The sequence below is a fragment of the Neolamprologus brichardi genome, chromosome 7 (assembly GCF_056152115.1).
Source record: "Neolamprologus brichardi isolate AB-2024 chromosome 7, ASM5615211v1, whole genome shotgun sequence".
NCBI lineage: Eukaryota > Metazoa > Chordata > Actinopteri > Cichliformes > Cichlidae > Neolamprologus > Neolamprologus brichardi.
Window position 1 is genome coordinate 49,977,731 of NC_142110.1, and position 52,896 is coordinate 50,030,626.

A 52,896-nucleotide genomic window follows, 5' to 3' on the forward strand; every position below is an offset into this window, starting at 1 on the left:
TTTGGTTTTTGGTGGCATTCGCGTGCATGCGTAACACTCTGCCTGTAAACAGCTCCAAAGGTTTTGGATGAATTGTGATAAAACGTAAACCTGTAGGGGTTTAAAGATATTAAAATTCGACTTGCATCCACAAACGTTCAACGTCAGTTAATTTACTTATTGATTAAAAATTGACCCAAAAAAGCCTTATAACTTAAAGTTTGGTGGGTATTGTCAACATATAGAAAGTACTGTTTAAAGATTTAAAATATCATCTCACATTTGACCTCTGACCTTTTCTTCAACGTCAATAAATTCATCTGAAGCTCAAAGTGATAATATTCCCATATAGAACTTTTTACAGGGAATATATGGGGATTCTAAATACCACGTTACTCTGGACCTCTGATTTTCTCTTAAGGATCAAACTTTCAGAAAATGTCTTTTTATCTTTAAAACTATTTTTAAAATTCTATCACAAATGGTATATGTCAATTCTACACATCACATTATATTTTGCATCTACATTTAACCTTTGTACTGATCTCCAAACTTTTTAAAGTGCATTTAAAGTCAACAAAGATAAACAAACATAAGAGACACTAAACCAAACCAGTGGTAACCAGTGTAAACCAGTTTGTTTTCACTTAATTAATACATCATATGTGCATTTCAAAATCTGAATCTGTACATTTGATCTTTTGTTTTTTATTCCTACATTACTTCAACTTGAAAATGTTATTTAGACAACATATTCCTTATTTAAACACTCTTTATTTTACAGTTTTACTGATTACAGTAAGTTTCAGAGGTCAATAAATTATTACACATTTTCGAACAACAGGCACCTTAACTCCTTAACTGTGGCTTATTCACGTAGATTTTTAAAAAAATCTTACTGTTTTCCCTGTAGTAGTTTTGATTCAGAATAAGCACTGCAATAATTACAACATCTGTCACAGCTGGAAGAGAAACTCAAATCTACGCATATTTTTAAATTAACCAACATATAAACATCACAACCGTATAAGTCTGGTGAATAAAAATCTGTGTTCAGTGCATAATGTGCATGGCATCGGAGAAAAACATTCACCACCCCGTTGGAGTCTGGAGTTTTCTGCTTCAGTCCTCGGCGTCAGAGCTGTCTGCTGGGTCGGTGTTGTGAGTCAGCATGTAGTTGTCCATGTCAATGGAGGGGCAGTTGTGAAGGGAGTAACGCAGGCGCTCAGCGAGGATGGCCTGGCTCGTGTAAGGGGGCAGGCGAAGAAGGAAGAAACAGGTCTGAGCGGTTGGAAGTCCGTTGATGGGCTAAATATGAGCAGCAGAGAGAAAAAGAAAAAGAAAACTTTAATAATCTTACTCTTGGTATTTGTTCATGTAACCAGCTTCGTCACCTGGTTGTGATCTCCTTACCCTGTCCACCTTGATGATCTGGAACTTCTGCGTGATATCAGCCAGGTTGGAGGGCAGCCTGGACCTGCCAGAGACGAAGCGTAGGAAAAGCACCCGCTCCTCATTCGTGAACTCCTCCAAGCTCTGCCAGAACCAGCAAATGAGCTGGTGGCTCTCGGTGATATCGCGGTAACGCACCAGCTTCTTTAGCATCTCGACGGAGACTTCTGGCAGGCCGCAGACCAGCTGCTCGAGCTGCTGTGCCGTCAGCAGGGAGAGGAGGGGCACGGGGATGATGGTGGACATGCCCTCTCTCACTGCTGCCACCTGGACATAACAGAACAAGCTCAGCTTTGATACTTCTGAGGGACGAGAACAACAACAACAACAAACAGGGTGAGCAGCGAGCACTAATGGAAGCTGGCAGGCAGACCGGGGCACAAAAAATGAAGCAGAATTAAACTAAAATGAAACAAGCAAACACAAATAAACTGAACTGAAACAAAATGTACCAAATAAATGAAATACAAAACTCTACTCAAAAGTTTTTGTAACATGAAACATTTACTCTTAACTATAGGCATAAAATAAGCGACCTGATCAGTATGATTGCAGGCTGCATGCTCAGATACATTTTTTTCATGTTAACACTTGACTACATTTTTGCCAGTCACAGCCAAATCATCCCACAACACTTCAAACCTGGGAATCCATCTCATGCAGTCTGTATTCCAGAGCTCTCTCCACATATTCAGTCCGGTTTCCAAAGGTCAGAGAGATGTTTTGACCTCCGGGAACCACAGGTACCAGCCTTCCATCTGCACTGTGGGCCATGAATGAATCCAGTGGGATCATCTTCAGAGGGAGATAACACAGAGGAATAATAATGGGAATAAGGTGAAGGGTTGAGAAATAAAGGACTTGGAAAAAAAAAAGCTCAGGAGGAAGGCGTAAAGGAAACATTAATATTAATTCATTCTGCAATAACCCAGTTCACACAATATCTTACCACATGGAAATTGTCCTCAGTGATTTCACTGTTTTCGAGGTGAAGGATGCCTTGGAGGTTGCGGTAGGTGAGCAGGTCCACCTCCTCCAAGTCAGCTCCCCCGAGTGGCATCGAGCAAAGTTGCTTCCACACCCACGGAGCCAGATGAAGGTCCAGAGGTTTCTTAGTGCGGATGGCCACTGCCATCAAGATACCCAAGAAGCGAAACTGGACCATGTGATCATCCGAGTGCGCCGCTGGATTAAGCAGGAACCTGTGGAGATACTCAGTTAGTACAAGAGGCTGTGTGTTCTGTTACACTTCTAAAACACTCATAAATGTTTTTATTTTTTTATTTTAAATGTGCACCTGTCAGTGTTACTGCCCACATCTGCAAAGCTATTGGGAGTATGAATCAGAAGATCCACCACACCAGACTGCAGCTCCTGGTGTAAACACATTACCATTTATCAGTTAAAGTAAAGAACGTTCCAGCCTGCATTATTAGCAATCTCTGACGTTAATGTGCGGCTTTCATCCCCACCTGGCACATCTCGGTGATGGTATCATCAAACACTCCGCCAGCATCGTCAGCTCCCTCTCCTACCAGCTTGACCTTCCAGGCTCGTGACGGCAGCCGCAGTTCCAGAGGATTCAGGCTCACCACTTGCTTTGCGATCTGCACGAAGATGGGTTTGCTCGAACGCCCTCTGCAGAGGAGTAAGAGTGAGGGAATATGAAGGTTTTAATGGGCACACAGAACAAGTAACAGGTCAAAACAACAAAGGTGCCAAACAAAAGCCCTGAAATTCCATTATTAATCCTGGCCGGCCAATTGGAAACACAGCAAGCTGTTCTGGCCAAGTCCTGTTTTTCCACCAGCTGGCTCCTGAAGACATTCACATGCTGCCAACACGCTGAATGTCATGGTCATTCTTACCTTGTGGAAAGCCGTTTTACAGTGATCTGAGGCCCATATGTTTTGCCCTGGGTCATTGTTCTGCCAATCGAGCGCACAAGAGGCAGAGTGTTGACCTTGGGTGATAGAAGGCCTCTGAGCTCCCCTCGTATAATGGCTGTTGTTCCTGAATTATAGCGTGAAGTGGACACCTGCATATAAGGATGGACGGGACAATAAAAAGGAACAGATGCACAATTATAGCCAGGAAGTATTTATTACTCTTTTAACACATTAAAAAGAGCAAAAAAGGGGATTACAGGTACCGGATTTTTGGTGTCCAGGTTGAGCAGCCTCCAGGATTTGTACATGAGATCAGAAAAGTGGTAGAGTACCCTGAGGCGCATGCTGAGAACATCAGGGCTACAGTCTTTCAGAGTGGTGTACTGGGGAGGGACTGACTGTGGAAGGCCTAACTGGAAATTCCCAGAGCCACCTGGAGATAAAAGTAAAACATGCAGTACCAGGTGTGTTCCCATTCATCCATCATAGTGTGTGCAATGTAACGCCGTATGTGTCTGTACCTGAGTTCTTCATCGAGGTAGAGGGGGTGGTCCACGCCGAACTGTGGCAGCGGCCAGCAGAGATCTGCCTGATGGTTTTACCCTGGAGGGCTGCGACAAGCGTGGGCTCTTTCATTGAGTTGGTGTGCCCAAGGCCAAGCTGGAACACACGCATTAAAACACAACATGGCAAGATGTTAAAATCTGCAATGTAAGCATAGCCTGTCATTTTCAGAGCACGCCGATTACCTGTCCTTCGTTGTTGCTGCCCCAGGCATAGACGTCTCCAGTGGAGGACATGGCGAGCACATGCTCACAGCCCACAGCAATGTCTTCTATAAACAGTCCTTCCAGGGACGGCACCACCTGGGGGCAGGATTTGTTCTTCAGCATGGAGTCCGGCAGGCCAATCATACGCTCTGAAAAAAGTAATGCAATTTTTTTTTGTAAGTTTTAGTTTCCTTGGTAGCAGGAAGTTTAAATTTGATGTACGTTCAATCATTCAGGTAAGGAAGCATTTTCAGTCTCCCACTGAAAACATCCAGATACACAGAATCAACTTTTGGGGATTTAGGGAAGCTTGCAAACAATATTTCAACCAATAATGCAAACACTGTTGGGTTTACATAATATGTTTGAATTTGACAGTATAATGTACCTTGACCAAATGTGTAGACATGTCCATCACAGGCCAAGGCCACAGAGAACTGAGTTCCACAACAGACCTTCTTAATTCTCTTATTGCAAAGTTGCTCAACTTTCTACAAACAGGAAAAAAATAACACAAACATAAACTTTTTGTCCTTCCAGGATTCCTAAAAGTGAATCTTTGGTAGCGCTAACCTACCTGAGGGTAGTATTTTGCTGTGGAAGAACCAGTTCCCAATTTACCATAATCTCCATCTCCAAATGCCCACACAACCATGCCATCAAGAGACACCACCAAAGTGTGATTGAGACCACATGACACCTGAGAAACGTAACCAAAGTTTGATTTTTTTAGTGTAAAAATTGACATTTAAAGTCTTTTACATTCAAAGCCAATGCTGTCCATGATTTACCTGTCCAACATGATATCCCTCTAGTGCAGCCACCCTTTCAGGCAGCATTTTGTTAGATGTCGACCTTTGACCCAGACGGCCAGATTCACCACTACCGAAGGTGAACAACTTCCCATCTGCTGTAACCACAGCAGAATGCCTGAAGCCACAAGCGAGCTAACAAAGCAAAGCTGTGTTAAATTCATCTATGTCAACAAATATTTGTGTTTAAATTCACTCAGTCAGTGAACTTTGAAAATATTCATTTTTTTAAAGCTACAAATTAAGAAGCACTGCAATCAAACAGTGGCTGCATTTAATAAAATACAATAAACTCATGATTAACTTTATTGAAAAAAACATTAAAATATCACATGACAAGTTTGGTGCAAAGACTTCCTCGATACCTGAATGACCTCTTCTCCTTGCAGCGCCTCTATCTGTTTGGGTCTCCTCTGTCTTTCACTGTTGCCATGACCCAGTTTTCCAAAATCTCCGTCTCCCCAGCTGAATACCTCCCCAGTCTCAGTCAGGGCCATCGAGTGTCCGTCTGAACCACAAGATGTCGCCAGCTGTGTCACCACGTACCCTGCCCACAGACAAGTGTAAATTAGACTGATACAAATTTACAAATTAGAGGAAATTAACAGTTAGGCCTAATTACAAGCAAATACATCCAACTGCAGTACTACAAGGAAACTAGTTTTCCTTCCAATCTCTTGAGGACAAAAAAACCCCAACAAAAAACCAAAACACTGAGAGATTCAAAAGCAGACCAGCGCCGACTGGTTCTTACCCCGTTTGGGAATACTTTACCTTGAAAAGCAGAGATAATAGTTGGAACATAGAGATCATCAGAATTCCCTTGGCCCAGTCTGCCATATTGTCCTTCTCCTACAGCCAGTACAGTCCCATTGGACTGGAGCAGAAAGGTACAGTTCTGACCACACACAACCTGAAAGACAGTTGAATCGCCCAAAAAAAGTGAAGTAGCATTATAAAAGAGCAGCAATCAGGAACAAAGACTGCACCCTGCGTGAAACAGTACCTGCTGTGTCTGTAACAGAGAGGGTGCCAGTGTAGGCATCCTAAGATTGGTTCCCATTCCAGCCAGCTGCCCGAAACGTCCATTGCCCCACAGATACACCTCAGTCTTTCCCCCTTGTTGCCAATCCTTAGAGACACAGGAGGGCACACAGCACTTTCAGTCAATCGAACAGCCTAATGTTTGTCTTTTTTGTTTCCTTCACACCTGAATTGTTTTTAAGAATGGCACAACTATTACCTCCGGTCTACTGGTGGCCCACGACATCAGCTGCTCATCCATCCTGAAACTCCACTTGCTATTGTCCTAAAGGACAAAGGAGAGCATAAAGTTGCAAGAAGTCAATACAAGAGAGACTATAATATAATAGAGACAAAGCAACAGCATCAAACAGAATGTCCCTGCTCACCAGTGCCTTGGCAATTTTATTGTCCTGCACATCGTGAAATTCTGAAACAATGAAGGCTTCAGGGAAGGCAGTGCCACTGGCTATAGCCTCAGCGCTGCGCACTGTGGTGGCATAAGTGACTAGCCAGGTCCACTCTGGAGGGCAGGAGTGAGCATCGGGGTAAGTGTGGTGTGGTGGGTGTGGGTAACAGCACAGGTGTTTCTCCAAGGACAGCCCAACTGTCAAGGAGGCCAGGCTCTGCAGGAAGGCACTGTGGACGAGCTGGTCGCCAGCTCCCACATGGGTCTGCAGAGAAGACATTCGAAGTCATGTCTCAGTTGTAGAACATGAAACAGCTCCAATATAGCTTCAACATGCAGTTTAAATAAATTACCCGCTCATAGTTGTACTGCTCCTGCAGCAGCAGGGGCAGCCTCTCCAGGAAGACAGCCAAACAAGGTGCCCGATTTAGACCCGAAACGTTTTGGCTTCTGAGGACCGTACGACAGGAAGCTAGCACGTGATTTTGGTTGATCCAGTCAGGGGTGCAGCAGATCAACAAAACATCCTGGGAAATGACAGAACAGATATTTTTACCCAAGCAGCACTGAGGGAATTAAAATGATCATAGATGTTAACGTTATTATAAATATAGAAATAAATGAGATATACTGGCCACACATTAAGGCTTTGAGTGATTCATATTACCTTTGACCTTCCAAAACAGGCAGCAACCCCCATGTTTGGTATCCACGTAGTGCTGACAGCTGAACCCAAACCGGTAACAGTTTGTAACACCGAACCATCCTGTAACAAGCAGAAAGAAACATATGGATTACAATTTTGCAGTGAATCACGGCAAGCAGTTCCTTCGTTACCACACAAAGCAGATGGACTTAATAATTAGGGATGTTGGCACTAATTTAAGGGGCAAACAGAAATAATCTTTTTTTTTTCTGACCTGTAAGGACCAGATGTTGAGCAGACCCCCTATCCCGCCAGACACTAGAGCTAATCCACTGGAACAAAATGAAAGGGACTTCACGGCCATAATGTGGCCATGAAGTACAAATGCACACTTTGCACTATCCTGCTGTAAAGAGAAGAAGAAAGACGATTTCATAAGATAAAATTGGTTACACAAACAGGTGATTTTATGAAAGTAACAAAATAAAATTAACAGCACCAAAGAGCTTTAGCAGCAGATCCAAACTCACCTTGGTCTCAGTGTCTCTCTCCTGGCTGTTCAACATGCTGGGCAACGATACAACAGTGCCCCCCTGTGGTAGTGTCCAGACATACACGGAGCCATTCTGACAACCTCTGTCGAACCACACAGAAGAAAGACAGAAATCAATGACCAGCATGAAACCTACATGAATCTTTCTTATTATTATTCTTCTCCTTCTCTAAAATGCTACAAAACTGTATTAAACATACGCGGCCAGCATTAGTCTGGGATCAGGTGCTCTTCCAGGGAGTGGACACCATTCGGCAATGTTAACAGTACTGGTGTGGAAGAGATTATGGAGGGTCACCCAAGAGCTCCCAGAGCGTCCCAGTACCTTTACTACCTCTGACCTCCCCAAACAGAGCAGCAAGTGTCCTGTGGGGTCCCACTTTAAGGAGCACACGCTGTCCTATATCGTAAAGAGCAGGGTAGAGTTAGGCAGTTAAAAAAGAGAAACCCCCCCCCATAAAACTGCCACAATATCGAGACCAAATTTTCTGCAGTGCTCACTAATACATCGCAGTTAGAGTGAGTGTGGATGGCAAACCTGGAAGAGAGACAGCACTACGGGCTGCTCGTTCTCATAAGTTTCTGTTGTGGACAACAGAATCTTCCCACTGGGATAGCCCGCTGCAAACGCTTTGTCCTCACTGTGCCAGGCTACACACTGGGCAGCTAGAAGACATATGAGGTTATTGCACGTCTCTGCATGATGAGAGTTTACTAAGAATATTTGATAGATATCACTCTTAAGTCTGTAAGTCTTCATAATTTATATTTGTGAATTTAGAGCAAGCAGGCAGTTAGCATAGCATTAAAGCAGGAACAGGTTAGCTGTGTCTCAGATTCAACACCTGTTAATATATTGATTCAATTTTGGTCACCAGCTTTGTTTTTAAGCAGCAACAGTTGTGTGTCAGACTCTCCTTACCCTCGTTCCTGTGGCAGGCAGTGAGTTCAGTGCTCCTCACAAGCAGGTCTGTTTCCTGCATTGTGACCTGCAACCAGCACAGTGAGCCATCCAGCCGTCCCACCAACAGGCTCTCAGCGGGTCTATTCTTACAGGCTGCAGACTGGTCAAGCACCCACAAACTGAAGGCCTGAGCCCAGCAAAGAGCAGTGACCCGAGAACCCTGGTTCTCCACGTGACAGAGCGATCCTAAAAAGCAGCAGAAACACAGTCACATGGGCTAAAGTCTGTGTTTTTGTTTGACAGGTCACAGAATAATGTGCCTTGATATTGTCAGTCGTGTCATATTCACCTGCGGAAAGTGAGAATTTTCTCTACATTTTCTCTATTAATTTAATTCTTAATTTATTATTATTATTATTATTTCATTATTATTTTTTGAAGGAATGTAACTATCAGGCATTCAAGCTTGATATGAAATATTTAGTTATTTTATCCTTTTAATTTTAATATAAAATGCAGAGTACTGAAAGAAAGAGTTCTTCATTAATCTGACATTATTACAGAACATAAATATAAAATTTACGTTTTTATTATTAGCTGCAAGTAACTGTAAAATCTGAAAAACAAAAGACTTGTAGGAACTACCTCTAATGTTCATAATGTTGATGTGTTTGTTCTCGGGGGCAGCCAAAAAGTTCCCCCCTGTACTCCAGTACACAGGAGACATGAGATGACATCTGCCAGCCCTCTCGCTGCTCGATCGGTCTGTCTTACTGCAAGTATCAACGGGAAAAAGGATACGTTACAGCAACACCAGTCCATTCAGTATAATTAAAACTTTATGAGCAAGTATATTAGACTTTGAAATGTAAATTAAGGCTTTGGTAGTTAAAATGAGAAATCTGTGTATAAAATGCAAAACTACAAAAAAAGTATAACCTGGTAATACAGGAGAAGGTGGTCTGTAGCTCCACGGTGTTGTGGCTAATGCTCCATAGCTGTACCACTTTGTCCTGAGAACATGTAGCCAACAAACTCTGCTCACTGCTCCAGGAACAGCTGGCCACCTAAACAGAAGAGAAACAGTGTAAACGTACTTTTAATTTACATCCACTCATCCATCCATCTTCTTAACTGCTTATCTAATTCAGGGCCACAAGAGGATCGACTCTATCCCTGCTATCACAGGGCGAGAGGCAGGTTCATCACAGGGTTAACACACAGAGACAGGATTACTAATCAACCACTGAGCATGTCTTTGATGTGGGTACCTGGAAGTGAACCCACACAGGCAGAGGGAGAACATGCAAACTAATTTTACTATATACTTCACATTTACCTGGGAAATGCAAGATCCCAAGCAGTATAAAGTATTATAAAGTCATAGTTACAGCTGTGAGTGTAATCATTTATATTCTAAGTGGTGGGTTGTTGTTTTTTTTTTAGCAACAAGCTTATGGTAATAGAGAAGATTAAAACGCAATCTTTCCAGCAAAACAAAACACATCTTACACAACACACAAAACAAACAACAACAAAAAAAGGACGCACATATGACTCACCTTGTTATAATGTCCTTCCAGTCTCTTAAGGGGGCATTTCCGCAGGTCACCAACCAAGTCGCTGTATGTTTGAGGTCGATGAGAACTGTCCCTTCCTGTGGCAGCCAAAGCCTGCACCAGCTGTTGTGCTGCCCACTGGCGGTGTTTACTGGTTAGCCGAGCAGAGAGGACACATGCTGCCAATGCATTTGCCAGCTCCAGAGGGCCAACTTTGGCACTGAGGTGTGGCAAAGAGGAGGGAGTCAAAGAGGAAGAGCCCCCCTGGTTTCCTGCATCTGAGCCAGAGGAGAGCTATTTTAGTAACAGTGCATTAAATCATTACACGCAGTGCATCCAGTATAACAAACAGGCTCTCTCTCACCATTAGTCTCGTGTTCAGCTTTGTCTGGGGTGTAACAGTGATGGCTCTTTTCAGTGAGCAGGGACACCAGACTTTGTGTGACCAGGAACGTTGGCGGCGTCTGGTCATGATAGTCCCTCCGCTGCTGGGCTCCCGGGTTTGCAGCTGTTAAGCTGGCATTCAGGCATGCTCTTTGCTGTGGGTCACTGATGGCTCCAATATTAACCCCTGTAGCTGCTGCCATCAGGTCCTAACAGAAATAACGTTAAACATACGTTCACGTTTTTAGAATTTCTTGAAGTTCAGGCAAACCATATTAATAAACAAATATTGTTTTGATGTTTGTGTTCAGTCAAACAACAGAGTAAAGTGTTGTAGTTATGAAATAAAAAATTAGGATTAAGTTTATTAGCATTTGTATTTGTTTGGCGTTTTCTGGTGACTCATGCAAAATACTAGGAAACTAATTTTTTACTTTTCTCGTATAACTTGAGTTATCTTTATCTATAGACCACACTCAGCTAGATCATCAATAAAGATTTAAAGAGGACATCCTTTACTGGATGTCCATGGAGGCTATAATTACTTAAACCTTCTACACACCAAAATTGCACACAAGACTGAACTGAACCTGATTTTAAACAAGATGACATGACTTTATCAAGCTTTTAGAACTCAAAACCTAAATTATCTATAATCAGCAGACTGACAGGAGAAAACTAACCTGAGTGCATATCTCCACCAGCTCTCTGTAAGCAGTAGGACTGTGGGACACCACGCTGCCAATGGCTGAGGTAAGAAAGGTGAGGCAGGTGGAGTTGCTGCCATCTGTCGCCAGCCCTCTCATACTGGACCGACCGTCCACGCAGGTGTGAGCCCTGCCACCTGCCGCTAAAGTCATCAAACGCACCAGAATACGGATGTCTGCCAGACCCAAGGACTCAAGTCCATTAGACTGGCTACTCACTGATGCACTGAAGATGGCAATAGGAAAGGACTCATGAAACCACTCAGCAAAAGAATACATTTTAAAAAAGAATACAGAAAATGTTGTTGATTTTACAATCATACTAACCCTGAGGCAGTCTGGGACAGCGCTCTCATCACGATGCTGTAAGCAAGCAGAATCTGGGCTGTGGATGTGACTCTCCTTAATGCTTTCAGTCTATCATGAGAGTCCCTCAGTGATACTGCCTGCTGTCCAAGGCTCAAAGAGGTCTTCTGCTCGACAAGGGCATTCCCTATTGGGAAGAAATACGTAAAAACATTTTAATTAAAAGGAAAAACATGATTTTGAATGGAACGGTAAAACCGAAAAACACTTATGTAGTGTGGGTGTGCAAGATATTCACAATCCTAGATCCAAATAGACAGCTGGAAGTACTGTTTGTGTTTCAGATGTCGCGCTATGATAAGTGAGCGATGAATCACCACCCAGCAGTGAATAAAACTAGGTTTTGATCCTGGGGTCTTGCTGCCAACATGCACAGAGGGAATGTGGGTGTGTGTTACAAGTCTAAAAACTTAGCAAACCATTCACCAAAATATAAAAAACAGTGGACAGTAAGCTTCTGAGTATTTATGGCTTGTTTCTTTGTGAATGCCTGGCAGTTTATGTACAAGTCTGCAGACACATTTTTGTTTTTTATCATTTTGTTTTTCAGTTCTGTACCTGTTAAAAGACATCATTTTATGCATCAAGGTTCTGTAATTCTGTTTTAACTTAAAAAACTACAGCACTTGGTTCTTTGTATAACAAAACAAAATGAAATAATACCTTTGGGAACAGGTGCTCTTGAAGGACAAGCTGAACTGTAAACTAGCGCTCCAAGTGGATCTGGCTCTGTAAAGGCAATGGGGTCTGGTACCAGCTTCTTCTCAGTCAAACCGAGTGGTCTGAGCAGGAGCCCAAAATCTTCCAGTCCTGTCAGTTTCTCTGTGTCATACTCATCTTGGTGGCTCATCTCCCAGTCATCTACACAAGCAGAAGGACCATTCATATTGTATATTCATTATAAAGTCAAAGATAATTGTTCTGTTGTACCTCACGTTAGATAAAAAATACCTTCCATACCATCAGATGTGCTGTCCATCTGGCCAATTAAATCTGATGTCAGGCCTTTAATCCTAAAGCAAAAAGTAGGACACAACAATGATGAAAAGTGAGAAAAAGAGTAAATCCAAAAGGTTTTCTTCCTTACATTACATGTGGAGCATATTGCATGAGTCTACCATTTCCCATCTGTACATTATCTCCTGTACCTTTCATATTTGGAGTTTGGATTGCTTGCATTTGCAGCCAGGTACTTTTCCCTGCAGGTGCTGCAGAGGAGGTAGAAGGGGAAGTTGGAGCCACATTCCCCTTTGAACCAAACATCCACGTAGGCCCCAGTGCTGTCATAGCCCTTACGTGCAGCACTCTGCCCACAGCCTGGGTGTCGTCGCTTTATGTGATTGTTAAACTGCAAGGTGAGGGTGTTGCACAGCTCACATTTAACCATCTGACTGTGTTCCTCTCCAGCCTAAAAGGGGCATAGTAAAATGCATGTAAGGACAGTAAGGACAGTAAGAGAAGAGCCTAAAAAGTTATGCATGTGGACTTGGACTGTCAAAAAGCATAAAAGTCTAATCTTTGTTTAACTGGACTAACTTTGCATATCAATTCAGTCACTTACATTTATTAAAGTCTTTAAAGAGATTGAGATAGATTAAAATGATATTTTTTCATGCACATTAAGTGCTTATGTGTCACCTCCACTATCTGCAGTGTGTCTCTCTCCAAGCTGAAGAATGAAGGGGTGAGGAGGTCCTCGTAACTTTCTTCATGGTATGGATCATCCATGTAGCCAAGCTCTGACTCTTCCTCAGCAGAGTAAGGGTGAAACTCTACCTGCTCCGGCCAATCACTGACAGCTGTGTGCTGTTGATACAACTGGGGGAGAGGGCTGGGTGATGGCAAGTCTGAAAATAAAAAGTTTTGTTAGAATTGAAAATACAATATATTAAAAGGAACTGTTGTCCGCATCTTATCTTTGAACATAGTTTAAATGTTTTGCATTTCATTTTGATTTTTCTCTGTGTCTGACCTGCCCTTCGGAACGAGGTCCTCTGAGTGGGGCCTGAGCGTCGCCGCCGGGCCGGAGGAGGTCTATTCCTAGTGAGGTGGACATCCAAGAAGTTCTCCCTTTCTATCCAGTCGAGCCCGGGTAACAGGCTGTAAATGAAATAACTGAGGCTGTCAGTGTACTCCTTGAATGTACTGAATGTACTGAGTGTATGTTCATTGGACCCCTCACCTTTCAGTGGTGTGACTGGTGGGGCGCTCGGGACACTGAACTGTCTCTGGCCCATCTGGGGACGGAGTCTCAGGAGCCCCCTCTGGTCTTGGTGACTCAGCTACTTGCTGCTCCTCAGTCAGGGGGTGCTCTAGCATCCAGCTGGCCAACACCTCAATGGTTTGTGAGTCCAAGTCACCTGCTACATCTGGGGGAACCACAGGGAAGTTGAACTGTCAGTTCAAAAGGAAAAGATGCATCACAGAGTGCTGCATTGCTAATTCATGTCAGACATCACCATGCGACCGCTACTGTTTATAGTCTGAGATCACCAGGCACATCTGACAAACGCAGGTGTGACAAGAGAGTGAAATCTGTGATATAAAGGATGAAGGTCTAAAATTTAGATGAAAAAAAGGTGATGCCAAAAATGTGACAATATTCACATACTTTAAGTTGCTTACATGCTCATAATGTATGTGTATGTGTACCATATGAGAACAAAATATTGTGAATTGGTTCATTTTTAACAATGCAAATCTTCTGTGAAGATGAGATTTTTATGAAACACTGCAAATTAAAGAAAGTGAACTGTGCAAAAACTTTTCCACAAGTGGTGAAGAGAATCTGAAACCGATCAGTAAATCGTAATGCCAAGGTGGGGAGCCACTGAGGTGTGGATTGTTCACAAAAACCCAGTTGAAAAACTAGAAAGTCTCAGTTGATGTCCACCAATGAACAGCAACACGAAAATCCCAAAACTAGAAAACTGAACTTCTTATCAAAGAAAATAAATTTTCTCAATCAAAACGACACTTATCCTATTTTAGATACTACAGGAAGGTTGAAACACGCAGTAAAAGGACAGATATTAAGAAGATAAAGCACATGAAGCAAAAATGTTGTGGCATCAGACACACTACACAAAGCAGTACCTGCTGCCTCCATGGCCCAGTAGATATGTCTCATAGAGAATCCCATTTCTAGCAACCGACTGGTGACAAACATTTGTGTCCGTTCTGGTGATTGAGGAGATAAGAAAAAGTGCACAAAAGAACAGAAAACAAAAACAAGCCCACAGCTCCATTTCGGGAAGTATATGTGTAATTTAGCAATTGTTTTTATTTGTTTATGCTGCCTCTTACAAGTTTAGATTATGAAAGGCCTCCTCATCTTATGTAAAGAACTCCACTTTCTTGCAGGCTTGTAGATAATAAATGATTAAAGTTGCAAGTCAACTAGCCCTTTAATCCAACTCTATCCCATGATATGAAACACAGAGGAGACCTTTAGTCTAAAGGACCTAGCTCAGAATGCCACCAACATAAATGACAATGAAAAACAAAGGTGCCATTCAAGCATGTGAGTGCATGCATTTGATAGTATTAATATCTGACTAACAGCAGAGCAAAACACATGCTGTTTTGAGCAGCAAGTCTGCTGTGACCAAAGGCTAAACATTTATAACCATGCATAAGACAGACGATTTCCAACTCAGTTACTACTGATCTACTGTGTTCCTTTGAATAAACTTCTGAGACACTAAGACATTTTCTTTTACACACTCCATCATTGATCAGAATCCTTAAAATGTGATATTTTTCTTAAATTAGATGACTTTTTTTCTCGTGGGTTTTTTCTCCCCACCATTGTCTCTGTGCTCATTCTTACCCAGGCTGCTTCTGGCCTGTGTGCTGCAGGGACCGGGTTCCATGAAGCTAGTCTGCTGTTCTGTGAAGGCATCACAAGAAGCAGAGCTGGCAAGGCTGAAGCAAGGGTGCAACACAGGGGGAGTGCTAACCAGTCCCGTAAGCGTAGGGAACCGAGTTAGCACCATGTGCCTAGAGGAAGTGAGGATACAGCATGTAGAGTAATGACAAAGCAGAAGCAGCGCTGCACCAGTAGGGTTACATTTTCAATAGACATTTAACATATTAAGTAAATGAAAGGATCAGTTGAGCTTTATTCATTCTGATTCACTGCTACATATATGAAAGTCACAGTAAAACTAATTATGTATTCATCTATATTAACCTATATCATTCTGAAGTCTTTGGTCAAAATCTTCTCCTTCTTCTTGTTAAAACAAGCAGAAGTGAGGGCTTTAAATGTTATCTGCAGTTTTAACACATGTGACTAGAGCTGTGTTTCTGTTTGCCTCTTGAAAGCAGACGTAACACTGACACTACGGTCAGCTGGTTGAGTTAGAAGAAGAACAAGCAGGCAGAGCTGCAGCCTTGGTTAAAGAGAGTGCAGGCAGAATCTCTCACTCATTTTTCCATATACATCCTAACTCACCCATTCCCTGGACTTCAGAATAGCTGTTGCTGCCAAAAGACACAGGTCTGCAGCAATCAGCAACAACATGAGGACTGACAATAAGACTAATTATTGTGATATTTGTCAGAGAAGTTACCAGACTTGGTGTTTCATGTGGATTACACAATCACTTTAAATCAAGTTAAAATAACATATTTGTCACAATTTATACTCACTGGAGGAGGCTGATGGGAAGGAAAGGGTTAAAATTATCAAGGCTGTCAGCCTGAAGATTTATTGGGAGAGAGGATGCCAAATCTGTGTTAGAGGATGAGGCAGAGGCTCTGTTTGACTGGCCAAAGACAGCAGTGCCTTCGGAGCCCACGCTGTACAAGGACACAGAGCTCGAGGACTTGGAGATGGGCTGAGAAGACAAGTGGTGGCCTGATTCTGCAGGAAAAGAAACCGTGAAGGTTTTATGACTCCAAGTTTCTTACTATATAAATGTTTCTATTTATTTATTTTTTTTAAATTAGTGGCGACAAGCACAGGTAAACTTCAAGTCTAACAGTAGAACCGGGTCAAGTTCATCATAAGAAAAATTTAAAGTTAAGATACAGTACAGTGATCATTAACATACTACAATAGTTTTTTACCTTGTAGCTATAGTCTGTTTAACATAGTAACTATGGTCTTTTATTAAGGCTTAATGATTAAATATTTATAGCATGTAGGTTTTGCATTATATATTTTCTATGAAGTGTTTTCTGTCTGGTGAATATAAACATTGACATACCCTTGTTCTCTTTGTCCTCCTGCAGTCCTTTAACAGCTCCCTTGTATATCATGACTTGAACTCTCTCCAAATCAGCAAGAGACACAGTCTGTTTGATGGGGCAGTGTCTGACTGCCCACTTCACCATGCTCTGCACCACATACTGCTGCACCGATCTCAGCTCAGCACTTTCATCCCACTGTTTACTGCCGGCTTTAGCTTGGTCACAGTTTGGACTGGACAGGGAACTCCCCGAGGAGTTGGGGGGCTCATGTTTTGGCACTAGAAGCAGATCTGACAGTTTCTCACAGCTAAAAATGACAGTCAGGGATTTCAAACCTCCAGTGAGAAGGTATGACACTCTGAGTGCCCTAAGTTCAAGTGCAAATGCATCCATTCTGGAAGTCTGGAATGTCTGCAGAGGCTGAGCTTGAGAGGTCAACTCCTGCAGGTCTGTGATCTTTGCTGCATCTTTGGTTGAGGATGACGAGACACTCTCATCTTTCTGCTCCTTTTTCCTTTCATTTTCTGTCAGCCACGTGACATCATCTTGTATGTCTTTATCCAGGTATTCTTTGATGTTCTCCCCAGAGTACTTCCTTCTCGGGGGCACGTGAGCACCTAGCCAACCCTGTTCCTCCAGCAGCCCCATCAAATAAATCAGATCTAACAACACTGTTGGTTTGAGGCCTCCCAGGCGGGTGACATCACAGCAGAATATGTCACAGGGATCCAGTGAGATGATCGGCGTGTCGCTGGGTGACCAAGAATTCATGGAGCTTAGTTATTGGGAAGGATGGGAAGAACCCACAGATACAGCATGGAGTGATACCAGGACGGATTCAACAGGGATTAATGGATTTAAGAATGAAGAGGAAGAAGCAAGAAAAAAAGTAAGATCAGAGGGCTAAATGATGAAAATAAAATAAAAATGTTAGACAGACTGTAGAGAGAGTGAAAAACAAACTAACAGAAAGGGAAAGAGTAGAATCATACACATGCTGAAAGGACCAAGACAAGAAAATATAAGAATCATTTCATGGAGGTTAATGAGAATCGTCATTTACGAAAAAGAGAAATAAATTCATCAGAAGTAAGTGGGAATATGATCTCATTTTGTAATACCTGACAGAGAGGTCTGCTTCTTCCCACTGTAGCTTGGCGAGAGAGCTTCCTTCCTTTAGAATGCCGAGAAGAATAGCTCGACGCCCGCTGGGTTTGTGCAGGCAGAGGCCTCCAGCACGGAGACCGCCATCGACTCCTCCAATCAGAGCAAATACCGGCCACACTTCAGTGCAAAGAGCAGCCAGCTTGGCCTCAGACAGAAACCGACAGTGTGACAGCACGTCCTTTGTGTGATCACCAGTCAGGTCCTTGTCGTTCTCTTCCTTCTCATTGTGTGACGCACTGAGGCCTGCAGGGGAACATAAGACACTGACAGTAAAACAAAGCGTAACATCCATTTGGCAAACAAGTGCCACGCACTCCTAGTATCCCACTGCAAGTTGATCATGAAACCTTAAACCTAATTAAAATCCTAAACAAGTGAAAATGGACTTCAAGTGAATTTTGATAATAAGGACAAAAAAGTTACAAATAAAGCATAAACATAAGGGGTTAGTATTATTTTGAAATAAATAAATAGACCAGTGTGGGGAAAGCAGCTTGTTTAAAGATTAATTAATACTGCAGTTGGTGTACATCCCTACATTTGTATACAGATTCAGTGGTCCCTTGCTATAACGCGGTTCACCTTATGCGGCCTCGCTGTTTCTCAGATTTATTTGTATGGACTTTTCCATGGTTTTTATTTTTTGTTTTTTTTCCAGCGCACTGTGTTCTGCGTCCTGATTGATTGACAATGGTCTACAGCCAATCTCGTGCTGTGTCTCTTGTACAGTACAGAATGCATTCAGCTTGTCAAATTTACAATTTACAATCTTCGATCGCTAGCAGTGTGACTCTGAAGTGCTGTACTGTATGTTTTCTACCCAACAAACACAACAATGTCCACGAAACGTTTTGCACCTGCGGGTTCCTTTGGTTTCATTCTATAATACTGGACTTATTTTTCTACGGTTTGAACTTTGAGAGAGTTTAAACAAGAGAGAAAAGTGTGAACATATTCATGCCTGTCTGAGAAAAGTGTATAAAGTGTGTAGTGAGGGGTTTTACAGCCTTAAAACATCTATAATAATTGTAAAAAATAAAGTTGGCTACTTCATGGATTTCACCTATCGCGCGTTATTTTTGGAACGTTACTCCCGCGATAAGGGACCACTGTAATATCTGAATTAATGCCCATCAGTCTTTCTCATTACAGATAAATACAGACAGATGAATAGAGAGTTTTCTATACTAGCAAAGTGTTACTTAACTTTTTAAATAATAAAAGATTAAAAACCTAAAAGAAAACAGAGGCAGAATCACTATTTAAGGGGGTAAATGACCTGTACTGAAGTTTCCTGAGTTATCTTCTCTCAGCAGGGGACCAATGAGCTCCAGGTGGGTATGAATATACTGGTTTATGTGCGGGGACCACTGGTCACACTGGTGGAGCCGACGCAGCAGATGCACTGTTGACTCGAGTAGAACAGTAGCCCGGGGGCTGCAGAGTGGGTCTCCAGGAAGCAGACTGCTGGGCATGCCTCTCATCTGGAGATCACTCAGAGCCACCTGTGACGAGTACAGAATTTCATGTGTTTGGGGGGTTTTGCAGTACAAAATATTTTTGAAACATAAGTTTTTTCCATGTATAGCGCAGTGCAGCAATTATCCAGTAATATGATGTTTGGTCAAAGCCTGTATGCGTAGCTGCTTGTGTTTCCAGATATTTAACGTTACCCATGCTTATTATAAATCTGATTCAATTAAATAATAAATCTAATAAATCTGTGCAGTACACCGAGTACCTTCTCTCCAGGGTTACTGCTGTAGAATAACACACAAGGATATAGTTCATTAGCGACCACACTTTCAAATGCCAACTTTGGCTCCTAAAAGAAAAAGAAAACAGGCGGACAAAGATTAAACAAGCACAGGACTCAATCTGAGGAATACTGACGGTATATATTTGACCAAACCTTGTCATTCTTAGCAAATGATACAGTATGAGCCTCCATGTCCAGGATGCAGGTGATGGTGTCACCCTGTGTAAAGGAGGGAAGTGTGCGCACCAGTTCCCCTCCATGGTAAAGGTTGCCACTATAAGCACGATACAGCCACATATCTGTAGTTGTATGGTGGTTGTGATCTCTAACTGGCCAGCGAGAAACACCAACACACGTTCCCTCGTTGCCTCTATTCTCTTTGGTAATGTAGAACTGTGGAGAGAAGCGGCATAGTGTGGTGAATTCTAATTTATAAACTACAATTAATATTTAATATAACAACTGAACTGTGTAATTGTGGTCCATGTACAGAGTAAACTAGTACTCACCTTCCATATAAAACAGCCAGAGGTAATGGCAGTGGTTGCCAAACCGTAGCCTTTCCCTCCAGAACCATGTGAGAGGATGTTCCCGCTCTCCAGAGAACAGCACATAAGTTTGTGTGGGTCAAAGGAAAAATCTCCAATGGGAATACATTCATCGTAGCTGCCAGGATTCTACGAAACAATGGATTTGATACATAATTAAACATTTGATAAAATATTAAACATGTATTTTATGTATTAAACACTTAATTTATATATTAATGTTGTTTTCTTTGTTCTTTTTAATTGCACTTACAGAAGTTTGTTGTGGAGTAAAAAAAAAAAAATCATTTTGGGATCAACTTGAAATACAGGCAGATGTGAAATGGAAAAGTAAGATCAGAGGTCAAATCTTTTTGTTGTGGTCCAAACTACAATGTGGTATTTGGAAACCACATACTCCAGTATCATTTCCTAAACATTGCCAGTACAAAGAGAGGCAGTAAAATCTGAAGATCTAAAGATCCACAGACTTTAAAGACAGACCTTGAAGAAGAGGTCAGAGGTCCAAATTAATGTTTATATATAACATTATATAGCATTATTATAACTTTGACCTTCGGATTAAGCAATTGACCTCAACAAGGAGAGGTCAGAAGTCAAATGTGACATGATATTTTAAATCTTTAAACAGTACTTTCTGTATGTTGACAATACACATCACACTTGGAAGAATGGAAGTTTTAAGGCTTGTTAAAAAACGTTTTTACCAATAAATCGTTAAGTTGACCTTGACGACCTTGGTGGATAGAGGTGAAGTTTCAATGGACTGTTAACATGACCCCTCTACACCCCTGCAGCTTTATCAGAATGAATTCCAAACTTTTCGAGCTATTGTGTTCATAGAGTGACACGCACAGGCGCAAACACTACTAAAAAAATAACCTCCTCTGCAAAAGTAATCTTAAGCAAATATTGCAATATAATGTGTGTCAATGAAAAGATGTTAATGATGAAGTGTTTCTACATACAGAGGGTGGTAACTCCTGTGGACAACACACTAAGACAAATCAGAAATCACACATTAATTCTAAAACATAAAATAAAATAAAACTAGAAGTACATGACTGAAAGTTAAACTGAAAATAAACAAAGACAGGAAAATCCCATTTTCATGAAATAATAAATATATAATAAAACATTATAGAGTTTAGTTTTATTTGAATTATTAAAATTCATTTCACAATCCTGATGTAATAATATTGATAATTAATCCTACTTGTATATTTCTATCCTCTGACACTTTTCATCTCAGCCTACCACAGAGAACAGGCCCATCTGTTCCATCGAGTGGCCCCACTGTTTTCAGTTTCATTGCTGCCAGGAAAGCATTTCATTTTGCCGTAAACAGCATTTCCTCTTGGATTACTGCTATACTTGGCTATTTTCAACAGAGAAAAAGTGAAGGCACTTTTTGACATTTTTATGTGGCTTTTGTTTGGCTGGATGAAAAATTTAATAGACTGCAAAAATACTCAAATGTAATCTAATGTTTTAAATACAAAGATGAGGATTGTTTATGCAACAGACATGATTTCTTTTCTGCAAATCAAGACAGTATAAAACACGAGCAAATAAAAACACACAAGTTTAAGGGTGTGTAGTATTATTTTGTGTAACCGTTTCCCTCAAAAGGTTATCAGTCTACAGTGCAGGGAAAGGACAGTTAAAAAAAACAAAAAATGACTCCTATCACTTCAGATCACAGTAAAAACAAATAATAAAACATAAGTGAGACATACAGAGAAGTGCACATGCTTAAGATGAGCCGATAAGAAGCTGCAGCTTTATTAATATGTAACGCAGTACATGGTGTTCATAATGTCTTACCCCTTTGTCTTTTTCAGGCATTTCTTCATGGTTGCTCTGACTTAGAGGCTCCTCCCACATATAAACAGACAAGAGCTGAAAGAGTTGTTTAACAATCTACAAGAAAACAGGGAAAAATACAAGTGGGTAATCCTGCATTCATCACCTTTAACATGTCATGCCAACTTGGTACTGTTCAGAACACTCAAGTATTCTTGACCTATTTTGTTCAATTGTTGCATTTACTATATTTACATGTTTACATCAAACCTGTTCAATGTGAACGGGCTCAGAACAAGCAGGTAACAGTCGTTCTAAAACGTGGAAGGTCAGAAGTTTAGTGCGGAGGTTCTGGAAGCGTGGAGATCCTGAAGAGCAGAGTTTTGTGATATTAATTTTAAAAGCAATGTGCATTCTTAACAGTATTAACACATATTTTTTTGTTTGTTTGTTTTTTTTATTTGCCTTACCTAAAGAGCACTTGTGTGAAATAATGGCCATGAGTGGATCGATCCATCTTATAAATGTAGAAAGTCTTTTCATTACTCTTAATGACAGTACACGCCTCAGAAACACCAAGAAATCCGCAAGCTGGGATTCAACTACTTTGCTGTTTTCTGCTCCTAAAACAACATAAAGAGAAGGAAGAACATGCTCAGAGGGGTGACTTGATTTAATGGTTTTACAAATGCCATATCCGCCATTTATTATTTCTAAATTTGCCCCACCGACTAGATTTGTGTAGGAGTCCACATCGGTTTTCTCGGCTGTTCCCATCTCTGCTATCTGTTGCTGGTGGAAATTGTACAAGATGTTCTGAAGCTGCTCACACATCACCTCCATAAGGGCCTGGGATACATCGATAGGCAGCAAATCCTCACACGAGCTATAAGCACAGGTTAAATTTTTATGAACATTTTTAGACAAGGGTAAAGAAAATAAAAGAACTAGTAATTTATATATACTTTGTTTATTTATTTATTTATGTTTTGATAACCTCTTCATTCTCACCTTGCAGCTACAGTCAATATCTGAAGCAGGCGGGCACAAGCGAGCCTCACGGCTCCACCTAATAGCATAGATCCAGACGCTGTAGCTGCAAACCAGCTCTGGTTGATCAGCACACAGCTGTTGTTGGTCAGCGTGGAAAGAATTTCCAGGATGCCACATTTGATGACTAGCACCAGATCCACAGGCTGGTAATGGAAATTCAGTGCAAACATTGTGGCAAGAAGAAGGTGCTGGCAAGAACCTGAGTGTGACAGAGACAATATGTTAAATATAAATATCAAATATATATTAAAACCTAAACACCGCAACACTGTGTAAGAAAAAACCTACCTGGATGTTTTCTTTCAAACAGGACTCTGTGTTTAAGAACACGCACCACTTGCTGGTAGAAGGTGTGGGCTGCAGACTGTAACTCTCTCTGTGTATCCAAAGAAGCTGAATGTGTGCCACACTGCATTGAGAAAAGAGGGGGGAAAGCAAAATGAAGCATGGCTACAATTTTCAGTGTCTTTCTCTTCTCCATCCAGATTAGAAAGCATATTCATTACTTCTAAACGTCTTTCCATATAACTATAAGATGTACCATGTAGTGCTGAGTCTCATAATTAGCAGAGTGGGAGCCAATGATTTGTGTTCCTAAAGCAAAGCATCCAGACAGGAACTGCAGCTGCACAGACTGCAACAAAGCAGGAAACTGGTTGGATGCTGTGGATTCACAGCTCTTTTCTTCCATCTTAGACAGAAAGGCTGACATCTGACACAAGGCCTCCAGCCGCATCTGATCAAAACAGACAGAGTTTGTAGATCATAAGAGACTTTCAAGTTCCTTACAGAACACCATTTTGGGCCCACAACAAACAGCATCAATTAATAATTTGTCATATAAAAGAAAAATTTGAATTACCTCAGCCCGCTGTTGCTGCTGCATAATGGCAAAAGTAATAGACTTTGGATCTGCCTGACTACAACTCTGACCAGGGGAAAACACCGTTGAGGAGGGCGATAAATGGGCCAGGCTTCCACAGACAAAATGAAACACCTGGTTAAGAATAGGCAAAGTGTTGTTGCTGTAGTGGGACATGGTGCTGGACGGGCTGATGCACTGTCGCAGGCGATCCCAAGCATCTTTCATTATCCCCAAAGAACACAGAGGTAAACCTAGAGCAAAGAGAGGCTCTTGTATGAAGGACTATAAAACATCTCATTCATTCTCTTAACATCTTTTTCTGGATATTATCTTGACTTGACAGGCAACAAGCTATTAAATTATTCAATATTATTAGATTATGCAGAACAGTTAAAACAGTCAGGCTGTCATATTGATCAAAAGGTTTTGCCTAATGTGATCAGTCTTTATTTATTCGGCCTGCTACAAATTCTCATGTTATTTTTAAAGAAAATGTTGAAATACAAATCCCCAAGTCCCATTTTGTGCAAAAGAGCACTTGGGTCTTGTTTCCCAAGGGTTACCTGACAATAATTTACCTGACAAACCCAGACTTGAGCTGTCTGGGTTTGTGTTTTTAGTAGAACAATCAGTGTCTATACCATCTCTTAACGACAGCGTACAAAAGAACTGCCTGAAAATGTCGATTATAACATAATCAGACTATACAGTAGATGATCTGAACTTTCCACCTACCCATTTTATTCCTTGCAGATCCAGAGGTGTTTTTGGACTGATCAGACTAAATAAGACATAAGAGCAGTATATTAATGCTGATGAAGAGCTGTAAAGCCAAATTCTGATAGAAGATTTTGATAGTACAATATTGACCTGTTTTCTTCCACTGACAGTGACTGTAAGGGATTCTGCTGACAATTTCCTGAAAGTTAGATGTTGTGGACAGTTAGTGCAAAAACTGCTAACACAGAACACAAATACACTAAAACAAACACACACTGCATACCACAGTCTTTACCTCCCTCCAGTGTTCACAGCCTGAACGTTCTCCCTTTCGCTGGGTTCCACCCAAGCAGGCCTGACCCCCAGCAGAAGGAAGAGGCATCGGGACACCACCAGATGGCAGGCAGCAGGGAAAGACAAGCTTTCCTCAGATTCCCCATTCTTCTCCCACTGCTGCTTGGAATCAGGCTCTCCCTCAGGACTGACGGGGCTCTCCACGCTGCTCTGAAGGGTGGAAGTGCCGAATGACTCGTAGACTGTCACATTCTGCTGCACTTGCATGGCTTCCCGAGTGGCCATGAATGATTCTAGGACTTCTGCAGGGACATCGAAAGATGTGTGAAAATAAGATGTGTCATATTTCTTTCTGTGTGTGTGGCTGTGCTGTTTATTAGAATAAGAACAAATACAGTTTGCATTTCTAACCTGACAGGTAAACACGACTGCTAAATCTGTCATCGTCTGCAACCTCTTCCTGGTTGTGGTTTGCTGCGGGTGACGGGGGCACCTGCACCTCCCGGCTACAGTGTCCTACTGATTGCTGCTCATTATCCTTCCCCACCTGCTCCACTGAGGTACATGGCTCTTGCCTTTCCACATCAGGACTTTGAGGAGACTGAGAGATCTGCAGTTTAAGTAAATGCTTTAAATACATATCTGTAATTTTACCTGATAAAAATGATCAGATTACTGTAAGTTAAAAATCAATTAATGGACAGAAATGAAGCTAATCACAATCATGCAGCAGTATTTACAAAAACATACATTTTCGATAAACTGTTTACAAATTTGTTAAATGAAATCAGGATTACATATATTTAATTATACTGTAATGGTACCTGTTTGGTAGATGCTTCTACTTGTGTCATCCTTGAACTGCTTTTGAGGGTCATCAGAGCACTTCTGATTTTATAAACGGTTTCATAGACATCAAACAGCATCTCACAGGGCTCATGGCTGTCTCAGCAGAGTAGATAAACACAGTGGAACAGGTTATACAATAATATACACTGAGGCAGAAAGAAAAAGTTTGACATACTAGAAACCCCTTCAGTGTTGTCCAATAGATCTTTGACTGCTTCAGTAAACTGACCTGTCCTGCCAACAGGCCTCACTCTGCAGGCCCGTGTGTTTCAGGAGAGCAGCCAGACAGCAGCGGCACACAATTTGCAGCAAACAATCACCTGAAGAGCCTCCATTCTCCCATTCTGCTATCGAAGCAATCAATACAGATCAATTTTAAAAAGACACAAAGAAAAACTTTCCACATTTTAACCAAAATTTAAAAACATCCATACAAGATTCTCAAAATAGGAAGTTAGTTCAATATAAGCTGTATTATTAACAATATACACTTTCAAAATTATACACATAAACAAGCACAAGTACCTTTGCCGTGGGCATAATCCTCCATCTTCTGCCATATGCCACCTGCAAGTCCTCTGGATGAGCCCAGTGCCAGTTCCAGTAAAGTCCGGGTTTCTTCAGTCAAGCTCAGCTCAGTGAGTCTGGCATCAGTACTGCCCAGCAGCACTACCTCGGTCAGCCATGTCATGCTTGAGTCTACAGATTAAAGCAACATGTAGAATGTTAATGAAAACTGCTCAGGATTAACTCAGACTATTTTCTTTGTTCTTTAAGAATAACAATAATGATACCTTTAATTAAAAAAGGTCAGGCTTCTGTGTGGCACAGTATCTTAAATGTATATATTTTTATCGTGACTAAGGCTACGTTCACACTGCAGGCGAAAGCGCATCAAATCCGATTTTTTTGACCCTATGCGACCCATAGCCAATCATGGTATGACAGTGTGAACGGCACAAATCCGATTATTTTCAAATCCGATCTGGGTCACTTTCGTATGTGGTACTGAATCCGATACATATCCAATGTTTTAGAAAGCGACTGCTGTTTGAACGGTCATGTCACATTAAATCCGTCTTTTACGTCGCTGACACAAGACAGATGCCAATTATTAGCTCCGGAGAAGTGCCCGAGAAGACATCGCGAACACTTCCTGGCCATCCAGTGTAGATGTCAGTTAAACTGTTGGGAAGACAACGTGAACATTTTATTTGTACTGTATAGTCTGCAGATTCTGACAGAAATCTGCAACTATCCTTTGAAGCACCGCTCCTCTCTAAAACAGCAATAAGGATAATTATTAGGTTATCTACATTATTATGTAAATAACAAAATAACTTAAAGCAAAAATTGGGAAACGTAAAGTCCGAAGTCTTTATATTAAGGGCCATCAGTCAAACAATATTGTTTGCTCTGGGTCTAAACAGAGCGCGTTGTGTGTGACGTCTTCTTTTGCGCATGCGGGCCGCTTTGAGCGTTCACACTAGAGCGCGTTTGCTGTCGCATTTTATTTATAGTGTGAACAAGCAGACAAAAAAAATCGAATTTGATCAAAAAAATCGGAATTGAGCCTAAATCTAAAAAAATTGTCGTGACTGTAATATCCATTTGGCCTGGAGCTATTAATAATAACTAATGCCATTTGGCACAGCTAAATGAAGGCTTTTATTATTACCAAACCGATCATGGTAATATGGTGCAAAATAAATCTTGCATTAAGGATTTACGAAGCATTTGCACATGTGAAAACCTGAAGAGCCAACAGCATGTTTTCCTACCCAGCTGTTCAAAGTCCATCTCCAGGCCATTCCTGAAGAGGACATTTGATAGCCAGACCTCTGACGCTTTCTCCTGGAGGGACAGTGGTGAGCCTTGCAGCATACCACCGAGGCAGCGGCCAACTGCCAGCGCTACAGACCTTTCCAGGTCCAACAGCCAGGCCCATCTGCACTCCTCCTCCTCCTGCGGCCCAATGCTTGTGTTTTCTTCACTTTTATCTATAAAAAATATCACTTGAGATTAGATTGGTCTAGTGTAATAATGCAGCAAACAATGCTAAAGAAATAAATGTCCAGCATAAATCTAAGGGGCATTGAGCTTACCTGAGCAGGTTTTCTGATCTTTCACTCCTAGTTCTTGTTCCTCCAGCAAGACAGTCTCTGGCAGCAACCTGTTGAAGTCATTGAGCTGCTCCAGCAAGCCTAGTAGATGGCTCAGCAAAGGTTGAACTGTGCCCAGGGGCAGCAGGAGCAAGGAGTACATTACTTGGCACAGAAGGCTGCCAGACACTGAATTGTATAACACCACTGGGACAAGAGGTGAGAGAAGTAAAGGGATTAAACTAACTGAAGTGATGATAAACATAAACAATAAATATAGCAGCCAAGTAGAGATTAAAAATTACTTTTCAGATGTATAAATGATTAGAAGAAAAGTGATTTTGTGTTTTTTGTAAATAAATCCCTTTTTAAGTGGTGTAGCTAGGTGGAAATAGCGCACACTTGCCAAACACCAAAACCATTTTTCTTACCTTGCAGCTTTTTGATGATTTGTTTGTCTGGGGCAATCTCCTTTAACAATTTGGTTGATCTCCTGAGGGTCTCAGTAGCGCAGGGAAGCAGCAGGTAAAGATGCTCACGAAGCAGTGCTACACTGCTGTCATCCTACAGAGCCAAAAATGCAAACTTAAATGCAACTACAATACTAAGAACACTGCGTAAAATACTAGGTTTGGTATGCCAGCACATTGTACCCTGAAACATTTAGAAATGTGTCATTTGCTTTCTACTGAAGTGCTCATTTCTGATGAGGTACCACTCATTTTCCTTCACATTTGGCAGAGTTCCTTGTTTACCTCGGGGCTGGAACTGATGTAGCAATGAGCAAGCAGGTGTTTGTGAAGTCCAGAAAGCAGCTGGTGAAAGTGAGAGGGAGGATCCATTTGTCCCTGACTATCGCCAACAAGCTGCTTGTCGCTGTTTTTTTCCAGTTCCCCAAATTGCTGCTCCTGTATGAAGATAAAGACCAACAGAAAGCATTAGGAAGAACAGGAACAAAGGATCAGTGTGTGAGATAGCTAAATACAAAAATAGATGATTTGAAATTAAATGTAAACATAGAAAAATATATATGTGAGTCGGGCGGCGGCCAGGAGCGGAGGTCCTGGCGGACCGATTCCCAGCTACCAAGACTGGCAATTGGGACATGGAATGTCACCTCTCTGGTGGGGGAGGAGCCTGAGCTAGTGCGTGAGGTTGAGAGGTACCGGCTAGATATAGTCGGGCTCACCTCAACGCATGTCCTGGGCTCTGGAACCAGTCTCCTGGAGAGGGGCTGGACTCTGTCTCAGTCTGGTGTTGCCCCTGGTGAGAGGCGTCGGGCTGGGGTGTGTATCTGCCGAGTGGCAGTTCAGAGTACCTAGCCTTCTTGGAGTCCCTGGGTGGGGCACTGGAGGGTGCTCCCCCTGAGGACTCTGTTGTCCTACTACCATGTTCAGCACCTCCATTGCTGAAGCCGCTGCACTGAGCTGCGGCCGCAAGGTAGTTGGTGCCTGTCGTGGTGGTAATCCCCAAACCAAATGGTGGACACCAGAGGTGAGGGGAGCCACCAAGCTGAAGAAAGAGTCCTACCGGGCTTGGTTAGCCTGTGGGACTCCGGAGGCAGCTGATAGGTACCGACAGGAATGCGGCGCGGGCGGTGACGGAAGCAAAAACTCGGGTGTGGGAGGATTTCGGAGAGACCATGGAAAAAGACTTTTGGACTGCCTCGAAGAGATTCTGACAAACCGTCAGGCGACTCAGGGGGGGAAAGCGGTGTTCTACCTGCACTGTGTATAGTGCGGGTGGAGTGCTGCTGACTTCGACTGAAAAAATTGTCAGGCGGTGTAAGGATCTCCTCAATCCCACTGGAGTCTGAGGACGAAGGGGATGACCCGCCAATCTCTGGGGGCGAGGTCACTGAGGCAGTTAAACAACTCCTTGGTGGCAGAGCCCCTGGGGTGGACGAGGTCCGCCCCAAGTTCCTGAAGGCTCTGGATATTGTAGGGCTGTCTGGGTTGACATGTCTCTGCAATATTGCGTGGAGATCAGAGTATGGGAGTATGGGGTGACTGGCCCATTGCTACGGGCCATTCAGTCCTTATACGACCGTTGCAAGAGCTTGGTTCGCATAGCCGGCAATAAGTTGGACTTGTTCCTGGTGGGTGATGGGGTCCGCCAGGGCTGCCCTTTGTCACCGATTCTGTTCATAATTTTTATGGACAGAATTTCTAGGCGTAGCCAAGTGGCGGAAGGCTTTCACTTCGGTGGTCTCAGGATCTCATCTCTGCTTCTTGCAGATGATGTGGTCCTGTTGGCTTCATGGGGTGATGGCCTCCAGCTCACCTTGGAACGGTTTGCAGCCGAGTGTGAAGCGGTGGGAATGAGAATCAGCACCTCCAAATCTGAGGCCATGGTCCTCAGCCGGAAAAGGGTGGAGTGCCCACTCCGAGTCAGGGACGAGACCCTGCCCCAAGTGGAGGAGTTTAAGTATCTCGGGGTCTTGTTCACGAGTGATGGGAGAAGGGAGCGGGAGATCGACAGACGGATTGGTGAAGAGAGAGCTGAGTATAAAAGTGAAGCTCTCAATTTACCGGTCGATCTACGCCCCTACCCTCACCTATGGTCACGAGCTGTGGGTAGTGACCGAAAGAACGAGATCACGAATACAAGTGCCGGAAAGGAGGCCCCGGGGCAGATCCAGGACACGCTGGAGAGATTATATCTGTTGGCTGGCCTGGGAACGTCTTGGTGCTGGAGAAGGTGGCTGGGGAGAGGGAGGTCTGGGCTTCTCTGCTTTGGCTGCTGCCCCCGCGACCCGGGCCCGGAAAAGCGGAAGAAAATGGATGGATGGAACAGTCTGACTGAACAGTAAAAATGTGCACAATATTCAGAAAAGCTGCTAAAACTTTAAACAAAACTACTTATCAAACCCCACTGACACACTATTGATTAAAGTCTTTATTTATTAAAACATCCATCCATAATCTGGGTCTACCCAGGGGTTTCTTCCTGATTGAGTGTGCCTGGAACACCTCCAAAGGGAGGCACCCAGGACTAATCCTAAGATTCTTAAACCATCTGTGTCCTTTTGACATACAGGAGCAGGGGCAGTACTCCAAGATCTCTGTGGATGCTTCTTACAGTACCTTCCTCTCTATGGCTGAGCCCAGCCACCTTTCAGAGGGCATTCATTTCAAACGCTTGTATTTGTGATCCTACTCTTTTGATCTTTACCCAGATTTCATGACCATAGGTGAGGGTTGGGATGTAGGTGGCCTAGTAAATTCAAAGCTTTCAGCTTTGCTCCCTTTACCTCAACAGTTCAGTACAAACATCCGTAACAGAGTTTAAAAAAAAAAAAAAAAAAATTACTAAATTTAGGAAAACAAAATTTGACATGGGAAAGAAAAGTTCTAAATTAACCCTGAAAGCACTAATTCAACCTAAAGTGAAATCTTTCCCCATTTAACTCACAGACAAGTCACACACACACACACACAAATGCCTCTATTTCTTACCGTGTAAAATCCTATACTAAGCAGCAGGGTTCTCAGCAGCACCTCTGCTAAGTGCAGAGGGTCACAGGTGTCAACAGAGCTGGATGAAGAGGGTTGTCGGACTGACAAAGGAGTCACTGGAGGCCCCAGGGCTGTCACTTCTCCAAAATTGCTGTAACCTAGAAGAGAGGCTACGTGGCTCTGGTCCTGAAGGCTGCTGAGGACCATGTCTAACTGAAGACGCTTTAAAAGACACAGAGTGAAGAAGAACAGATGGTCTAGCTCTTCATAATTTAAATGTGAATTTATCAGAAACATTGCTGCAGAGAAGTCTTAACAATTTCACTATCACTTGTTTTCACAGCGTTCCAGCAGTCTTCAACACATTGCCAAGCAACACTCCAACTAAGCACATCAATTTAGCAGACACTGTTATCTGGCTCCAAATATCCATCCATTTGTTAGCTATCCAGTTCACTGTCATTACTAAAACCAGGAAAAACTAGCAGTGAAGGATGAATTCTTATTTAAAACAGTTTAAATACACAAAATAAACAGTGGTTAAAAATTCAAAGCAGACTATTTCTAAAGAGGTAAGACACAAATGTGGAAAATGCACATCCTGTCACTGCAGCGCTTCTAAAACAGAACCTTCATACCTGTCCTTTGGAAAGAACATTCAAACTCTGAGGGCCCTGAGGAAGGAGTGAGAGGAGCAGCTCCGTTCTCTCCCGAAGTGGAGGCAACAGCAGGGCCGCACCAATAGACAGCGTGTTCAAAACTGCCTGAGGATTGATAGGAAGGGTAACAATCATCATCATCATCAAAATACATGACATCAACAGTTAGTGCTTCTTTCAATAAATAAACAGGTTGGCCACATGTCTGATTACACAGAATGGAAGCTTGTAAAACTTTTTCTCCAATGAAGTTTATATACATGTATACTGGAATTTATATAGTGCCCTAACCACTGATGTCAATTTAACAGCCACATACAATCATCTGCAAACCTGCAATAACACATATAACACAGACACACAGAACAAGACAAAATATATAATAAGGTCCTTAATACCCCTTGAAGAGTTAGAAAAAATAATGGTAACAGAGTTTTCTCTCTATGTTTTTAGGTCTTTACCTTACAATATAAAGCACTATGAAGGGACTGTTGCTGTGATTTGGTGCTAGAGAAATAAAACTGAAATGAATTGTTTAGTAAAAGTACTTGACTGAATGGAAATATGTAAATGTGTGTTTCTTTTTTTAATGCAGGTTAATAAAAATAAAGTAAATATATATAAGAACTGAATTACTTGAAAAAGGAACTGGTACGAATATAAGCCTGGTCTTGGAGTGCAGCCCCTGCTCCTGGCACGGAATAAATATCCATGCCAAAATATTTTATGAAACTGACTTATAGTTAAATTCAACCAGGAAGCTTGAAAATCACAGATTAATAGGGTTCTTGGTGAGCTCCATAATGTTTTGGTTTATAAACCAGCAACAGCACAACCCTACTGCTGTATGTCACTGTAGGAATACTACAAAAAAATAGTCCGCTTACTTGTTGTATGGAGTCTGGCATGTCAGTGTCTATTAGCCTGAAGAGCAGGTTTCTCAGGGGCCTGCCCTGAGCACCCAGAACCATAGCACCAGTGCCTCCAGCGTGGGCCAGGGACAAGTGGATGGACAGCAGCTTCATGCACAGCAAAATAAAATGATGGTGGTCCCTGAGGCACAGAGAAATTCATATAATTTTAGTTTGAATAAAATTTCCTTGAGGTAGATGAGTATGTTTTGCTAACTGAATGTAAATATCACACCTTTTACAAACGAAGGGAGCTGGTGGGGTGTCGTTACTAATTCCATCACAATAGCTTTCCAGGAAGTTGCGTAAATAAGTGAACGTACTCTCCTCCAAGTCCACACAGAAGGGCCTGTGCCATGCCACAAGCTGCCTGAAAACAGAAGCACAAATATTTAATAACTAATATGAAACCCAGTTCTGTTTAAAAGTGTTGGTTCTCCACCAATTTCTTTACATTCTGCTTCAAACTGTATTAAAGTCATACAGGTGGACAGCACAGAGCAACAGAGGTACACTGTACATTGGTTTAATGATTAGCTAAGGGATTACCTGTCAGTTGGAACTGCGGTCCAAGCCAGACTGTGAGAAGTGCCAGCTGTAATTTGCTGTATCGAAACGCCCTCTAAACCAAGCACTTTCTTGGGTTTGGAAATAGGTGTAGAAGTGTGACCCTGCCCACACTGGCCCATGGTGTTATTTCCCCATGCATACACTTCGTTCTCTGATGAAAAGAAAACCAGGTACGTTGCAGCTGGAGCACATTTCTTTTATTGTAAGTGTAATAATCATCTATTAAGGGAATGTGAGCTGCTGACGATGTCTTACCGTGGGACAGAGCCAAACAGTGGCTGTCTCCACATGAGATATCAATAATCTTGGTGATGCTCAGGTCTTCTATCAACCGGGGCCTCAGAGCTGTTGTTTCAGAGGAGCCGCATCCTAAACATGAGCCACAGCCCCACGCAAACACCTAAAGAAAGAAAATGTTTTGTTTTTAAATCTATGAATTACTGACGGATTCATCTACAGAATATTTGTCTGTAGTAATTATGTGGTAAACACTAATGAATTAATGGTCAGGACTACAACTTTATACTAAAGAAGTGCTAATAGAGAATGAAAGCAACATTTGTTAATAAGACTTTAAAATAAAAGCCTTCACCAAATAGTTTTTTTCTTTTTTGTCTACAAATTAGTTTTAGATAATCTGTTTTTTCAAAGACTTTACACGCAATAGGCAGTTTAATTAATTTAAATCTCACCAAAAACACTTCATCTCACCTGTCCTGCAGAGGTTAGGGCCAGAGATGACTGGCTACCAGCACACACTTTCCTGATGATGAATCCATGCAGGGATTCTACGACCTTGGGCCGATACACACGATTGGTGTCTCCATGACCCAGTTTACCTGCAAGGATGAGTCATATCTGAGCATGACAGGGCACAACATATACTGCTGTGGCACTGTCACACACATGAAATCTTGCTTTGAAAGTACTTAAATTACACTAATTGTGTTAAAATCGAACAGTATACCATCCACTCACCGTTATCCCCTCCTCCAAAGGACCACACAGTACGCCCATCCTGAGCCACAGCGATGGTGTGGGAGCTGCCACAGGCCACCTGCCCGACACCACTGATATCCTTCACTAGTGTGGGCATGTTCCGACTTTGGCTGTCACTTTGACCTGGACACAGGACATCAGAGGTTGTTGCTATGCTACCAGAGGAATGACATCACTTTGAAGTGGCTGAGACAAGATCGAGCAATTTGAGAAATAAGCTGTGTACCGAGTCTGCCAAAGTCCCCTTCGCCCCATGTATAAAGCTCTCCATCATTAGTCACAGCAGCACTGTGTCTGTAGCCAGCAGACACACAAACAACAACCTGTAAAAAAAAAACAAAAACAACAACAACAACAACAAAACACCACTATTTATTTATAATTATGTTAAAATCAATTGGCTCATAACATTTTACCAACATTTTTTTTCCCTACAAGCTGCCATTTCCTGCTTACTTTGCCCAGCAGCGGTCCTTGTATGATTTTGGGATACTTTTGTGTAGCACTGTTGCCATGGCCCAGCTTCCCATATTCTCCATCACCCCAGCTGAAGACCTGAAAGAAATATTTGACAATTTACACCGTATTAATCGGTTTAATTAAAATCCAGTGGTAGTGGAAGACAGTGAATAAAAACAAGTATAAATCATCACCCACACATGCGGATGTTTGAGTGGGTGTGAAATGTGTGAAGTTTAATATATTACCAAACTGGCCTTTGAAAAGCAGGAAAGCTCCATCACTTTCTAACAATGTAATCAGGTATACCTGTTCAACTGCTCATTAATGCATGTGTGATGCTATCATGGTAATATGGACCAATATTTCTGATAAATGTTTCCAGCACCTTGCTGAATCTGTGCCATGAAGAGTTAAAGCAAGTTTCTAGACAAAAGTCCAACCTGGTACCAGAAAGATGTACCTAATAAAATCTCCGGTGAGTGTATACATATTATATTGCAGTTGTAGTGTCACAAATCTCGCATGCAAACCTTTAAAATATTTACTAATAGTCATTCTAACTTCTCACCTCTCCCTCGACAGTGATGGCCAAAGTGTGACCATCGGAGCCCTTGGAGGAGGACACTTTCTTAATGTTCCTGTGTGGTTCAAGTACAAGCTTCTTGGGCATAGACTGGTTGTTGGAGTCCCCCAAGCCCAGACGGCCATAGCTGCCCTTCCCACATGCTTTCACTGAGCCATCCGCAGACACAGAGAAGGTGCAGTACTGGCCTGCTTCAATCTAACAGAAGATTAAAGTGGACAGCATAGGAAATGTAAACTGGCACGCTAAGATAATTCTAATGATTTATTAATGTAGTTCTGGTGTGCTTTCAATTTTATAAACTCACAACAACACATTCAATACAGCACTCAAATCAAAGACAGCATTTTCACCTGTTTTATTTGGAATTTTTGTTTTGGTAGCACAGTTGGGATTTTTAACATCTGTAACCATTTTTTAAAAAGACAAAACCCACCTCAAGTGTGAGGCATGTGGAAAATCTATTAATACCACCACAAAATTAGAGATTATCAAGTGTAAAAACTTCAATAAATAATAGGAACATTAATTATTTCACTGAATTAGTTTAAGCCCTACCCTTGTGGCTTGTCATACCATTTGGGCATCACTGAAGCCCTGCGTCAGTTTTGGCAGCAGGATTTTCTCCAGTGTCCCCTCTGCCAGCTGATGGCTGCTGTTGCTGCCCCACACATACACCATGACTGTATTGCTCTCAGTGCCGGGAGCAGCTGCATCCGTGCTACATGAGCACAGGCAGTAGGACGCTAGGTTACAAATCTGTCGGCGTAGAGAGAAGCCTTTCAGGTCAGTTACTGTAAACGGCCATGAATTCTTAATAGTGTCGATATGCATGTCAATTAGACTTCACTCACCTCTTCAAATAAGCAGAGAGCTGCCTGGGAGAGTCGACAATGTCCATCTGCATCCTTCTTAAGCACCTGAGTATTGACGGGATCGCCACGAAAACCCTGGAAATAAATAGTTGTTGTTGATCCTTCAGCATAGTACGTTTTCACTTTAATCTGACATTCAGTGTATGTAAATGTTGCATGCAGATTTGGATTTATAACTAAATGAACTTGTTTTTGCAGTCTGTTGTTTTCGGTACCAAATATTTCAAAACCTGATGTATCAGAAGGAAAAACATTTCTCTCCTTAAGAACAGCGACATGCCACAGCATGATCAAACAGAGACTGAAGACAAGCAGGCAACAACATAGCTCTTTGTAGGCTCACTAGTGAGTGGAGAAAGCAGCAGGCTGTGTTCAACTTTTATTTGTCTCACTAGAAACAAATGAGCAATCTTCATCTTTTACACTCATCAGCCACTTTGTTAGATAAGGCCAATTAAATGTAATTCAGCCTAGCAGCACCAGCTATGACTCCAATACTTAGACTGAATTTGACCACCTCTACGTGATAAATAATGTGCAATAGAATGAAGTCGTTGGCAACGGCCATCTCTGGTTGCCATTTGTACAGAAATATTACAAAGCTGATTAACCTGCTAAAGGATGATTCAATGTGCATATCTATAGAGGACAGCAAGGCTGACTCAATCCTAATCCTTATCTGCACATTAACCCATCTACAAGCTTCAATGACACACTTCATTTCTGAAAAGGACAGCCTACAGAAGCATGAACGTGAAAAGCCATTTTCCTACTTTAGAGACAATGGGGCTTTTATCAGTATGTTCATGAAAGGCTGTGAAAGTTACCAAAAATAAACGCATGAAGCAACCATGGCTCTAATTCAAATCACTCTGAAAGTGGAACAGAGCCACAGCATGTGAACTGATTGTACTTAAACTTCTGTAAACTAATATGTCCAATATATCACATGATTGCAGGACAAATCTATCTCAAGCAATTAAAGAAATACCATCAGTGACCGAGTGTAACATTAAAAAAGTACGATTACTCCAAAGACTGATATGAAAACAAGTCGCATACCGAATATTGCCTCATTTGGAGAAGAGTTTGATGGATGACATCAAAGCCCACACCGGCTGACTGCTGGGAGCTCAGTGAGGAGGAGGAGGAGGAAGACAGTGTAGGGGTGGAAGAGGACATAGAAGCAGCCAAGGCTACCTCCACCCACTCTAGCAGAAACTTCAGGGAGCCTCTCTGCATGGCCAGGCCGAGCAGCAGCTCCAGCGCCAGCCTACGACCAATCGGGTCTGCGCCACCGTTCCCGCTGCTCACCGATGTCTTCTTCAGGAAGTCAGCCACCTGTGCCAGGCAGTCCAGACCCACTGACGGGATCTTATTCTCATTAGCCAGAGAGAGTGGTGGCAGCGAAGTCAGGACAGAGGACGCTGTGTTGAGCACATCGTTGCAAAGCACAGACTCTGGATGAATAGAAGCTGCGTATCTCCAGTTCTGCTGCAGTAGCGAGAAGAGCAGACTCAAGCCAGTCCTGACACCCATTTCTATTAGAACATCTGTACCCGACTTGATTTTGGATGCTCCCCCTGGTAGGAAAGGCTCTGAGGCCGGCTCAATTTGCCCACATTCAGTTCCGCTGTCTTTGGAGTGGGAGGGCAGCTGCACACGGAATTTGTCATGGTATTTGCTGTGAAGTGCATAGTAGATCCTCTGTAGAACTACCAGCCTGTGGTGGAGACCCAGGGTGTAGGAGGTTTGCGTCAGCACGCGGTGAGCCAGCCATCGCTGGCTACGAAGCAGGGAGGACAGGTACTCTTCCTTCTCCGCAGATGCACTGGACTCACATTCGAAGTCCGGAAGGCGTGGGCCTGCGAGTTCTTGAACAGGTTGGGCGAGGGTCACCACTTCCTTGTTATGAAGGAGCTTATCGTAGAGCGCGGCAGCACCATGCCTCCTGGCTGTCTGCAGGCTGTCCTCTGCCGCCCAGGAGCTATTGAAGTGCTCCTGCCACTTTAGCAACACATGGGTCTGACAAGGCACCATGTCTGAGCATTATCTATACTCTGATGTATACCTAAAAAAAAAAAAAAAAAAAAAACATCAAAAGAGAGGATGAGGCTTAAAGAAAGTCTAAGATAGAAAATTCACACATATCCACTCCAGTACAGATTAACACAAAGAATTGCACATCTCTCTTCATCACAAATTTACAGGCAACATTTGCTGCAGAAAGCCAGTGTTCTGATGCGTTTTCCTGCCAAGTGCATTCAGTGTGAAGGTGTCGGGTTTCTCCTTAGCGTCGGCACTTGTCCAACATACACTACATCCAGGATATTGCCATAGGCCCGGTGGGTATCACTGAAATAGGTCAGCTCACCCTATGATGGCAGCTAACTAGCACACCCACACTAATGAGGAGGGTGTGTTTGTCTTACAAGTTATTACGTCACAAAGCACAAAGGGATGCAATACAAAATAGCACATGTCAAATTTAAATTCATAATTCATTCATTTAAAGTTGGTTCCCTAACCCCACATCCTCACCTAGTGATCTGCTGCATTTTTGTTGGCTTTCCAACCAAAATAAGAGCGTGTCTGTTTCTGTCGACTGGAAATGATGCATCTCCAGCCAAGCAGCTTTCCAGCTAGTGGGGAAAATAATGATTTTACTCATAATATTTTGCAGATAATCAGACACCAGCTGGTTAACTGTATCCACCCCCTTGAAAGTCATTACATTCATAACAGAAACTAAGCCACAACAGTCCTTGTAACGGTCACAATACGAAGGTCATATTCATAGCACTAGTAGGCACGACATTCCCCTGAAACACTGCTTACGCACACTCATCTTAAATATTCTAAAGCAGGTTAACCAGTAGACCTGATACCCCCTCGTACATTTACTGTATTATTTTTTAAACATTTTAAACATACATGAACTAATACTTCTAGTTAATGGTGAACAAAACAGTGATATTAGCCATCTTGAGTACCATTATGTTGATTATTGGATGACCCTACAGGTTCTAACTGTACCAAAACAAGCAGGTATTAATAAAATCAGTTTAACTAACGGTTGCTCAACATGTGAGCACACAAATTTATCCATAGTCCATAGTCCTGTCACAGACTCTCATTTCTCTTGCTGTCCCTGAGGCCCATGGGGCTATATAGTTTCCACTTTGGCCAAAAATAACAGCAGGCATTGATATAGTAGTGAGCTCCATGGTCAGACGACAACAAGAAACTGCCAGCAGTGTAAGACGCAACCATCACACACTGCAGACCGTTTGGTATTTAAGGATATCAACGTTCAGGACACGTTGTGAATTTAGTTCTCTGTTCTCATTCCAAGCAGCTTATTTCAGACTTTAGTCAGCAAATGTCAATCTACATTATCTAGAGTATCTAGAGTATACACACAACACACTTCTTCCATCCCTGATTGTCTAGAACGGATAATAGTTTGGGTCCCAATTGGTTAAAATGAAAACAAAGGCTCAATAAACCTACATAGTTTGTTGGTTTTTCCCGACATAAAAATCTTTTTTAATGTAATCTGTATTTAAGACTACATTTTTGTGCACGGTAGCTGAGCATAAATCCACAAGAAAATAATCAAGACTTTAAACGCAACCTCCTTCACACTGACTGCTGGATGAGGTGAGCTGACACTAGGACGCCCTTTCGGCACGATGGGGTTTGGAAGTTGTCGAGAATGAGCTGGAGGAAGTTGCAGAAAGGGACGTTTGGGCTGCTGTTGCCAGGACAACCCCGATCACTAAAAGCATAATGAATACTTGAATGACTGTTAATCAAAACCAGGACTGGATAACAAAGGAAATTTGTTCACCATAATACAAGCTAACGGTTAAAAATAAAAGAATTTTTTTATTATAATTATTATTATTACTATCATCATTAATAATAATAATAATAATAATAATAATAATAATAATTCTAGCATAAATGACTTGGGCACCCACGCTTATGACAACCCGGTAGGACATTTAGTATTTAGATTAACAGCATGACACAGTCCTGCGGGCTGGCTTCTCACTTTAAAGCTTATATCAACATTTAGTACCGTTACCGCTATGTGGCTCACGTCTCTCTGGTTTATTGTTACATAGTAGCTACCGACCTGCACCAATAAAAACACCGGCAAACGTGAAGCACAGATTCCGCCGTGTCATTCACAAACACCGGTAACATTATTCTGCGTCTGCGGTGACAGCTGAGCTAACGCTGGCTGCAGTGCAGTTGCTAGTCTGCTCCATGGCTGTCAAAACCCGACCAAGCCCCTCCACTTGGTGCCTGTCAGCTCCCGGTAAAATAAACCCCCGCGTGGGTCGCTAACGTCGTAAAGGTAATTTTAAAATGAAAAGTGCTCGGGAGACATATAAGACACATTGACAGTAAATGTTTTGCGTTACCTGCTGTGTCCCAGTGAGGTCTCCCTTGGACGCAAATATCATCATCAACCTTCTCCTCGCTCCCCTTCTTCTTCTTCGGACGACTTTTAATCGCCGATGGCAGCCGGTGTTTGGTCGACGTATTACCGCCACCGTGTGTCTCGGAGCGAAGCTCATTAACGTCACTAACACCTTTGAGTTTTTGTTAAAAAAAAAAAAAAATCTGCATGGCCAGAGAAAAAGTCAAAGTGGATAAACAAGAGACAGGCTGTAGCCACATTGAATTCCCCAAACCACAGCTGTAGCAAAAATAATTATACCCCATTAAACCGCTCTAAAAAAAAATCGTATTATAAATTATAGAAGTTTTATAAAGATACAATACTTACAGGAAATATGCACTTAATAGTATTAATTAGGCAAAATGAAAATTATTAAGAAACACAGACGAATGATCCTCTGAAACTTTGTTGCATTATGAGAAATGTAGGATCTGTATAGACCCTGGGGCTAGGAACCAGGTTAATTCCTTCTCACGTTTCATTTCTGTTCTCCTGAGTCGCTTATGTCTAGTATCTTGTAATGATTGCTACTCTTGATGTCCAATAATAGTATTTTTCCAGCCTTACTTAGGTTAAACGAAAATAGAAACGTAAGGATCTCTTTTTAACTTAAAAAAAATAACAAGGGAGCAAAGATTTGTCATCAGAATCGTTTCAATTTCCCCTTTTCTTACTATAAAAGTCAACAATATTAATGCAGTAAATTTAACAAGGAGCTAAACATTATTGTAAATTTATATGAATTTATTTTTGAAAGCATTTCCTCTGTGATTTCAGGTGCACATAAAATTCACTGCAATCTGAATTCAAGAAACTAATTTGCGTGTGTTGTGGGTACTAAAAAGACGTATCTCCAATTGTGTAACATGTTAACGAATAAGAGTTCTCACACAGCTAGGCCCAGTAACTAGCACAAAAATAAAGTTGAATCAGTGGCGACAAACCTAATGCAATCGGACCTCTGGGGGTTCCCACTCAGACAAAAACAAACCAAACTAAACGTGTGACATCAGTTCACACGAATTTCAATTCCTGGATGGCAGTCCAGAGTTAATCCCACTTCCAAGCCGGATTTCTAAAAAAAAAAAAAGGGACTGACAAAACTGACTGACAAAAAAAGGGGGGGGGGGGGATAACAACACCGGAATGAGGAAATTGACGAGAGCAAGCCATGTGCAAAACAAAGTTGTTCATTGCAGATAACCATGCAACCTGATGAACCACAGGTCACTCCGCTTAAGTCTCGCAGAGGTGCTCAGCTTCTCTAGTCTCACCAGGACACTCATCCAAAAGACAGCATCACCCCTTTCAAGCTTTCGGCTCATTCCGCTTCTTCCCGTGCAGTGATGTTTTTTCTGCTTATCACAGTGTCGTGTTCACTCGTGGTGCATGATGCTGAGGCATGGAGCGCCAGTGTGAAGTACGCGGTGAACTGCCCCGACAGATGCACGGCGGAGCGGTGTGGCGGGACGCAGCGGTGCTCTCGGACGGTCCTGGATGACTGCGGCTGTTGCCAGGTCTGTGCAGCCGGCAGAGGGGAGCACTGCTACCGCACAGTGTCGGGGATGCACGGAGTGAAGTGCGGACCGGGATTATTCTGCGAGTTCTACAAGGATGAAGACGACTATGGAGACGAATATGGAATTTGCAAAGGTATTTTCTCATTAAATAACCTTAAAAAATCTGGGAGCTGTTTGTGCATGCTGCAGTTTGATAACACTGATGTTACTGCACCAAACCCAGTATCCATTTATGTTATTACAGCCTTTACCCAAGGTTTTAGAAATTCTCCCAAATAACAGCACACATCTGTGAGCATATGCAGATGCGGACATCCTTGCTGAATATTTAACTTGATGATCATACCTTGTATAATCTGAGACTTGCAGTTTATGCTGTAGCAATATCCACTAAATAATAAATGTTTTCTTTCTTTACAGACTGTCTGTATGGAACCTATGGGGTTGAGTGCCGTAAGACCTGCAACTGCAAGGGAGGCATATGTGACAGAGAGACCGGAGCTTGTCTCACCCTCACCTTCTTTGCCAAAATCGCCAGCAAGCTTAAGAATGAACCACAAGCAGGTAAAGGAGAAATATTATTTTCATTTAAAGTTAAAGGTTTGAAGCCTTTGTGTAATTAGTAATAACTTCTCTATGGGCTAGTAGAAGTTGAATGTCTTGCCAAGTGGACTAAATTAAAATTCTGAATATGATGTATCACTTGCATGAGCTGAAAGGCTAATGGTCTCCTTTACTTATATTCTCAGGGACTGAGGTGGGCTCGGGAGAAGTGAACGCTGTGCAGAACACAGATCAGAACACAAACAGATCCACTGCTCCAAAGCGGCTCAACCCTCGCTGACAAGTGCTGACAAGACTGAATCTATTCAGTGTAAATGTAGCATTAACTTATAAATTAACTGAAAGATATATTTTATTAGAATACATCAGATAACAAATGAAAAAAAAAGAAAGAAAGAAAGAAAAAACACTTTGTTACAGCTTTTGGAGTTTTTAGTTGGTTTGCTTGGTTTTTGTTTGACACCATTATCTTTTCTAATGAAATATGCAGACTATGTTATTCTTTCCAGATCTTTCTTTGTTCCTCAATAAATTAATGAAAATGACCCTGCAGTCTCTTCCCATTAGCTTCAGTGTCATTTAGAGTGCCTTTGTTTGTCAAAGTTGAACTGTACAATGATCCAAAATGGGCATTATCATACACAACACCGGGTGTGGTAGAGAATGCTTTTGCAATTAAACCAAAGTTATCACTTAAGGTTATCATTTAATTGCCTAATTTAGTAATACATATTTTGCCTTGGTTGTTAAATCAAGCCAGACACGAAACACCGAGTGGGTATGTTGTAAAAGCATTAATTATTGCATGGTAATTAACATATTGTGCAGTTGTAGATTAAACTAATTAAATATAAAGGACAAATAAGCCCATAAATAAGTGGAATCCATTCATGTTGTTAACTGTAAGTACATTGTGCAAGGCGACAGAGTTGTTTGGACACAGCAGATTAATCACTGTAAGCCAGAAGCCTCTCCAGGCTTTGCTTGGCTGTGTGCTTTATCGCCATGTTACTGCAGCAGGGAGCTCTGCCATTTCTTCATATACCTCTGGGTTTTTCTCTTTTTGCAGTAGGCTGGGTTCCACCAGAAAAAAAACTCCACAAACCAAGACATCATTTTTTATCTCAGATGAGCATTCTCCTTATTCCCAGAGTATGTTTGTGTGTAGAAAATTTACTGTCCAGAGATAGTTGTAAATTTGGACCAAAGTGTCCCACAGATAGAAAACCTTGGCATTTATTTAAGGGAGGGAAAGGGGTCTTTTGAGCAGTGCAAAAATATTAAGAAGTCTGATGAGAAGTGCATATTTTGAGCAGAAGGAATTCCTGCCAGTGTGGTTTCCCATGATGATGTGACATGATGTATCCAAACACAGGAGCAAAAATGGATTTTATTGCTGAGACTTTTTACAGACATCTTTGACTTCACATTTTTTGGGTGCCCTAGTTTCTTAGCTTTCAAAAATGGGAAAATATGCTTTTTTCCCATGCAGAACACAACTCTCAATCAGTGAAAAATGTTTTAATCCAAAAAAGAAAAACTGGAGGAGGAAAGAGAGAGGATTCAAAGAAGGAAGGTTTCTAAGTCTATGTGATGCAGGACACAGACTTTTAGTTTTGTAACAAAAACAAGAAAAGCAAACATTATAATATGGTTTATTTACTGGATTTTCTTCTCCACTTCACCCATCGGTTTCTTTAAACACCAGAGAAGATAGACACAAATTTTAAGTCAGTGAGCGTCATTAAGAATACACCCTTTTCAGAAAATTATTTAAATCCTAAAATTCTACAGAAAAACAGTGGAGATTATACAAAGCACTTCAAACAGTGTTGTGTAAAAGTACTAGCCACCCCTCATTTCTTAGAAGATAACCCAATTTGACAGGCATAAAATAGTGATGTTTGCATAAATAATATGATTCCCACTGAGGTATTAGCAACAAACTTAGCATATGTCTGCAGTGTGGGCAGTCTGTCCTTAAAAAAAGAAAAGAAAAAAGAAGAAAGAACCTGAGAGATGCATTTAGCCCTTTATTTGATCATCTACTGTTCATTAGAAATAGTCTCAGTGGAAGGGTGGATGTCAAGAAAACACAGAAAAAGGCTGTGGTATGCCAAATTATACTGACAAATCACTGGCAACAAGTCTGATGGAGTGATGTGAAATTTTGAATTCAAATCATTATCAGAGGGGGTCAGGACAGAGGGACAAAATTTGTGAAACCAACACGGTGGAGGCCCTGTCACGGTTTGGGGCTGTATTTCAGCCAGAGGTTTAGCAATCTCATCAGAATTCATGCAACTGAGAACAGAAAAATGGACTTTGATCCATCATACAATACCATCTGGAAAGCATCAGATTGGCAACATCTTCTTTTTCCACCACGATAATGTTTCCAAACACGCTGCCAGTGCAGTACAAACTGGATAGAAAAACGTACAACTGAACACTATGAGGTGTGGATTGTCCTCCCCAGAGCCCTGACCTCAACATTACTGAAGCGGTGTGCGAACATCTTGACAGAGAACAGAATATAGGTGGTCATACCAAATTTTGATTTTCAAGATCCAAGAAACCCTATTTTAGCCTTATATACTGTCTTCCTGTGTATGTTTACACGTGTTCTATTATATTGCTGCACCTTTGTCTGTAGCAAAATATTTAGAAATGAGGGGTGGCTCAACATTTGTGCACATTTTTTAACTATATGAGTTCATGATAGCATTTGAAAACAATAATGCAATACTCGGAGATAAATGTCAAAGTAGTCATATACATATATATTTTATGTGTGTGTATATATATATATATATATATATATATGTGTGTGTGTGTGTGTGTGTGTGTGTGTGTGTGTGTTTAATAACACTTATGACAGTTCAATGAAAATTTAAATTAATTCTCTTTAAAATCTTAAGGAATCCTCATGGCATTAATGATCATTCATTACATGTGGCACTTGATTAGATACTTATCATATGTAATCCTTCATAAGGCAGCATTAACGTATAGAAACTCTGCTGGAGATTAAAAAAAAAATAACTACAGAAGATCCAGGACAATAAAAAAATTTCAAGAAAATACTGGCCGAGCTAAAAATAACTCTTATTAGCCTCACCTCTGACTCTTACTGGTACAAAAATGTTTTCCAGTATTCAGCTTGTTTATTTCCTGTGCTTCCTGACACCTGTGAAAATGGTCCTTCTTCCTGTTGTTGTTGTGTCTGCCCAAGACAGGAATTTAAAAGCATGGGGTTTTTCAAGTGACACTCCGAAAGCTCTGGAATTTATACGTGACACACAACTGCACATGCCCTGTCCTTGTTTTGGGAGCTAGTTAGAGAATGCTTTGCGTCCATTATATTATCGTTTCAATCAACGCTTCACCTCTAAACACAACGACAGAATTAAAATGTGGCCAGTCTGAATTTGTTACTAAATCATAAATATGATGAACAGGGGTGTATCAGCATATCTGTATTATTATTATTTACAGGAACATTCATGATTTCCCGATCCTCACATTTCCTTGATCAATAGCCATAAAAAGCAGAAAGGATGAAGTTTCCTGAAAAAGACACAAATTACACTGCATGGATGTTGGTTGTCAGTCCAAGGACAAGGTGACACACACAAACACACACACAAACACACACACATACATACAGGTATGGGACAGTCTGTGTGTGAAGGCAGTGAGCATTCACACATTCAAGTGCTTAGGCTCAAATGTTCCTCTCATTCCCCTGAGAACCGACCGGCCGAGGTCCCGCAACCAAACAAAGGACCCTGGAAAATAACAGGAAAGAGTTGGTGAGAAATACCCTTTATCTGACTCCCTGAACACGTCACTGCCGCCTCTGCAGAAACAAAGGTGCGTGAATGGAGTAGTAAATAACACTGATTTACTGCAAATAGATGTTCTGGTATTTATACTTTGGCTCTGCCTCAACAGGTTGTTTATTGTAGCAGTGGACTGACAAACACCGCAAACAAGGAAATTAAGTGATGAGTTTGATTACACTGATTGCAGGTAATCAAAACTAAGCAACAACAAGCGCGTCGTGACCATCCTGGTCTGTTCAAATGACGTAAATTCGGTCGGATTAATCAACTCTTTTGGTTCTTTTAATCAATGGTTTCACTCGCCTTTTCTTTTTTTTAATGGTTCTCAGAAGCCTCACGTAGTAAACTGATAGCAGCAAAACAACAGGTCAGAGCCTTGACCTTGGCGACCTGACAGATTTCTGACCCCTGGAGGGATTGTCTTTTCCATCATGACGTGACGTGAGGAGGAACATTCCCAAGCAGCGTTATCATCACACCTCCAGAATATGGAGACTTACTTTTAGTAGCCAACAAACAACACAAAGAAATAAATGACCTTTTTTTTCATAATTGCCTGAGATATTTATTCATGTAACTCTTTGCTTTAAGGACCTATTCTGTTACCTAATGAATGGGGATACATTTTTTTTATTATTATTAATTTGGAAACAGTAAGGAATTTTCTGGCATTAGAAAACTGTTCTCCTGGCGAACATCCTTTTTTTTTTTGCAGAAATCAGAAATATTCACCATCAGTACATTTTGGTTCTTTTAATCAAAGTTGAATTCTATTCTATTCTATTCTATTCTATTTCCTTTACTCCCAGTTATGTGCACTAAACACTATCAGAACAAATGAGTCACAAATGTATCTTTCATAAGAAATGTTGACCACTAAAGTTGACAAGATACATTTTCCATTAACTGGTTTTTAACAGCATGGCTGTGGAGCGGGACCTCCCCGCCTTTGCATGTGCTTTTATAAAGGATGTAGTGAAAGCAGCAGCAAGACACTGAGCAGAACACGTATCAGGGACACTGATTAGGGTTAGGGGTTTGTAAACATAAAAGGAAGTGGGTTGCTAAGCGGCTTGCAGATATTTAATGGTTGCAGGCAGAATAGAAGTTGAATTTGACTTAATCACCTTTCTAATCTACTGCTAAGTTATTTACTTTATATCAAGGATTTTAAACTCATTTTACATTGTGGGCCACATGCAGTCCAGTTTGAGCTTAAGTGGACTGGACAAGTGAAACTCCCCTTTTTTCAGTGAAAAGAAGCTTAATGACACATTTAATCCTTGACATACTGTAGCTTGATATAAGACAAAGAAGTGCAATTTCAACAGTACGCCTCAGTTGTTTTCTTCATAATGAAGAAATGTTGCTGTAGTAAATGAAAGAAATTTGTGAGCACCACTCTTTGGGCCGAAATTGTAAGGCTTAAATATGTTAAATCACAGACACAAGTTCTTGTAACTCATTGGCAAGACTGTCCTTTAATTATAAAACATAAGGTTTTTCTTAATTCAAAGCAAATATCCTATATATTTATTTTTTACAGTGGATCCAGTATAAAAAAACAGACAAAGTTCACTTTGAGAGTTCACTTGTTCTCCCTGTTTTTATGTGGGTTCTCACCAGGTACTCCCACTTCCTCCCAGAGTCCCCATTATGATAAAAAAAAAAAATGTAATTAAAAAATTTAAAAAGCTACAAATGAGCTTTTTTTTTTTTTTTTTTAAAGCCCATTAAAAAGCTTTTTTTTTTATTAGTCCTATATTTATCCAGGTAAAAAATCTCATTGAGATTAAAAATCTCATTTCCAAGAGAGACCTGGCATCATGGCAACAAAAGTCACATACCACATAGGTATATAACATTTAAAACAAATACAATATCCCATACCAACATGTGTAAAATATACAATAACAGATCAAATTAAGAGTACATTAAAAACAATCACACTGAGTAAAAGAGCATCACACTTTTAATTTTAGTGAACGTGAACAGAGTTTTGAAATACATAGATTTGTGATTATCCATTTTTGGAGAGACACATGGACCTCTGGTGGCTTCTTTTTGCACTGTCGGACCAAAATAAAAAGAGAAACATAAACACGCTTGCTGAAGTTCCTATTTCAAATGTTTTAGAGACCGCCAGCAGAGAGCACTATTGTATACAAAGAGAATGGTAACCTTACACCACTGATTTCGGATACATAATCATTACTTTTACCCAGGTGCTATTAGATATTTCAGAGCATATGTAGACATGTGCACTTCCTGGAACTTAAGGTCAACTGGATTTTTTTAGTTCAAGAGAAAGAAGGAAAATAAAGGGCCTGTAGTTAGATAAATACGCTGCAAGAAGTGTGTGAGCAAACTCTTGCAGTGGAATGAACATGTCTTTTTGTGAGTGGGTGTGTTTGTGTGTCCCTTCTTTTTTTAAAACTTCCTTTCAAAACACCAGCACTCAGTATATTACAGAATGTGCCAAATGACTTTATAAGGAATGAATGCACCTCGAATTAGGGCTTCTGAATGGCACCACTTGTTTACTGTGCATGTTTAACTGGGAGGTTTAAATTAGCTGGCAATAGAGGAAGGTTGAGAAGATGAATTTTATCTTAACTGAAGGTGGTATCTGTATGAAGGTGATGTAAATTTAAAACACAAGTGTGTGGGGGGAAAAAAATGAGTGAAAATGTCAAAATTCAGATCAAAATTTTTATACACATTTTAACATCTTATCTGTCCATCTGCTCGTTAAGTTAAACGGACACATTTCTGACATCTCAATGACATCACTGAATAGTAGCATCACCTGCAATCTCACATATTTCCAGTAAAATACACAAAATATGGACCAAAAACTGCTGAGTGAAGGAGATGAAGTGAAAGGAAGCGGCAGCAATCCCAAGCTTATGTCATAAATAACCAACAACACCCAAATAATCACTGGCACAAACATAAAAAATGCAGTTACCTAAATATTAGAATATCATTTCTAATACTTCAATTTAAACATTTTCGCTTTATTTTTGCCCAAAGCTCAAGCCTGCCAGCACAAGCATGTCTGCATTCTTTTGTAGCCAGTCATACCTGCGGGTTAAAATGTGTTTTTGTTTTTGCAAAATTCATTGGTGAGTTTGTTGCACTCAGATCTTCACATTGTGTTCCATTTTCATTTTCTTCTATAAATATGTCTCCTTCTCAAATGTTTTTGTCCTTGATACAGCTTTGTGCATTCAGCTCCCTGTCATCAGAGACGGTGCTCAGGCACAGCTGTGCAGATACAGCATGTAAACTAAGCTATTTTTTCTCATACATTTAAGTTAACTAGGCAAAAATAAGGTAGTAAACTGAAAAAAACAGTTAATTTGGCTTGTTTGAATATAACCTCAGTGATGGCATCAGTCAGATATGTCGCCATTAACCTGGTTTCACAAGGATGAATGAGTGACACAGATCAAACAGACTAACAGATGAGCAGATATAATTTATCATCTCATACTTTGGTTTCTATATGCCATACAAATACAACCAGGTAACTTTGCTATGGAGAGCTGTCCATTGTACAGTTTAATACTATCCTGTACAGCTGTTCTGACAAAGAGATCTCATTATAGTATTTTTCCCTTCTTGTTCTAATCGACACTGTCATTGATTGTGTGCTTTTTGGATAGAAATCAAGCAATAACTGATCTTTACCATTGGGGGGCAGTGTGAACAAGCTGTAAACACAGACATCCTTTAAAAGTGGCTCAAAGAGATTCACTCAGAGTCAAAAAAGCACCAACATTATTCGACATTCACCATTTATTTAAGTCATTTTTGCGTCTGCCTTGTGTATTTTTGTTTTTTCCTCTCTGTCGGGACCGTTTGCCAACCAGTTACAACCTCTGTGTGTCTGCTTTGTGGCTTTGTGGGGTACTGATTACAGCCACTGAAGCTATATGGAGCATCTTGCAACCTTAGTTAGTGAGCTGGCATTTATTTCTGTAAAATGAGACCGTTTACTGGCTGCTTATCTGCTTTTGAGTCTAACACATAAGCCTTTCTACCTTTCTGTAGAGGCTCTCTAGATTTTGCCAAACTAAACCTCATTATGTTGCTAAAAGGGAAGTGCTCCCAGACACCTGCCCACTGTGGTCATCTACCCACTTACTGTCGCGACACACTGACTGGCAGAAGTTGAAGATCATTCAGCTACTGCTTTCATTCTTTGGGAATTTACACAAGGGGACATACGTGAATAAGAAACTTACAAATGGAGAAATGAAGCTGAAAAGCTGAAAAACAAATAACAAAAGCATTATTCCCATTCACAGTGAGTAGGTTCTTCTCACCAAAGATTCCTGCTGTCTGTCCAGAAGCCACCAGTCCAAAACCTCTGACTGCAAGGCCATGAGAACACACTGAGAAAAACTCATTCCCAGAGGCTTCCTCTGTGAAGATTCATCCATACTAATCTCATAAGTTGTCTATCAGATGAGGTCTCCCAGAATATCTCATGGGAGTAGATGCAGCTCCAGCTTGTTTACAGATGGCCACTTCCTACGTCACAAGGTCACACTGTTTCATGTTCAGCATTCCTCGTCCTGCAAATATAATTAAACACGCCGAGGGATGGCCGAGGACAGATGGCTCCGAGCCTGCTGTTGTTTGTCCCATTTTATTTAGTGAGATTTCTCATAAGGATGCTTAATTTTTGTAAAGTGATTAGATTTTATTACAAGGCAGGAATTCTGTTTATTTTTGATTGCCAGATATTAAAAAGCTTTGTTTTTTTATTATTACTGAATTAGAGGGACAAGAGCTTTAAAAATAAAGCTAAACGATTGCTGTGCCAACAGTCTTTAGTCATCTGATTAGCAATTTGTGAGAAAATGCTTCTTAAAAATGGTGCTCTAGTGTCAACACTGATGTCAGCATGTTAACACACTGCTGTTTATCAGTAAGAGTGGTCGCCCCCAACCTTGGTGTGTGCAGAAGCCCCACCCACCTGCTGTTCACACCTTGTGTTTTGTGAGGGATGGCCACTTAGAAGAAAGAGAGGGTGAGGGTAGTTAATAGGGCTTCTTTCAGATAGCAACTGATAAATAAGACTTATTTTCACAACTGTGAGCCATGCAAAGCCAATACAAAACTATAGATGTGAAGTTTAAAATGAGCAAAGTCGCCTTGACTTAGAAGTTTGACTAAAACCATCAGTAACAGTGATGATCACAACATGAACATCTGTAGAAAAAAAATCACAGCGATGCAATTTACTTGACTTTAACTGGCTCTAAAAGTGTCAACTTCATTACAACCCAGAAAGGAAATATAAGTGAATTTCAACCTCTGGGGACTGAAATTTTATTACAAAGCATTTGCAGTTCTGTTGAGATATTTCACTCCAAAGTGAAGCAGAGGACAAGCTAATGTTCCCATAAGTGGAGCCTGGCGGCCCGGATGGCTAATGACCAGAGAATTATGATCACAATTTAATGATTGGTGCTAAACAGGTCATGGATCTCTCTCTCTCTTGCCCACAGCCAGCTAATAGATAATAAAGAAAGGCCTGAGCCTTCACTTGACCCTCTACTATGTCAGGAACCCAGCTGGGACCTTGCTTGTTGATATTATCTCCTCCACAGTTGTCAGGACTTCATTTAAAGTTCTCCGTCACCTCACTCAACCAGCTCCTCCGCAGGACTGCACCACCACAACAGGTCAAATTTGCCCGCATCTTATTACCTGTGAGTTTGCAAACAAACTCATCATCATGCAGATGATTTGATTTTGAGGAAGTAATTATTGTGGGCACACCAGCTACCTCCTACACAGCCTGGAATTTGCGTCTCTCTGTTGGGAATGAGCACATTTTGCAGGCTCAGGGGATAAATTGGGAATTCATAAATGCTGCTCCTGTGGTGATAACATAAAATGTAGTTTGCATGCTGACCAGTTCTGTAAATTATGCATTTGAGCGTGGAATATTTGTTTTCTTTCAAATGCAAAAAAAGTAATCTATTCCTTTACTGACATTGTGCTATTATGCTATGGGGGTTTGAAATAGCCAGTGCATTTTTTTTATCACCAATTTTAAATTAAATGTTTGATATTTATTGATTCATTCAGTCATCCATATTGCACAGACCATGCAAACAAATCATTTAAGTACG

General features: G+C 41.3%; 2 protein-coding genes across 10 annotated transcripts; one reads left to right on the plus strand and one right to left on the minus strand.

Annotated features, from left to right (window-relative positions):
* Positions 1 to 733: 733 nt before the first annotated feature.
* Positions 734 to 40,854, minus strand: LOC102788428 (putative E3 ubiquitin-protein ligase HERC1). 9 transcript variants are annotated; one of them, XM_006789070.3, is made up of 81 exons: positions 40,769 to 40,837; positions 38,874 to 38,974; positions 37,395 to 38,403; positions 36,312 to 36,407; positions 36,034 to 36,216; positions 35,443 to 35,655; positions 34,869 to 34,967; positions 34,639 to 34,735; positions 34,392 to 34,535; positions 34,125 to 34,252; positions 33,669 to 33,813; positions 33,393 to 33,564; positions 33,079 to 33,213; positions 32,820 to 32,985; positions 31,912 to 32,037; positions 31,274 to 31,495; positions 28,571 to 28,723; positions 28,247 to 28,379; positions 27,819 to 28,022; positions 27,495 to 27,713; positions 26,239 to 26,412; positions 25,943 to 26,060; positions 25,689 to 25,806; positions 25,276 to 25,474; positions 24,866 to 25,166; positions 24,721 to 24,769; positions 24,586 to 24,631; positions 23,848 to 24,101; positions 23,527 to 23,721; positions 23,274 to 23,394; positions 22,944 to 23,184; positions 22,661 to 22,818; positions 22,403 to 22,555; positions 22,203 to 22,300; positions 21,954 to 22,049; positions 20,088 to 20,255; positions 19,732 to 19,971; positions 19,561 to 19,644; positions 19,099 to 19,324; positions 17,774 to 18,062; positions 16,670 to 17,427; positions 16,110 to 16,323; positions 15,286 to 15,455; positions 14,550 to 14,633; positions 13,636 to 13,822; positions 13,426 to 13,553; positions 13,092 to 13,300; positions 12,602 to 12,861; positions 12,414 to 12,466; positions 12,117 to 12,314; positions 11,415 to 11,580; positions 11,064 to 11,313; positions 10,361 to 10,589; positions 10,000 to 10,274; positions 9,377 to 9,504; positions 9,083 to 9,210; positions 8,456 to 8,683; positions 8,072 to 8,199; positions 7,734 to 7,933; positions 7,511 to 7,616; positions 7,255 to 7,386; positions 7,002 to 7,100; positions 6,688 to 6,861; positions 6,315 to 6,599; positions 6,146 to 6,211; positions 5,909 to 6,034; positions 5,677 to 5,815; positions 5,268 to 5,449; positions 4,882 to 5,037; positions 4,668 to 4,790; positions 4,479 to 4,581; positions 4,070 to 4,239; positions 3,842 to 3,980; positions 3,584 to 3,753; positions 3,300 to 3,469; positions 2,904 to 3,069; positions 2,729 to 2,805; positions 2,381 to 2,633; positions 2,074 to 2,226; positions 1,393 to 1,698; positions 734 to 1,287 (listed from the first exon to the last, which is right to left on the minus strand). In XM_006789070.3, exons 3-81 carry the CDS (start codon positions 38,370 to 38,372, stop codon positions 1,102 to 1,104), a joined length of 14,415 nt encoding a protein of 4,804 aa, XP_006789133.2. In that variant the 5' UTR covers positions 38,373 to 38,403; positions 38,874 to 38,974; positions 40,769 to 40,837; the 3' UTR covers positions 734 to 1,101. The 9 variants fall into 9 exon arrangements, with proteins under 9 accessions (XP_006789133.2, XP_006789134.2, XP_087699902.1 ...); XM_006789071.3 differs by lacking the exon at positions 40,769 to 40,837 and adding an exon at positions 39,970 to 40,053; XM_087843776.1 differs by lacking the exon at positions 38,874 to 38,974 and having other exon boundaries at positions 16,670 to 17,403; positions 25,943 to 26,057; positions 40,769 to 40,854.
* A 1,181-nt stretch (positions 40,855 to 42,035) lies between these two features.
* esm1 (endothelial cell-specific molecule 1) lies at positions 42,036 to 43,432 on the plus strand. The gene is made up of 3 exons (XM_006789069.3): positions 42,036 to 42,462; positions 42,750 to 42,893; positions 43,079 to 43,432. Exons 1-3 carry the CDS (start codon positions 42,156 to 42,158, stop codon positions 43,171 to 43,173), a joined length of 546 nt encoding a protein of 181 aa, XP_006789132.1. The 5' UTR covers positions 42,036 to 42,155; the 3' UTR covers positions 43,174 to 43,432.
* The last annotated feature ends 9,464 nt before the right edge of the window (positions 43,433 to 52,896 follow it).

What these genes read in the sequence shown, in the direction of transcription:
- LOC102788428 (XM_035907020.2), bottom strand. Translation starts at nt 38,372, where the DNA reads ATGGTGCCTTGTCAGACCCATGTGTTGCTAAAGTGGCAGGAGCACTTC. An exon ending in TGGTGGAGATATGCACTCAG is followed by an intron (nt 10,590 to 11,063) that starts GTTAGTTTTCTC and finishes TATTTCTGTTAG; the next exon opens with GACCTGATGGCAGCAGCTAC. An exon ending in TATTATCTCTGCTTTTCAAG is followed by an intron (nt 5,450 to 5,676) that starts GTAAAGTATTCC and finishes GTCTGTGGGCAG; the next exon opens with GGTACGTGGTGACACAGCTG.
- esm1 (XM_006789069.3), top strand. Translation starts at nt 42,156, where the DNA reads ATGTTTTTTCTGCTTATCACAGTGTCGTGTTCACTCGTGGTGCATGAT. An exon ending in CGAATATGGAATTTGCAAAG is followed by an intron (nt 42,463 to 42,749) that starts GTATTTTCTCAT and finishes CTTTCTTTACAG; the next exon opens with ACTGTCTGTATGGAACCTAT. An exon ending in TAAGAATGAACCACAAGCAG is followed by an intron (nt 42,894 to 43,078) that starts GTAAAGGAGAAA and finishes TTATATTCTCAG; the next exon opens with GGACTGAGGTGGGCTCGGGA.